We start from the raw sequence: 72,089 nt of genomic DNA, 5'->3' as shown, positions 1-72,089 counted from the left end.
GTTGGTGGCTTGGGAACCTCGACCCTGGTCTCCCTTTCCTGGCCAAGTGATGCTGTTGCTCCAACCTCCCTCTCTTCTTCGAGGGCTACTACCTTGTTCTTCAGGGTCTGGATCGTTGTGGTGGCATCCAACAACCTGAACTCCAAAGAAGTAATGGACTCCTTCAACTCCAATTCAGTCCGCTTGCGTAGATCCAACTCTTTCCGGATGGTGTTAACTTCCTCAAGGGAATTTTCTTCAAGATTTTTAACATCGCTGCCCAAACCATTCAAGCGCTGCCCCAAAATTTCAACAGCAAGTCTTGCCCTCTCAATGCTGGCAATCCATTCATGTCCAACAGTGACGTCTATAACGTCTTCGCTGACGTCGTCTTCACTTTCCTCATCTGTATTCTCCTGGAAAGATGTTTGTTCGTCGCCTGGTGGAGGATCATTTGTTGGCAGATCGCTTGATGGTAAACTGCCTGATGGCAGACCGCCTGGTGGAACACTGCCTGATGGCAGGTCGCCCGCGGGGAGACTGCCTAATGGCAGGTCGCCTGGTGGAAGACTGCCTGTTGGCAGGTCGCCTGGTGGAGGGTTGGGCAGACTGGGTTCGTTGCCCTTCTTGTTCTTTCCCTTTTTGTTCTTCTTTCCTCCCTGAACGTTGGGGGTGCCGCCACCGTTTCCTCCGTTCGTCATTTTCTTACGATGAACCTTCGCTCTGATACCAACTGTCACGGACTTTTTGATTTGGACTGTGTTTCGTACGGCACTAGACGGTTTACTCACGACTCTTGCACGTTCTTGCAAACTCTAGTAAGCCTAAAACTCGAACCGCTAAGAAAATAAGAAGTAAGACAGAACTTTGGAACAAGGAACTTCTATTACTTGAAAATAATTGGATGCTTTACAAGTAAAATAATCTACTATTTATACTACTCTAATGCTGCCTAAGAGTTAGTAAATAAACTATACAAGTTCCTAAGACTATGCCTACAAGACAAGCTTCTAAATCTTCCAAAAAGGACTCTTAGATGCTCCTAGTCTGCCCCATGATCTCCACAAGCCTCTCAAAGACTTGTAACTCCTGTAACAGCCGCCCCACTAACAAGTGTAACAGCTGTAACGGCTGTAACTGCTGCCTCTTCAGCTGCTGCAGACCCCCTTGGCTGCTGACCTACGTGGTCAGCCTACTCCCCTGCGCCTGCTGCGCCTGCTAGCTGCCTCGTTCGGTGGCGTTCGGCCTGAATTGATGGTGGGACGTCACACCTTGGACAGAAAACACGGTCGAACGACATCGGGCGTGTCTTGCCATCACCGCCATTGGACAGCAAACAGGATCGAACGACGTTGGGAGTGGCATGCCATCATGGCCCTTGAACAGCACACACGGTCGAACGACGTCGGGCGTGGCATGCCCCCTTGGACGGCAAACATGGTTGAACGACGTCGGCCGTGAGATGCAATCATCCCCTTTGGACTAGCTCACACAGTCGGACGGCGTCGGTCATGGCATGCCATTATCGCCCTTGGACGGCAAACACGGTTGAAGGACGTCGGGCGTGACATGCTATCACAGTCTTAGGACAGCACACACGATCGGGCAACGTCGGGCATGGCATGCCATCATCTCTTTTGGGTAGCAAAGACAGTCGAACAAAATCGGGTAAGGCATGCCATCATCTTCTTTGGCAGCACACACGGTCGAACGACGTCAGGCATGGCATGCCATCATAGCCCTTGGACAGTAAACACGGTCGAACGACGTCGGGCGTGGCTTGCCATCACCGCCTTTGGACAGCACACATGGTCGAACGACGTCGGGCGTGGCATGCCTTCATGGCCCTTGGACAGCACAAGCGGTCGGATGACGTCAGGCGTGGCATGACATCACCGCTCTTAGACAGCACGCACGGTCGGATGACGTTGGGCGTGGCATGACATCACCGCCCTTGGACAACACACACGGTCGGATGACGTCGGGCGTGGCATGACATCACCACCGTTTGGCATCACACATGGTTGGACTACGTCGGGAATACATCACATCACCGCCTATGGACAACACACACGGTCGAACAATGTCTGGCGTGGCATGCCATCATAGCCCTTGGACGGCAAACACGGTCGAAGGACGTCGGGCGTGGCATGTCATCACCGCCTTTCAACAACACACACAATCGAACGACGTCGGGCATGGCATGACATCATGGCCCTTGGACAGCAAACACGGTCGAACGGCGTCGGGCGTGGCATGCCATCATTGCCTTTGGACTAGCTCACACAGTTTGGACGACGTCAGGTGTGGCATGCCATCATCGCCCTTGGACGACAAACACGGTCGAACGACGTCAGGTGGGTATGCCATCATGCCCTTTGGGCAGCACGCACGGTCGAAGGACGTCGGGCGTGGCATGACATCGCCGCCTTTAGACAACACAAATGGTCTATCGAGGTCGGGCGTGGCATGCCATCATCGCCTTTGGACTAGCTAACACTATCTGATGGCGTCAGGCGTGACATTCCATTATCGCCCTTGGACGGCAAACACGGTCAAACGACGTTGGGCGTGGCATGCCATCACCGCCTTAGGACAGCACACACGCTCAGACGACGTAGGGTATGACATGCCATCATCGCCTTTGGGCATCACAGACGGTCGAACGACGTCAGGCGTGGCATTCCATCACCGCCCTTTCACAACACACACACGATAGGACGACGTCGGTCGTGGCATGTCATCACGGCCTTAAGACAGCACACACGGTCGGACGACGTCGGGCGTGGCGTTATATCACCGCCCTAGGGCTGCACGCACAGTCGGACGACATTGGTCGTGGCATGAAATCACCGCCCTTGGACAGCACACAGGGTCGAACGACGTTGGGCGTGGCATGACATAACCGCCATTGGACAGCACACACGGTCAGACGACGTCGGGCGTGGCATGCCATCATCGCCTTTGTGCAACACAAACAGTCGAACGACGTCGGGCGTGGCATGCCATCATCGCCTTTGGACTAGCTCACACAATCGAACGACGTCGGGCATGGCATGCCATCATCGCCTATGGACGGCAAACACGGTCGAACGACTTTTGGCGTGGCATGCCATCATCGCATTTGGGCAGCACGCACGGTCGAAGGACGTCGGGCGTGGCATGACATCACCGCCTTTGGAAAACATAAACGGTCGACAACGTCGGGCGTGGTATGACATCACCGCCATAGGACAGCACACATGGTCGGACAACATCGGGCGTGGCTGACATCACCGCGCTTGGACAGCACAAACGATCGGACTACATCGGGCGTGACGAGCCATCATCGTCCTTGGACGGCAAACACGGTCGACCGATGTCGGGCGTGGCATGCCATCATCGCCTTTGGGAAGCACACAAGATCGAACGACGTCGGGTGTGGCATGACATCACCACTTTTGGACAGTACACACGGTCAAACAATCTCAGGCGTGGCATGCCATCATCGTCTTTGGGCAGCACACATGGTCGAACAACATCAGGCATGGCATGCCTTCATAGCCCTTGGACAAAAAACACGGTCGAACGACATCGGGCGTGGCTTGCCATCACCGCCTTTGGACAGCAAACACGATCGAACGACGTTGGGAGTGGCATGCCATCATGGCCCTTGGACAGCACACACGGTCGAACGACGTCGGGCGTGGCACGCCATCAGCGCCTTTGGAAAGCACACACATTCGAACGACGTCGGGTGTGGCATGCCATCATATCCATTGGACAGCAAACACAATCGAAAGATGTCGGGCGTGGCATGCCATCATCCCCTTTGTACTAGCTGACACAGTCGGACGGCGTTGGGCTTGGAATGCCATTATCGCCCTTGGACAACAATAATAGTCGACCTACGTCGGGTGTGACATGTTATCACCGCTTTAGGACAGCACACACGGTCAGACGCCGTCGGGCTTGGCATGCCATCATCGCCTTTGGGCAGCACAGACGGTAGAACGATGTCGGGCGTGGCATGCCATCACAGCCCTTGGACTGCACACATGGTCGGACGACATCGGGTGTGGCATTATATCACCGCCCTTGGACTGCATGCACGGTCGGACGAAGTCGGGCGTGGCAAGACATCACCGCCCATGGACAGCACACACGGTAGAATGACGTTGGGCGTGGCATGATATCACCGCCCTTGAACTGCATGCACGGTCGGAGGACGTCGAGCGTGGCATGACATCACAGCCCTTGGACAGCACTCACGATTGGCAACTTCGGGCGTCACAAGACATCACAGCCCTTGGACAACACACACGGTCGGACGACGTCAGGCATGGCATGACATCATCGCCTTTGGGAAGCACAAACAGTCGAATGACGTCGGGCGTGGCATGCCATCATCTTCTTTGGACTAGCTCACACAATCGGACGACGTCGGGCATGGCATGCCATCATCGCCCTTGGACGCCAAACCCGGTCGAACGATGTCGGGCGTGGCATGCCATTATCGCCTTTGGACTAGCTCAAACAGTCAGACGACGTCGGGCATGGCATGCCATCATCGCCCTTGGACAACAAACTAGGTCGAAGCACGTCGGGCGTGGCATGCCATCACAGCCTTAGGACAGCACACACTGCCGGCAACATCGGTTGTGGCATGACATCACCTCCCTTGGAAAGCACACGAGGTCGGCAAAGTTGGGCGTGGCATAATATCACCGCGCTTGGACAGCACAGACGGTTGGAATACATTGGGCATGACATGCCATCTTCGCCCTTCGGCAGCACAGATGGTCGGACGTCGTCGGGCGTGGCATACCATCATCGCCCTTGGAAGGCAAACACGGTCGAATGATGTCGGGCGTGGCATGCCCTCATCGCCTTTGGGTGGCACACACGATCGAACGACGTAGAGCGTGGCATAACATCACCACCTTTGGACAGCACACATGGTCAGCAACGTCGGGCGTTGCATGACATCACCGCCCTTGGACAACACACACAGTTGGACGATGTCAGGCGTGGCATGACATGACCACCCTTGGGCAACACACATGGTCCGACTACGTCGGGCGTGGCCTGACATCACCGCCTTTGGACAGCAGACACGGTCGAACGAAGTTGGGCGTGGCATTCAATCATTGTCTTTGGGCCGCACACATGGTCGAACGACGTCAGGCGTGGCATGACATCACCGCCTTTGGTCAGCACAAATGGTCAAACGACGTCGGGCATGACATTTCATCACCGTCTTTTGAAAGCACACAGGATCGAACAAAGTCAGGCGTGGCATGCCATCATCGCCTTTGGGCAGCACATGCGGTCGAACGACGTCGGACGTTGCATGCCATCATCGCCTTTGGGAAGCAGAAACAGTCTAACAACGTCGGGGGTTGTATTCCATCATCGCCTTTGGACTAGCTCACACAGTCAGACGCTGTCCGGCGTGGAATGAAATCACCGCCTTTGGACAGCACACACGGTCGAACGACGTCGGGCCTGGCATGCAATCACAGCCCTTGGATGGCAAAAACGGTCGAACGACGTCTGGCCTGGCATGCCATTATCGCCTTTGGATGAGCAGACAAAGTCTGACGGCGTGGCATGCTATCATATGCCTTGGACGGCAAATACAGTCGAACGAGGTCAGGCGTGGCATGCCATCACCGCCTTTGGACAGCACACATGGTCAAACGATGTCGGGCGTGGCATGTCATTATATCCCTTGGACGGAAAACACGGTCGAACGACGTCGCGAGTTGTATGCCATCATCGCCTTTGGACTAGCTGACACAATCGGACGGCGTCGGGCGTGGCATGCCATTATCGCCCTTGGACGGCAAACACAGTCGAACAACGTCGAGTGTTGCATGCCATCACCGGCTTTGGACAGCACACACGATCAGACAACGTCGGGCGTGGCATGCCATCATCTCCTTTGGGCAGCACATGCGGTCGAACGACGTTGGGCGTGGCATGCCATCACGGCCCTTGGACAGCACACACGGTTGGACGACGTTGAGCATGGCATTATATCACCGCCCTTAGACTGCACGCACGGTCGGACGACGTCGGTCATCGCATGACATCACCGCCCTTGGACAACACATACGGTCGAACGACTTTGAGCGTGGCATGACATCACCACCGTTGGACCATCTCACACAATCGTACGGCATCGGGCATGGCATGCCATCATCGCCCTTGGACGACAAACACGGTCGAACGACGTCAGGTGGGTATGCCATCATCCCCTTTGGGCAGCATGTACGGTTGAAGGTTGTCAGGCGTGGCATGACATCGCCGCCTTTAGACAACACAAACGGTCGAACGAGGTCGGTCGTGGCATGCCATCATCGCCTTTGGACTAGCTGACACTGTCTGACGGCGTCGAGCGTGACATTCCATTATCGCCCTTGGACAGCAAACACGGTCGAACTACGTTGGGCGTGACATGCCATCACTACCTTAGGACAGCACACACGGTCAGACGACGTAGGGTATGACATGCCATCATCGCCTTTGGGCCGCACAGACAGTCGAACAACGTCAGGCGTGGCATACCATCACCGCCCTTACACAACACACACGGTCGGACGACATCGGGCGTGGCATGTCATCACGGCCTTAGGACAACACACACGGTCAGACGACGACGGGCGTGGCGTTATAACACCGCCTTAGGACTGAATGCACGGTCGGACGACATTGGTCGTGGCATGAAATCACCGCCCTTGGACAGCACACACGGTCGAACGATGTTGGGCGTGGCATGACATCACCTCCCTTGAACTGCACGCACGGTCGGACGACGTCGGGCGTGACATGACATCACCGCCATTGGAAAGCACACACGGTCAGACGACGTCGGGCGTGGCATGCCATCATCAACTTTGGGCAACACAAACAGTCGAACGACATCGGGCAAGGCATGCCATCATCGCCTTTGGACTAGCTCACATAATCGAAAGACGTCGGGCATGGCATGCCATCATCGCCCATGGACGGAAAACACGGTCGAACGACTTTGGGCGTGGCATGCCATCATCGCATTTGGGCAGCATGCACGGTCGAAGGACGTGAGGCGTGGCATGACATAACCGCCTTTAGAAAACACAAACGGTCGGCAACGTCGGACATGGTATGACATCACCGCCATTGGACAACACACATGGTCAAACGGCGTTGGGCGTGGTTGACATCACCGCGCTTGGACAACACAGACGGTCGGACTACATCAGGCGTGACATGCCGTCATCGGCCTTGGAGGGCAAACACGGTCGAACGATGTCGAGCGTGGCATGCCATTATCGCCTTTTGGAATCACAGAAGATCGAACGACGTAGAGCGTGGTATGACATCACCACCATTGGACAGTACACACAGTCAAACGATCTCGGGCGTGGCATGTCATCATCGTCGTTGGGCTGCACACACGGTCAAACAACATCAGGCATGGCATGCCTTCATAGCCCTTGGACAACAAACACGGTCGAACGACATTGGGCGTGGCTTGCCATCACCGCCTTTGGATAGTAAACACGATCGAACGACTTTGGGAGTGTCATGCCATCATGGCCCTTGGACAACAAACACGGTCGAATTACGTCGGGCGTGGCATGCCATCATAGCCCTTAGACGGCAAACACGGTCGAACAACATCGGGCATGGCATGCAATCATCGCTTTTGGACTAGCTCATACAGTCGGACAGCGTCGGGCATTGCATGCCATAATCGCCCTTGGACGGCAAACACGGTTGAAGGACGTCGGGCGTGACATGCTATCACAGCCTTAGGACTGCACACACGGTCGAACGACGTCGGGCGTGGCATGCCATCATAGCCCTTGGACGGCAAACACGATTGAACGACGTTGGGTGTGGCATGCCATCATCGCCTTTGGACTAGCTGACACAGTCAGACTGCGTCAAGCATGGCATGCCATTATCGCTCTTGGACGGCAAAAACGGTCCAAGGACGTAAGTCGTGGCATGCCATCACAGCCTTAGGACAGCGCACACGGTCGAACAACGTCGTGTTGCACGCCATCATCGCCTTTGGGCAGCACACACAGTCCGACGACATCAGGCGTGGCATGACATCACCGCCCTTGCACAGCACTAACGGTCGGACAACGTCTGGCGTGGCATGACATCACCGCCATTGTGCAGCACACACGGTCGAACAACATCAAGCGTTGCATGCCATCATAGCCCTTGGACGGCAAACACGGTCAAACAACGTCGGGCGTGGCATGCCATCACCGCCTTTCGAAAGCGCACACAATCGAATGTTGGGCATGGAATGCCATCATGGGTCTTGGACAACACACACGGTCGGACGGCGTCGGGCGTGACATTCCATCATCGCCTTTGGACTAGCTCACACATTCGGACGACGTCGGGTGTGGCATGCCATCATCGCCCTTGGACAGCAAACACAGTCGAACGATGTCGGGCATGACATGCCATCAATGCCCTTGGACAGCACACACGGTCGGCAACATCGGTCGTGGCATGACATCACCTCCCTTGGACTGCACACACAGTCGGCAACGTCGGGCGTGGCATGACATCACCGCCATTGGACAGCACACACAATTGGACGGAGTCGGGCGTGGCTGACATCACCGCGCTTGGATAGCACAGACGGTCGGACTACATCGGGCGTCACATGCCATCTTCGCCCTTGGGCTGCACAGAAGCTCGGACGGCGTCGGGCATGGCATGTTGTCATCGCCCTTGGACGGCATACACGGTCAAACGATGTCGGGCGTAGCATGCAATCATCGCCTTTGGGTAGCACAAACAATCGAACGACGTCGGACGTGGCATGACATCACGGCCTTTGGACAACACACACAGTAAAACGAGGTCGGGTGTGGCATGCCATCATCATTTTGGGCAGCACACACGGTCGAACGACGTCAGGCGTCACATGCCTTAATATCCCTTGGACAGCAAACATTGTCGAACGACGTCGGGCGTGGCTTGCCATTACCTCCTTTGGAATGCACATACTGTCGAACGACGTTAGTCGTGGCATGCCATCTTGGCCCTTGGATAGCAAACACAGTCGAACGACGTCGGGCTTGGCATGCCATCACCGCCCTTGGACAGCACTCACGGTCGAATAGCGTCGGGTGTGGCATGCCATCACGGCCCTTGGAAAGCACAAAAGGTCGAATGACGTGGGGCGTGGCATAACATCACCGCCCTTGGACAACACACATAGTCGAACGACGTCGGGCATGACATGACATCACCCCCCTTTGGCAGCACACACGGTTGGAGTACGTCGGGCATGCATCACATCATCGCCTTTGGACAGCACAAACGGTCGAACAATGTCGGGAGTGGCATGCCATCACCGCCTTTTGACAGCACACACAATCGAACAACGTCGGTCATGACATGCCTTAATCGCCTTTGGGAGGCACACACGGTCGAACGACATCGGGCGTAGCATGCCATCATAGCCATTGGACAACAAACACGGTCGAACGACGTCAGGCGTTGCTTGCCACCATAGCCCTTGGACGGCAAACATGGTCGAACGACGTCTAGCATGGCATGCCATCATCGCCTTTGGACTAGCTGACACAGTCGGACAGTGTTGGACGTGGCATGCCATTACCGCCTTTGGGCGGCACAAACGGTCGAACGACATATGGCGTGGCATGCCATCCCTGCCCTTGGACAACACACACGGTCAGATGGCGTCGGGCGTGGCATGCCATCACGGCCCTTGGACAGCGCACACGGTCAGACTACGTCGGGCGCGGCATGCCATCACCGCCTTTGGATAGCACACACAATCGAATAACGTCGGGCATGGCATGCCTTAATCGGCATTGGGAGGCACACACTGTCGAACGACATCGAGCGTAGCATGCCATCATAGCCCTTGGACAACAAACACGATCGAACAACGTCGGGCGTGGCTTGCCACCATAGCCCTTGGACGGAAAACACGGTCGAACAACGTCGAGCATGGCATTCCATCATCGCCTTTTGACTATCTGACACTGTCGGACGGCGTCGGATGTTGCATGCCATTATCGCCCTTGGACGGCAAACACGGTCGAATGACGTCGGGCGTGGGATACCATCACCACCTTAGGCCAGCACACACGGTTATACGACATCGGCGTGGCATGCAATCATTGCCTTTGGGCAGCACAGACAGTCGAACGACGTCGGGCGTGGCATGCCATCACCGCCCTTAGACAACATAGACGGTCGAACGACGTCGGGCGTGGCATGCCTTCACGGCCCTTGGACAGCATACACGGTCGGACGACGTCGGTCGTAGCATGACATCAACGCCCTTGGACAGCAAACACACTAGAACGACGTTGGGCGTGGCATGACATCACCGCCCTTGAACTGCACGCACAGTCAGACGACGTCGGGTGTGAAATGACATCACCGCCCTTGGACAGCACACATGGTCGGCAACGTCAGGCATGGCATGACATCACCTCCTTTTGACAGCAAACACGGTCAGCAACGTCAGGCATGGTGTGACATCACCGCCCTTGGACAGCACACACGGTTGGACGACGTCGGGCGTGGCATGCCATCATCGCCTTTGGGCAGCACAAACAGTCAAACGACGTCGGGCGTGGCATGCCATCATCGCATTTGGACTATCTCACACAATCGGACGGCTTCGGGCATGGCATGTCATCATCGCCCTTGGACGGCAAACACGATCAAATGACGTCGGGCGTGGTATGCCATTATCGCCCTTGGAAAACAGACACGGTCGGCAACATCGGTCGTGGCATGACATCACCTCCCTTGGACAGCACACACAGTCGGCAACGTTGGGCGTGGCATGACATCACCGCCATTAGACAGCACACACGGTCGGACGACGTCTAGCGTGGCTGACATTACCGCGCTTGGAAAGCACAGACAGCCAGACGACATCGGGCGTGACATGCCATCTTCTCCCTTGGGTAGCACAGATGATCAGACGGCGTCTGGCGTGGCATTCCATCATCGCCCTTGGACGGAAATCATGGTCCAACGACATCGGGCGTGGCATGCCATCATTGCCTTTAGGCAGCATTCACGATCGAACGACGTTGGGACTGGCATGACATCACAGCCTTTGGACAGCAAATATGGTCAAACGAGGTTAGGTGTGGCATGCCATTATCTTCATTGAGCAACAGACACGGTCGAACGACGTTGGGATTGGCATGACATCACCGCCTTTGGACAGCAAATACGGTCGAACGAGGTTAGGTGTGGCATGCCATTATCTTCATTGAGAAACACACACGGTCGAACGACGTCAGGAATGGCATGCTATCATAGCCCTATGATAGCAAACATAGTCGAACGATGTCGGGCGTGGCTTGCCAGCACCGCCTTTGGACAGCACACACATTCGAACAACGTCGAGCATGTCATTACATCATGGCCCTTGGACAGCACACACGGTCAAACGACGTCAGGCGTGGCATGCCATCATTGCCCTTGAATGGCAAACACGATCGAACGACGTCGGGTGTGGCATTCCATCAACGCCTTTGTAGTAGCTGACACAGTTAGACGGCGTCGGGCGTGGCATGCCATTATCGCCCTTAGACAGCACACATGGTCAGACAACGTCGGGCGTGGCATGCCATCACAGCCCTTGGATAGCACAAACGGTGGGACGACGTCGGACGTGGCATGATATCACCGCCCTTGGACTGCACGCACAGTCGGACGAAGTCAGGCGTGGCATGACATCACCGCCCTCTGACACCACGCACAGTCGAACGACGTCAGGCGTGGCATGACATCATCGCCCTTGGGCAGCACGCACAGTCGAACGACGTCGAGCGTGAAATGACATCACCGCCCTTTGACAACACACACGGTCGACAACGTCGGGAGTGACATGACATCACCTCCTTTGGACAGCACACACAATCGACTGACGTCGCGCGTGGCATGCCATCATCTCCCTTGGCCGGCAAACACGATCGAACAATGTCAAGCGTGGCATGCCATCAGCGCCTTTGGACAACACACACGGTCGGACGACATCGGGCGTGGCATGCGATCATCGCCTTTGGGCAGCACAGACGGTCGGACGATGTCGGGCGTGGCATGCCATCATAGCCCTTGGGCAGCACACTTGGTCGGACTACGTCGGGCGTGGCATGACATCACCACCTTTGGACAGCAGACACGGTCGAACGACGTTGGGCATGGCATTCCATCATCGCCGTTGGGTAGCACACACGGTCGAACGACGTCAGTCGTGGCATGACATCACCGCCTTTGGACAGCACACACTGTCGAATGACATCAGGCGTGACATTCCATCACCATCTTTGGACAGCACACACTGTCAACCAATGTTGGGCGTGGCATGCCATCATTGCCTTTAGGTAGCTCACACGGTCGAACAACGTCAGGCGTGGCATGCCATCTTTGCCTTTGGGAAGCACAAACAGTCTAACGACGTCGGGGGTTGCATCCCATCATCGTCTTTGGACTAGCTCACACTGTCAGACGAAGTCGGGCGTGGCAAGCCATCATCGCCCTTGAAAGCCAAACACGGCCGAACGACGTCAGGCATGGCATGCCATTATCGCCTTTACGCAGCACACTCGGTCGAACGACATCGGGTATGGCATGACATCACCACCTTTTGACAACACACACGATTGAACGACGCAGGGCGTGACATGTCATGATCGCCTTTGGGCAACACACACGGTTAAACGACGTCGGGCGTGGCATTCCATCATAGCCCTTGGACGGCAAACACAATCGAACGATGTCGGGAGTGGCATGACATCACCGCCTTTGGACAACACACACAGTCGAACGACGTCGGGTGTGTCATGCAATCATAGCCCTTGGATGGCAAACACGGTCAAATGACGTCAGACATGACATGCCATCACCGCCTTTGGATAGTACACACCGTCGAACGTCGTCGGGCATGGCATGCCTTAATCGCTTTTGGGTAGCACACACGGTCGAAAGATGTCTGGCGTGGCATGCCATCATCGCCCTTGGACATCACACACGGTCGGCAACGTCAGTCGTGGCATGACATCACCTCCCTTGGAAAGCACACACGGTTGGCAACGTCGGGCGTGGCATGACATCATCGTCATTGGACAACACACACGGTCGGACGGCGTCGTGCGTGGCTGACATCACCGTGCTTGGACATCACAGACGGTCGGACTACATCGGGTGTGACATGCCATCTTCGCCCTTGGGCAGCACAGACGGTCGGACGGCGACGGGCGTGGCATGCCATCATCGCCTTTGAGAAGCACACATGATCGAACGACGTCGGGCATTGCATGACATCATTGCCTTTGGACAGCACCCACGGTCAAACGACGTTGGGCATGGCATGCCATCATCGTCGAACGACGTCAAGACGGGCATGCCTTCATAGCCCTTGGACAACAAACATGGTCGAACGACGTCAGGCGTGGCTTTCCATCACCGCCATTGGAAAGCACACACAGTAAAACGACATCACGCGTGGCATGCCATCATGGCTCTTGGACAGCACACAAGGTCGAACGACGTTGGGCGTGGCATGCCATCATAGTCCTTAAACAAAAAACACGATCGAACGATGTCGGGCATGGCATGCCATCATCGCCTTTTGGTAGCAAAGTCAGTCGAACGACGTCGGGCTTGGCATGGAATCACTTCCCTTGGACAACACTCACGAACGGATGACGTCGGGCGTGGCATGCCATCACGGCCCTTGGACAGCACACACGGTCGGACGACATCGGGCGTGGCATGACATCACCACTGTTGGATAGCACGCACGGTCGGACGACGTCGGGCGTGGCATGACATCACCACCCTTGGACAGCACGCACGGTCGAACGACGTAAGGAGTGACATGCCATCACCGTCTTTGGAAAGCACACACGGTCAGCAACGTCGGGCATGGCGCGACATCACCGCCCTTGGACCGCACACACGGTTGGACGACGTCGAGCGTGGCATGCCATCATCGCCTTTGGGCAGCACAAACAGTCAAACGACGTCGGGCGTGGCATGCCATCATCGCATTTGGACTATCTCACACAATCGGACGGCTTCGGGCATGGCATGTCATCATCGCCCTTGGATGGCAAACACGATCAAACGACGTCGCGCGTGGTATGCCATTATCGCCCTTGGAAAACAGACACGGTCGGCAACATCGGTCGTGGCATGACATCACCTCCCTTGGACAGCACACACGGTCGGCAACGTTGGGCGTGGCATGACATCACCACCATTAGACAGCACACACGGTCGGACGACGTCGAGCGTGGCTGATATTACCGCGCTTGGAAAGCACAGACAGTCGGACGACATCGGGCATGACATGCCATCTTCTCCCTTGGGTAGCACAGACGGTCGGACGGCGTCTGGCGTGGCATACCATCATCGCCCTTGGACGGAAATCACGGTCCAACGACATCGGGCGTGGCATGCCATCATTGCCTTTAGGCAGCATCCACGATCGAACGACGTTTGGACTGGCATGACATCACCGCCTTTGGACAGCAAATACGGTCGAACGAGGTTAGGTGTGGCATGCCATTATCTTCATTGAGCAACACACATAGTCGAACGACGTTGGGATTTGCATGACATCACCGCCTTTGGACAGCAAATACGGCCAAACAAGGTTAGGTGTGGCATGCCATTATCTTCATTGAGAAACACACACGGTCGAACGACGTCAGGCATGGCATGCCATCATAGCCCTATGACAGCAAACACAGTCAAACGATGTCGGGCGTGGCTTGCCAGCACCGCCTTTGGACAGCACACACATTCAAACGGCGTCGAGCATGTCATTACATCATGGCCCTTGGACAGCACACACGGTCAAACGACGTCAGGCGTGGCATGCCATCATTACCCTTGAACGGCAAACACAGTCGAACGACGTCGGGTGTGGCATTCCATCAACGCCTTTGTAGTAGCTAACACAGTCAGACGGCGTCGGGCGTGGAATGCCATCATCGCCCTTGGACAGCACACATGGTCAGACAACGTCGGGCGTGGCATGCCATCACAGCCCTTGGATAGCACAAACGGTGGGACGACGTCGAACGTGGCATGATATCACCGCCCTTGGACTGCACGCATAGTCGGACGAAGTCAGGCGTGGCATGACATCACCGCCCTTGGACACAACGCACAGTCGAATGACGTTGGGCGTGGCATGACATCATCGCCCTTGGGCAGCACGCACAGTCGAACGATGTCGAGCGTGAAATGACATCACCGCCCTTGTACAGCACACACGGTCGGCAACGTCGGGCGTGGCATGACATCACCTCCTTTGGACAGCACACACGATCGACTAACGTCGCGCGTGGCATGCCATCATCTCCCTTGGCCGGCGAACAACGTCAAGCGTGGCATGCCTTCACCGCCTTTGGACAGCACACACGGTCGGACGACATCGGGCATGGCATGCGATCATCGCCTTTGGGCAGCACAGACGGTCGGACGATGTCGGGCGTGGCATGCCATCATAGCCCTTGGGCAGCACACATGGTCGGACTACGTCGGGCGTGGCATGACATCACCGCCTTTGGACAGCAGACACGGTCGAACGACGTTGGGCATGGCATTCCATCATCGCCGTTGGGTAGCACACAGGGTCGAACGACGTCAGGCGTGGCATGACATCACCGCCTTTGGACAACACACACTGTTGAATGACATCAGGCGTGACATTCCATCACCATCTTTGGACAGCACACACTGTCAACCAATGTTGGGCGTGGCATGCCATCATTGCCTTTGGGTAGCACACACGGTCGAACAACGTCAGGCGTGGCATGCCATCATCGCCTTTGGGAAGCACAAACAGTCTAACGACGTCGGGGGTTGCATCCCAGTATCTTCTTTGGACTAGCTCACACAGTCAGACGGAGTCGGGCGTGGCAAGCCATCATCGCCCTTGGAAGCCAAACACGGTCGAACGACGTCAGGCGTGGCATGCCATTATCGCCTTTACGCAGCACACTCAGTCGAACGACATCAGGTATGTCATGACATCACCACCTTTTGACAACACACACGGTTGAACGACGCAGGGCGTGACATTTCATGATCGCCTTTGGGCAACACACACGGTTAAACGACGTCGGGCGTGGCATTCCATCATAGCCCTTGGACGGCAATCACAGTCAAACGATGTCGGGAGTGGCATGACATCACCGCCTTTGGACAACACACACAATCGAACGACGTCGGGCGTGGCATGCAATCATTGCCCTTGGATGGCAAACACGGTCAAACGACGTCAGGCATGACATGCCATCACCGCCTTTGGATAGTACACACCGTCGAAAGTCGTCGGGCATGGCATGCCTTAATCGCTTTTGGGCAGCACACACGGTCGAATGATGTCTGGCGTGGCATGCCATCATCGCCCTTGGACATCACACACGGTCGGCAACGTCAGTCGTGGCATGACATCACCTCCCTTGGAAAGCACACACGGTTGGCAACGTCGGGCGTGGCATGACATCATCGTCATTGGACAACACACATGGTCGAACAGCGTCGTGCGTGGCTGACATCACCGCGCTTGGACATCACTGACGGTCGGACTACATCGGGCGTGACATGCCATCTTCGCCCTTGGGCAGCACAGACGGTCGAACGGCGTCGGGCGTGGCATGCCATCATCGCCCTTGGACGGCAAACACGGTCGAATGATGTCGGGGGTGGCATGCCATCATCTCCTTTTAGAAGCACACACGATCGAACCACGTCGGGCATGGCATGACATCATTGCCTTTGGACAGCACCCACGGTCGAACGACATTGGGCGTGGCATGCCATCATCGTCGAACGACGTCACGACGGGCATGCCTTCATAGCCCTTTGACAGGAAACATGGTCGAACGACGTCAGGCGTGGCTTGCCATCACCGCCATTGGAAAGCACACACTGTCAAACGACGTCACGTGTGGCATGCCATCATGGCTCTTGGACAGCACACAAGATCGAACGACATTGGGCGTCGCATGCCATCATAGTCCTTGGACGAAAAACACGGTCGAACGACATCGGGCATGGCATGCCATCATCGCCTTTTGGTAGCAAAGTCAATCGAACGACGTCGGGCTTGGCATGGCGTCACTTTCCTTGGACAACACTCACGAACGGATGACGTCTGGCGTGGCATGCCATCATGGCCCTTGGACAGCATACACGGTCGGACGACATCGGGCATGGCATGACATCACCGCTGTTGGATAGCACGCACGGTCGGACGTGGTATGACATCACCACCCTTGGACAGCACGCACGGTCGAATGACGTAAGGAGTGACATGCCATCACCGTCTTTGGAAAGCACACATAGTCGAACAAAGTCGGCTGTGACATGCCATCACCGTCTTTGGACAGCACACACGGTCGAACGACGTCAGGCGTGGCATGCCATCACCGCCCTTTGGAAGCACACACGTTGGACTACCTCGGGCATGCAACACATCACCGCCCTTGTGAAGCACACACGGTCGAACAACGTCAGGCGTGGCATGCCGTCATAGCCCTTTGACGGAAAACACGGTTTAAGGACGTCGGGCGTGGCATGCCATCACCGCCTTTGGAAAGCACACAAAATCGAATAACGTCGGGCATGGCATGCCTTAATCGCCTTTGGGAAGAACACACGGTCGAACGATGTCGGGTGTGGCATGCCATCATAGTCATTGTACAACAAACACGGTCGAATGCAGTCGGGCGTGGATTGCCACTATAGCCCTTGCACGGCAAACACGGTCGAACGACGTCGAGCATGGCATGCCATCATCACTTTTGGACTAGTTGACATAGTCGGACCGCGTCGGGCGTGGCATGCCATCATCTCCCTTGGATAGCAAACACGGTCGAACGACGTCCAGCGTGGCATATCATTACCGCCTTAGGACAGTACACACGGTCGGACGACGTCAGGCGTGGCATGCCATTATCGCCTTTGGGCTACACACACGGTCGAACGACATCAGGCGTGGCATGCCATCACGGCCCTTGGACAGCACACACGGTCAGACGACGTCGGGCGTGGCATGACATCACCACCCTTTGACTACACGCACGGACGGACGACGTCAGGGGTGGCATGACATCACCTCCCTTGGACACCACACACGGTCGAACTAAGTCGGGCGTGGCATGACATTACCGCCATTGGGCAGCATACACGGTCAGACTACGTCGGGCGTGACATGACATCACCGCCTTTGGACAGCACACATGATCAAACGACGTCGGGCGTTGCATGCAATCATAGCCCTTGGATGGCAAACATGGTCGGATGACGTCAGGCGTGGCATGCCATTACCGCGTTTGGACAGCACACACGGTCGAACGATGTCGGGCGTGGCATGCCATCATATCCTTTGGACGGCAAACACGGTCGAACGATGTCAGGAGTGGCATGCCATAATTGCCTTTGGACTAGCTGACATAGTTGGTTGGCATCGGGCGTGGAATGCCATTATCTCCCTTGCATGACAAACACTGTAAAACGACATCGGCCGTGGCATGCCATCACCGCCTTAGGCCAGCACACACGGTCAGACGACGTCGAGCGTGGCATGCCATCATCGCCTTTGGGCAGCAAAGACAATCGAACGATGTTGGGCGTGGCATGTCATCACCGCCCCTAGACAGCACAGACGGTCGAACGACGTTAGGCGTGGCATGCCATCACAGCCCTTGGACAGCACACACGGTCAGATGACGTCGAGTGTGGCATTATATCACCGCCCTTGGACTGCACGCACGGTCGAACAACATCGGTCGTTGCATGACATCACCGCCCTTAGACAGCACACACGGTCGAACGACGTTGGGCGTGGCATGACATCACTACCCTTGAACAACACGCACAGTCGGACGACGTCGGGCGTGGCATGACATAACCGCCCTTGGATAGCACACACGATTGGCAACGTAGGGCTAGGCATGACATAACCTCCCTTTGACAGCACACACGGTTAAAAACGTTAGGAATGGCATGACATCACCGCCCTTGGATAGCACACACGGTAGACGACGTCGGGCATGGAATGACATCACCGCCCATTGGCAACACATGCTTGGACTACGTTGGTTATGCATCACATCACCGCCTTTGGACAGCACACACGGTCGAACAACGTCCGGCGTGGCATGCCAACATAGCCCTTGGACGGCAAACACGGTCGAACAACGTCGGGCGTGGCATGCCATCACCGCCTTTGGACAACACACACAGTCGAGCGATGTCGGGCATGGCATGACATCATAGCCCTTGGACAACAAACATGGTCGAACGATGTCAGGCGTGGCTTTCCATCATAGCCCTTGGACAGCAAACACGGTTGAACGACGTCGAGCATGGCATGCCATCATCGCCCTTGGACAGCAAACACGGACGAACAACGTCAGGTGTGGTATGTCATCATCGCCTTTGGGCAGCACGCACGGTCGAAGGACGTCGGGCATGGCATGCCATCATCGCCTTGGGACTAACCTACACAGTCGGACGGCGTCGGGTGTGGCATGCCATCATCGCCCTTGGATAGCAAATACGGTTTAACGACGTCGGGCGTGGCATTCCATCATCGCCCTTCGAAAACACACACGGTCGGCAACGTCGATCGTGACATGACATCACCTCCCTTGGATAGCACACAGGGTCAGCAACATCGGCGTGCATGACATCATCGCCATTAGATAGCACACACGGTCGGACAACGTCAGGCATGGCTAACATCACTGTGCTTGGACAGCACATACGGTCGGACGACATCGGGTGTGACATGCCATCTTTGCCCTTGGGCAGCACAAACGGTCTGACGGCGTTTGGCGTGGCATGCAATCATCACCCTTGGACGGCAATCACGGTCGAACGACATCTGGTGTGGAATACCATCATCGCCTTTTGTCAGCATACATGATAGAACGATGTCGGGCGTGGCATGACATCACCGCCTTAGGACAGCACACACGGTCGAACCAGGTCGGGCTTGGCATGCCATTATCACCTTTGGGCAGCATGCACGGTCGAACAACGTCAGGCATGGCATGCCATCATAGCCCTTGGACAGCAAACACAGTCTAACGACATCGGGCGTGGCTTGCCATCACCGCCTTTGGACAGCATACACGGTCGAACGACGTAAGGCGTGGCATTCCATCATGGCCCTTGGACGGCACACACGGTTGAATGACGTCGGGCGAAGCATGCCATCATAGCCCTTGGACGGCAAACACGGTCGAACGACGTCGGGCGTGGCATGCCATCATCGCCATTAGAGTAGCTGACACAGTAGGAACGACGTCGGGTGTGGCATGCAATCATCGCCCTTAGACGGCAAACACGGTCGAAAGACGTCGGGCATGGCATGCCATAATCGCCCTTGGACGGCAAACACGGTCGCAGGACGTCGGGCGTGGCATGCCATCACAGCCTTAGGATAGCACACACGGTCGAACGACGTCGGGCGTGGCATGCCATCATCGCCTTTGGGCAGCACAGACGGTCGAAAGATGTCGGGCGTGGCATGCCATCACAGCCCTTGGACAGCATTCACGGTCGGACGACGTCGGGCGTTGAATGCCATCACGGCCCTTACACAGCACACACGGCCGGACGACGTTGGGTGTGGCATGACATTCCCGCCCTTGGACAGCACGCACAATCGGACGACGTCGGGCGTGGCATGACATCACCGCCCTTACATAGCACACACGATCGTCAACGTCGGGCTTGGCATGACATCACCGCCCTTTGACAGCACACACGGTCAGCAACGTCGGACATGGCATGACAGCACACATGGTCGGACGACGTCGGGCGTGGCATGCCATAATCGAATTTGGGCAGCACAAACAGTCGAACGACGTCAGGCGTGGCATGCCATCATCGCCTTTGGACTAGCTAACACAATCGGACGGAGTCGGGCATGGCATGCCATCATCGCCCTTGGACAGCAAACACGGTCGAACCACGTGGGGCGTGGTATGCCATCATTGCCTTAAGGTAGTCCGCACGGTCGAACGACGTCGGGGGTGGCATGACATCGCCGCCTTTAGACAAAAAAATGGTTGAACGACGTCGGTGTGGCATGCCATCATCGCCTTGGGAATAGCTCACAAACTCGGACGGCGTCGGGCATAGCATGCCATCATCGCCCTTGAATAGCAAACACGGTCGAACGACGTCAGGGGTGGCATACCATCATCGCCCTTGAACAACACACACGGTCAGCAACGTCGGGCGTGGCATGACATCACCTCCATTAGACAGCACACACGGTCGGGCGACGTCGAGAGTGGCTGAAATCACTGCGCTTGGGCAGCACAGACGGTCAGACGACATAAGGCGTGACATGCCATCTTCTCCCTTGGGCAGCACAGACGGTCGGACGGCGTCGGGCGTGTCATGCCATCATCGCCCTTGGATGGGAATCACTGTCGAACGACGTCGGGCGTGACATGCCACAATCGCCTTTAAGAAGCATACACGATCGAATGAAGTCGGGCGTGGCATGACATAACCGCTTTTGGACAGCACGCATAGTCGAACGACGTTAGGCATGGAATGCCATCATAGCCCTTGGACAGCACACACGGTCGGACGACTTTGGGTGTTGCATGACATCACCGCCCTTGGACAGCACGCACAGTGAGACGACGTCGGGCGTGGCATGACATCACTTCCCTTGGACAACACACACGGTCGGACGACGTCGGGTGTGAAATGAGATCACCGCCCTTTGGCAGCACACACGGTTGGACTACGTTGGGCATGCATCACATCATCGCCTTTGGACAGCATAGACGGTCGAACAACGTCTGGCGTGTCATGCCAACATAATCCTTGGACGGCAATTACGGTCGAACGACGTTGGGCGTGGCATGCCATCACCGCCTTTGGATAACACACGTAGTCGAACGACGTCGTCCATGGCATGCCTTAATCGACTTTGGGCAGCACACACGGTCGAACAACGTCCGGCGTGGCATGCCATCATCGCCTTTGGACGGCACACACGGTCGAACAATATATGGCGTGGCATGCCATCACTGCCCTTTGACAACACACACGGTCAGACGACGTCAGGCGTGGCATGACATCACGACCCTTGGACATCACACACGGTCGAACGACGTCAGGCGTGGCATGACATCACCGCCCTAGCACTGCACGCATGGTCGGACGACGTCAGGCATGTCATTACATTACCGCCCTTGGACATCACACATGGTCGGACGACGTTGGGCGTGGCATGACATCACCGCCCTAGGGCAGCACACACGATCAGACTACGTCGGGCGTGACATGACATCACCACCTTTGGACAGCACACACGGTCGAACGACGTCGGGCGTGGCATGCAATCATAGCCCCTTAGATGGCAAACATGGTCGAATGACGTCAGGTGTGGCATGTCATTACCGCCTATGGACAGCACACACGATCGAACGGCGTCGGGCGTGGCATGGCATCATCGCCTTTGGACGGTAAACATGGTTGAACGACGTCGAACGTGGCATGACATCATCGCTATTGGGCAGCATACACGATCGAACAAAGTCGAGCGTGGAATGACATCACCGCCTTTGGACAACACACACGCTCGAACGAGGTTTGTCGTGGCATGCCATCATCTTTTTTGGGGAGCACATACGGTCGAACGACGTAAGGCATGGCATGCCATCATAGCCCTTGGATAGCAAACACGGTCGAACGACGTCGGGCGTGGCTTCCTCTCACCGCCTTTGGATAGCAAACACGGTCGAACGACATCGGGTGTGGCATGCCATCATAGCCCTTGGACGGCAAACACGATCGAAGGACGTCCGGTGTTGCATGACATCATAGCCCTTGGACGGCAAACACGGTAAAAGAACGTCGGGCGTGGCATGCCATCCAGCCTTAGGACAGCACACACGATCGAACTACATTGGGCATGCATCACATCATCGCCTTTGGACAGCACACACGGTCGAACAACGTCTGGCGTGTCATGCCAACATAGCCCTTGGACGGCAAACACGGTCGAACGACGTTGGGCGTGGCATGCCATCACCGCCTTTGGACAGCACACATAGTCGAACGACGTCGGGCATGGCATGCCTTAATCGACTTTGGGCAGCACACACGGTCGAACGACGTCGGGCATGGCATGCCATTATCCCCTTTTGACGGCACATACGGTCGAACAACATATGGCGTGGCATGCCATCACTGCCCTTTGACAACACACACGGTCAGACGACGTCGGGCGTGGCATGCCATCACGGCCCTTGGATATCACACACGGTCGAACGACGTTGGACGTGGCATGAGATCACCGCCCTTGCACTACACGCATGGTCGGACGACGTCAGGCATGACATTACATTACCGCCCGTGGACACCACACATGGTCGGACGACGTTGGGCGTGGCATGACATCACCGCCCTAGGGCAGCACACACGGTCAGACTACGTCGGGCGTGACATGACATCACCGCCTTTGGACAGCACACACGGTCGAACGACGTCGGGCGTGGCATGCAATCATAGCCCTTAGATGGCAAACACGGTCGAACGACGTCAGGCATGACATGCCATTACCGCCTATGGACAGCACACACGATCAAACAGCGTCGGGCGTGGCATGGCATCATCGTCCTTGGACGGCAAGCATGGTCGAACGACGTTGGGCGTGGCATGACATCATTGCCATTGGGCAGCATACACGATCGAACGAAGTCGGGCGTGGAATGACATCACCACCTTTGGACAGCACACATGGTCGAACGAGGTTAGTCGTGGCATGCCATCATCTTTTTGGGGGAGCACACACGGTCGAATGACGTAAGGCATGGCATGCCATCATAGCCCTTGGACAGCAAACACGGTCTAACGACGTCGGGCGTGGCTTCCTCTAACCGCCTTTGGACAGCAAACACGATCGAACGACATCGGGCGTGGCATGCCATCATAGCCCTTGGACGGCAAACACGGTCGAAGGACGTTGGGTGTGGCATTCCATCATAGCCCTTGGACGGCAAACACGGTCAAAAAACGTCGGGTGTGGCATGACATCCAGCCTTAGGACAGCAAACATGGTCGGACGACGTCGGGCGTTGCATGCCATCATATCCCTTGGACGGCAAACACGCTCGAACGACGTCGGGAGTGGCATGCCATCATCGCCTTTGGACTAGCATACACAGTCGGACGGCGTCGAGCGTGGCATGCCATTATCGCCCTTGGACGGCAAACACAGTGGACCTACGTCGGGCGTGGCATGCCATCACCGCCTTAGGACAGCACACACGGTCAGAAGACGTCGGGCGTGGCATGTCATCATCGCCTTTAGGCAGCAGAAACGGTTGGACTACGTCAGGCATACATCACATCACCGCCTTTAGACAGCACACACGGTCGAACAATGTCGGGCGTGGCATGCCAACATAGCCCTTGGACGGCAAACACGATTGAATGACGTCGGGCATGGCATGCTTTCACCGCCTTTGGACAGCACACACAGTCGAACGACATCGGGCATGGCATGCCTTAATCGCCTTTGGGAAGCACACACGATCGAATGATTTTGGGCGTGGCATGACATCATAGCTCTTGGAAAACAAACACGGTCGAACAACGTCAGGCGTGGCTTGCCATCATAGCCCTTGGACGGCAAACACAGTTGAACGATGTCCAGCATGGCATGCCATCATCGCCTTTGGACTAGCTTACACTGTAGGACAACGTAGGGCATGGCATGCCATCATCTCCGTTGGACGGGAAACACGGTCGAACGACGTTGGGCGTGGCATGCCATCAACGCCTTATGACAGGACACACGGTCGAACGACGTCGGGCGTGGCATGCCATCATCGCCTTTGGGCAGCATAGACGGTCGGACGGTATTGGGCGTGGCATGCAATCAACGCCCTTGGACAGCACAGACTGTCGGCCATCGTCGGGCGTGGCATGCCATCATAGCCCTTGGACAACACACACGGTTGGACAACGTCGGGCATGGGACGCCATCATCGCCTTTGGACAGCACAAACGGTCGGCCGTCATCAGGCGTGGCATGCCATCATTGCCCTTGGAAAGCACAGACGGTCGGACGACGTTGGGCGTGGAATGCCATCATCACCTTTGGACTAGCATACACGGTCGGACGACATCGGGAGTCGCATGCCATCATAGCCCTTGGACAGTTCAAAAGGTCAGCCGTCGTTGAACGTGCTTGCACACAACGGTCGGCTGTGTTCTGCCCGCATCGGTTACTGCTTGCGCGACATTGTTCGAATTCTAGACGAAACATGCCGATGTTCATGCCGTGCATAAATCAAAGGATTTTGAAACAACCTTTATGCATAACAAACATATTCATCTACTTTTCATTATCTATTCTTTAATGTTTCCGCCTAACATGGCTTTTTCGCATCATTTTCATTACTTTTACGGTTCGTACGATATTGAAACATCTTTTATTTGTGTAAATATGTATCTTATCATTAATTTGACACGTTTAGAAGTGTTTTTGAGCATCTCCATATTTTTTTGACTTATAATCATTATTTTATAATTTATTTTTATGCTTTTAAATTTTTTACATCTCCTTTTAAAAATTAAAATTTATTAAATTTTTTAGTTTAAGGTTCCCTTATTTATTTGTGAATTTTCGGAGTTTATTTCATATTATTTTTTATATTTTCCCTATTTTTATTAACTTATTACTAATTTTATGGAAATTTCAAAAAAAAATTAAAAAAATGTTGAAGAATACTTTTTATATATATAAAGTCATTTGTGAAAGTTGATGTGTGTTTGTACCTTAGAACGTGCATATTTGGGTTGTACGTTTCCATTACGATTCTCTAGAAAATCCATGTCTACTCTTGTCACATGGGTAAAACTTTTTTAAGCATATATAAGGGGGATAGCGGTGTTGGAGGTAGACTAAGGCGTAGGCAGGCAGACGGCATAGGCGTCCCGTGGGCTTAGTAGGCGTGTTGCGTGGGCGCTTGATGGCATGCTTGACTTGTCCGTACTATGCTATTCGGCATTTACAAAAACACGTCGGCGATGTCGACGGGTTGAGTGAGACAAAGGCAGGCGGACGTCAAGGGCGTCTGGTGGGATAAGTAGGCGTGCTTCATGGGTGCTTGATGGCATGCATGGCTCATTCGTGCTACGCCGTTGGACGTCTACAAAAACATGCTAGCAACGTTTGCGGGGCGGTTGAGGCGGTGGCAGACGGACGTCACAGGCGTCTTGTGGGATAAGTTGGCGTGTTGCGTGGGCGCTTGACGACATGCATAGCTTGTCCGTGCTACGCCGTTGGTGTCAACAAAAACATGCCAGCGACGTCTGCGGGACAACAGAGGCGAAAGCAGGCGGACGTCAAGGGCATCCTGTAGGCTTAGTAGACGTGTTGCGTGAGCGCTTGATGTAAAAATTTGAATCAGAAGCGGGGCATTGCCCCTCTTTTTGGACCTAAGGCTCGCTTCTCGGGCCTATCCGGGCGGAAGACATTGTCAAGTGGGGAGTTTGGCTGGGGCGGTACATTTGTTTAAAGATAACGCAGGTGTCCTAAGATGAGCTCAATAAGAACAGAAATCAGTGCGAATACGAACCGTGAAAGTGTAGCCTAACGATCCTTTAGACCTTCGGAATTCGAAGCTAGAGGTGTCAGAAAAGTTACCATAGGGATAACTAGCTTGTGGCAACCAAGCGTTCATAGCGATGTTGCTTTTTGATCCTTCGATGTCGGTTCTTCCTATCATTGTGAAGCAGAATTCACAATGTGTTGGAATGTTCACCCACCAATAGGGAACGTGAGCTGGGTTTAGACCGTCGTGAGACAGGTTAATTTTACCCTAATGATGACAGTGTCGTAATAGTAATTCAACCTAGTACGAGAGGAACCGTTGATTCACATAATTGGCCATCGCGCTTGTTTGAAAAGCCAGTGGCGTGAAGATACCGTGTGCTGGATTATTACTGAACGCCTCTAAGTCAGAATGCGGGCTAAGAAGCGACGCATGCGCCCGCCGTCCGCTTGCCGAACCGCAGCAGGGGCCTATGGCCGCCAAGGGCACGTGTCGTTGGTTAAGTTGCCACGACGGAAGCGTCGCAGTGACCGCCTTGAAGTACAATTTCCATTGAGCAGTAGGTAGAATCATTTGCAGACGACTTAAATACGCGATGGGGTATTGTAAGTTGCAGAGTGTCCTTGCTACCACGATCCACTGAGATTCAGCCCTTTGTCGCTCTGATTCGTCCCCCCCCCCCACACTCCCCTTCCCCCAAAATCAAATACAATCATTTCTAACTTTTCAAATGAGAGGTTCGCGTGCTGCTTGCATGCTTGGAAGGGAAAAAAACAACTAAGTGTTGAAATATAAGTACAAGAAGTAACATGACACGTGATGTTCACTAGTCTGTCGCTAAGTGTTGAGCTATACGTTCTACGATGGTCAAACACTTGTCTCATAACTAATCCCCATTGCGAGGTTTTCATGATGTTGAGTTCATTTATCAATCCTAATGACATGTTAAGGGACTAATGGAATGTCACTATAAGAGGTTTTTGAGATGTCTGGTGCAATTTTTAAAGCCAAGTTAGATGTCAAGGGGCAAATTGAACGACATCGGGCGTGGCATGACATCATAGCCCTTGGACGGCAAACACGGTCGAATGACGCCAAGCATGACAAGCCATCACCGCCTTTGGACAGCACACACGGTCGAATGACACCGGGCGTGGCATGCCATCATCGCCTTTGGGCAGCACACACGGTCGAAGGACGTCAGGCGTGGCATGACATCACCGCCTTTGGACAGCACAAACGGTCAAACTATGTCAGGCGTGACATGCCATCACCGCCTTTGGACAGCACACACGGTGGAACGATGTCAGGCGTGGCATGCCATAATCGCTTTAAGGCAGCACACACGGTCGAACGACGTCGGGCGTGGCATGCCATCATCGCCTTTGGGCTGCACATACGGTCGAACAACGTCGGGCGTGGCATGCCATCATCGCCTTTGGACTAGCTCACACAGTCGGACGACATCGGGCGTGGCATGCCATCATCGCCCTTGGATGGCAAACACGATCGAACGACGTCGGGCGTGGCATGCCATCATCACCTTTGGGCAGCACACACGGTCGAACAACGTCGGGCGTGACATGACATCACCGCCTTAGGACAGCACACACGGTCGAACGACGTCGGGCGTGGCATGCCATCATCGCCTTTGGGCAGCACACACAGTCGAAAGATGTCGGGCGTGGCATGCCATCATAGCCCTTGGACGGCAAACACGGTAGAACGACGTTGGGCGTGGCATGTCATCATATCCCTTGGACAACAAACATGGTCGAACGACATCAGGCGTGGCGTGCCATCACCGCCTTTTGACAGCACACACGGTCGAACGACGTTAGGGGCGGTTCCCGTGTTTGAACCTTTGTCTTCCTCCTACAATCTTTGAAGTGATTAAATTCTCAACTCCCTTGGGCAGGCGCGCAACGGCGGGTGTAGCATTGGCCTTGCAAAGAAGGCATCGGCATCGTCGCACGATGTCTCATGTCGGGCATTGGGGTGGATGTCGGGCGTGCATTGAGGGAGCTATTCATGTACGACGCATGAGTGGTATTGGGAATGTGTGGTGAGGTTGGATCCTTGCTTCGAGCAGTGATGTCCTAACTCGCATGCCAATTCGGTGGCGGATGAAGCACAATCTAGGATGTTCAGACGTCGGAATCCTGTGTTGCATACCTAATGCGTGGGCATTGTGTATGTGCAAACGGTCGCCTTTAGCCCCTTGCATCCCATGTGCACGGTGAACCCAAAAGACGCTTTCGCGTCCCACGCCTTCCCTCGCTTCATCATGCGATGGTGTGGTCCGTGAGTGGCGCATCGATTTCTCACATACGGTAGACGCAGTGGGCATGGGGCCTTCACCGACTTCTATCTTCCCAAAATGAATGCTCCTTGTGAATAACTGTCGCGCTTGCCTTTGACCCAGCCATGACCAAAAGGGCGCGCCATGCTCATGAGGCACGCGGGGTCGTTGAGAAATGCTACCTGGTTGATCCTGCGAGTAGTCATATGCTTGTCTCAAAGATTAAGACATGCATGTGTAAGTATGAACAAATTCAGACTGTGAAACTGCGAATGTCTCATTAAATCAGTTATAGTTTGTTTGATGGTATCTACTACTCAGATAACCATAGTAATTCTAGAGCTAATACATGCAACAAACCCCGACTTCTGGAAGGGATGTATTTATTAGATAAAAGGTCCACGCGGGCTCGGCTCGTGTCTCCGATGATTCATAATTAACTCGACGGTTCACACGACCATCGTGCCGGCAACGCATCATTAAAATTCATTCCCTATCATCTTTTGATCGTAGGATAGTGGCCTACTGTTAGACCCGCAAACTACTGGATCTAACTACGTGCAGACATGTCAAGGACTTGGGCATTGGTCTTGACATGTATGATGGAAAAACAGTGCAACACAAGTTTAAGGTGCTTGGGTGTTGGCAACGTAGCTTGAACGTGCATGGCTTACGTGCGGGCTAAGGGAATTTGCAAGACAACATGTTTGCATGACAAGGCAAGGCTGTGAAGACTTGACAATGTCAAGAACAAAGGCAATTCACCCGAATTGGTGAAATAAAACTAAGTGTTGGAGGACAGATAAAGTATTCTAAGTGTTGGAAGCTGGCTGAAATATTCTAAGTGTTGGAATGAAGCTTGAAATATTCTAAGTGTTATAATATTAGTATTTCATGTAGATAAGAATGTAATTTGAATTAGATTCTATCTGTTGGAAATATAGCTGTTGGAAACTTAGTTTTGAACCCTGTGATGACAAGTGTCGGACAAGTGTCATTTGTAACTGCCGCATGTAACTGCCATTGTACAGAATTTTTATTAAGGCTGGAAATTCATCTAAGGCTTAGGCAGAGTGTTTTTAGCCTTAGACAAATTCATGAAGCCTTCCTTTGTATTAATTACGGATTATTAAAGGTTGGGACAAGTTCTTGTAATGTCTTCTTGCTAGTGAACTTTGATGATTAAGTATTTCTATACTTAGTCAATTTCATGGGTGTAAAGTAGGCTGAGTGTTGCAGACGTTTGTAAGACTGCCTAGAGTGGTGTTGGGTAAAAAAAAATTGGCCCTATTTCAATTGGTATAAGAGCACGGTTGAACGATGGTGAAGAACGCAGAACTGCGGGAACTGGCATGAAAAATTGAATCCTTCGTTGGGTTTACTGATGATATTTTTTGAGTTCCTACGTTTGTGGATTTATTTACACAAGTCATTGATTTGAGACTTGATGCTGAGAAAGTTCAGGGGGGGAATGGTGTATATCGACAGGATGTTGATAATCATATCACTGAAATCTTGGATTTTCGTACCACTACTACGCAAAAACTTGAGGGACTGCTGAAGGAAAATGAGAACCTTCGTGCAGAGCTCGTTGTATTGTGTCGGGCTGTGGCTACGTTGAGTTCAAATCGTGTTGAATCATCTAAGGTTAACATTCTAGAACCTAAGGCCTTTAGTGGTGCAAGAAGTTCTAAAGAACTGGAAAATTTCATTTGGGACATGGAACAGTATTTTACTGCTGCAAGGGTGCCTGACGATGACAAGTTAAATATTACCACAATGTATTTAACGGGTGATGCTAAACTTTTGTGGAGGACTCGAAATTCAGATTATGTAAGTGCTGGTCGTCTTGTAATTGATAAATGGGATAAGTTAATAAAAGAAATGAGTGATTCAATTTCTTCCTAGCAACGCATCTTGGCTTGCAAGGGATAAATTGAAAAGGCTAAGGCAGACGGGTTCGGTGAGGGAATACATTAAATAATTTACCTCTGTGATGTTAGACATACATAATATATCTGATGAGGATAAATTAGACAACTTCATTTCGGGTATGCAAGGCTGGGCTCAAAACAAACTACGGAGGCAGAATGTTAAAGATCTGCCCGGTGGAATTGCTACTGCAGATTCGTTGGTTGATTTCCGGAGGACTCGTCCTTTGAAAGATGTTCCCTCCACTTCAAAAACTAAGAAAAAGAATGAGAAGAAAGAGGAATGGAAAAAGGATAGTCGTAAGGACAATACAAATGACAAAGGAAAGTTACAAATGAAGGATGTGAAAGATAGGCCAAAGAACAAAGATGGAAATTCTAAGGGTTGTTGGACTTGTGGCGGTCCTCAGTTGGCCAAATCTTGTCCAAACTGGGAAAAACTGAATGCTTTGCTTGCTGGAAATATGAATCAACGGGAGGAGGATGAAGAAATCGTGGCTGCAATGGCAAACCCATTGGGATTGTCCTTCAATCATATTACAGGGATTAATAATGTTGGAGAAATGGCTAGTACTTCTAATCCTCATGCTTCCCTAATTCATATAGAAATGAAAGTGAAAGAACAACGTGTGATGGCAATGGTTGATACAGGGGCCACTCATATGTTTGTAGATGTGAAAATTGCTACAAAATTGGGGCTAAAGTTGTCTAAAACCCCTTCCTATGTCAAAACCGTCAATGCTAAGGCACAAGCCATTGTGGGCATGGCTTATGGTGTGTCTATGTAGATTTGAAGTTGGGTGGGAAAACATGACTTGATGGTGATGCCGCTTGGTGAATTTGAGATCATACTTGGAATGAACTCTTCGAAATTCTTGGCACAAGAATTCACTTTTCCACAAGTTTCCACCCGCAAACCGACGGCCAGACTGAACGCGTCAACGCTTTGTTAGAGTGCTATCTTAGGCACTACGTCAGTGCGCACCAGAAAGATTCGGCTAAGCTCCTAGACATAGCGCAATTTTCTTATAATTTTCAGAGGAGTGAATCCACCGGACGCACACCATTCGAGTTGGCAACGGGTCAGCAACCCCAAACTCCGCATTCACTACCAACTACGTTTGAGGGGAAGAGTTTGGGCGCTTACCATCTTGCCAAGGTATTGGAAGAACAACTTGATACTGCCGAGTCTTACTTGGACAAGGCAGCAAAGAGGACGAAAAAGTTCGCCAACCGAAGGCGTCGTCCCACAGACTACCAAGAAGGCGATATGGTTTTGGTAAAGTTTAATCCGAGGCAGTTTAAGGAACTAAGAGGCGTCCATCACAACTTAGTGCGTAAATATGAGGGTCCATTCAAGATTGTTGCCAAGGTGGGAAAAATCTCATACAAGTTGGAGTTACCTCCACACTTGAAGATCCACCCGGAACAAATCACAACGGGCCCCTATCACTGTCAATAAATCGCATGACCGAGAAATTGAAGCCATCATAGATTACAAAGCCAAACGGAAACGAGGACAATAAGACAACGATATTTTCCTCGTACATTGGAAGGGACAAACTCCTGAAGAAGCCACGTGGGAGAAGTACGAAGAATTGTGGCAGTTCAAGGACAAAGTCCAGGAATTTTTGCAGTGATGCGTCGCGGTTGCCGCATCATTAGGTAGAGAGGAGTGTGAGGACACGCCACAATTCTGGCCATTTTGCAGCATCCGAATGGGGCAGACGGCCCGAGAGCCTTGGAGAGGTTTGTAGAAGACTCTAGAGCCTTCTAGATCCTTGGGGCAGACTAGAGAATTCTAGGAGCCTTTTGGAAGAGCTAGAGACATATTCTACGGAACGTAGAACATGTAATTGCTTCGGGACTTGTAATATTTATTTCCTCTTAGACCCTTAGGGAGTAGTATAAATAGAGGGCTCTCATTTGTAACTCATCCAACAATCTAATACAAGTCCTCTCTTCCAAAGTCTTTCTTTTTCTTTCTTTATATTCTCTTAGAGTTCCAAGTTTAAAGGCTTACTTGAGCTTACGAGATCGTGAAATAATCATGAGTAAGTTGTCAAGTGCCGCACGGAGTCTTAGCGATTACTCTAAGTCCGTGATACTACGCTCTGTATACATTAACATGGGATAACATTATAGGATTTCAGTCCTATTATGTTGTCCTTCGGGGTCGGAGTAATGATTAACAGGGATAGTCGGGGGCATTCATATTTCATATTCAGAGGTGAAATTCTTCGATTTATGAAAGATGAACAACTGTGAAAGCACCAAGGATATTTTCATTAATCAAGAACGAAAGTTGGGGCTCAAAGTCGAGCAGATACCGTCCTAGTCTTAACCATAAACAATGCCGACCAGGGATCGGCGGATAATGCTTTTAGGACTCCGCCGACACCTTATGAGAAATCAAAGTTTTTGGGTTCCGGGGGGAGTATGGTCGTAAGGATGAAACTTAAAAGAATTAATGGAAGGGCACCACCAGGAGTGGAGCCTGCAGCTTAATTTGACTCAACACGGGGAAACTTACAAGGTCTAGACATAGTTAGGATTGACAGACTGAGAGCTCTTTCTTGATTCTATGGGTGGTGGTGCATGGCCGTTCTTAGTTGATGGAGCGATTTGTCTGGTTAATTCCGTTAGCGAATGAGACCTCAGCCTTCTAACTAGCTATGCGGAGGTATCCCTTCGCGGACAGCTTCTTAGAGGGACTACAACTTTTTAGGCCGCGGAAGTTTGAGGCAATAACAGGTCTGTGATGCCCTTAGATGTTCTGGGCTGCACGCGTGCTACACTGATGTATTCAACGAGCTTATAGCCTTAGCCCACAGGCCCAGGTAATCTTTGAAAATTTATTGTGATGGGGATAGATCATTGCAATTGTTGGTCTTTAACGCTCAATTCCTAGTAAGTGTGAGTCATCAGCTTGCGTTGACTACGTCCCTGCCCTTTGTACACACCGCCCGTTGCTCCCACCGATTGAATGATCCAGTGAAATGTTCAGATCGCGGCGACGTGGGCGGTTCACTGCCCGCGACATCGTGAGAAGTCCATTAAACCTTATCATTTAGAGAAAGGAGAAGTCATAACAAGGTTTCCGTAGGTGAACCTATGGAAGGATCATTGTCGAAACCTGCATAGCAGAACGACCCGCGAACTCATTTTAAACACCTGGGGACGGCACTCGCTTGTCGCGCGCCTCCCTTTTATCACCCGACGCGCGTAAGCTCTTTGGGCGACCAACGAACCCCAGCGCGGAAAGCGCCAAGGAATACTACAACCAACAGTCCTCCCCTCACGTCCCATATGCGGATCGTGGGGGAGGGGATGTGCGCTGCTCTATAAACAGAAATAACTCTCGGCAATAGATATCTCGACTCTCACATCGACTAAGAACGTAGCAAAATGTGATACTTGGTGTGAATTGCAGATTCTCGTGAACCATCGAGTCTTTGAATGCAAGTTTCACCCAAAGCTATTTGGCCGAGGGCACGTCTACCTGGGCATCACGCATCGCATCGCGTCGCCCCCCTCCCCCGCCGCACGCCCCAAGGCTAAGCGCAGGGGCGGAACATGTCCTTCGGTGCGCCCCGAGCGCGCGGCTGGCCTAAATACGAGTCCACGTCGACGGACGTCGCGGCAAGTGGTGGTTGAAACTCAACTCTCTCTTGTTGTCGCGGCTACAACCCGTCGCAAGTCAAGACTCTCCGACCCTCACTTCGCCTCACCAGGCGCTCCGACCGCGACCCCAGGTTAGGCGGGATTACCCAGTGAGATTAAGCATATCAATAAGCGGAGGAAAAGAAACTTACAAGTATTCCCCTAGTAACGGCGAGCAAACCGAGAACAAATCATCCTTAGAATCGGGCGGTTAAGTCGTCCGAATTGTAGTATGGAGAAGCGTCCTCAATGGTGGACCGGGCCCAAGTCTCCTAGAAGGGGGTACTGGAGAGGGTGAGAGCCCCGTCGTACTCGGACCCTGTCGCACCACGAGGCACTGTCTACGAGTTGGGTTGTTTGGGAATGCAGCCCAAATAGGGCGGTGAATTCCATCCAAGGCAAAATACTGGCGAGAGACCGATAACGAACAAGTACCGCGAGGGAAAGATGAAAAAGACTTTGAAAAGAGAGTCAAAGAGTGCTTGTAATTGTCGGGAGGGAAGCGGATGGGGGCCGACGATGCGCCCCGGTCGGATGTGGAACGGTGACGCGCCGGTCCGCTGATCGAATCGGGGCATGGACCAGCGTGGATTTGGGGGGGCAAAGCCCGGGCTCTCGATACGCCCGTGGAACGCCGTCTTGCACATGTTCTGGAACATGGGTTTGTTGTACTTTTCTTACTTACTATTATTTATGTTTCATTTGGGAATGTTACTTATTGTCCCAATGACCCTCACTATGTCCTTGAGCACTGCTTAATATACATGATCATTTTAAATGATCATGTGCTATGGTACTAGGCTTGACACTTGGATGCCTAGTACTTTGTGTGATTTGTAAAGACGACTTTTAATTAGCTTAGGGTATTCATTTCAGGTATATTCATTACACAAACTCATAGAGTTTAGCTAACACTCTGTAAGCCAACATTTTCTACAATGCCCATAATTTTCTAATATGCCCAATATTTCTAAATATTGGTTTAGATGCCTATTTACCCATGATACACATTCTTAAGAACCTAATGGGGTTTTCATTAAACGTATGATTTTCTGGAATGTTACATCAACTCCTTTCTGGTAAACACATGTTGGAGACTCTTATGGTCGGTATAGATATCATCATGGAAACCATACAAGTAATGCCTTCATATTTTCAACGCAAAACCACGGCTGCTAACTCAAGGTCATAAGATGGATAATTCGTATCTTGAACCTTAAGTTGTCTAGAAGCATAGGCAATAACCTTTACATGTTGCATAAGCACACACCCTAAACTCACTCGGGATGCATCACAATACACAACAAAACCCTTTGTACCCTATGGTAAGATCAATACTAGAGAATAAGTAAGTCTATCCTTCGACATGTGGAAGCTTCTCTCACATTCCTCCGACCAATCAAATTTCATACACTTTGGGTCAAAGTATTCAAGGGAGATGCAATGGACGGAAAACTATTCACAAATCTCCGATAATAACCCGCTAAACCCAAAAAACTCCTAATGTCGGTTGGAAACAATGGTATAGGCCAATTTTTTACCGCCTCCATTTTACTTGGATCAAACTCAACTCGCTCAGAGAGATGATATGACCAAGAAATGTCACCGACCTCTTCCAAAACTCACATTTGCTATACATGGCAAATAATTGATGTTCTTTATGTACTTGCAACACCATCCTCAAATGGTTCATGTGCTCACCCTCATTTTTATAATATACCAAGATGTCGGAAATCAAGACAATGAAAGAGGAATCAACGTAATTTTGAAACACCCTATTCATAAGGTCGATAAACACCGCCAAAGCATTAGTGAGAACAAATGTCAGTACTAGGAACTCATAATTACCATATCTAGTCCGATATGTCGTCTTTAGTATATCTTTACCTCTCACCCTAAGTAAGTGGTACCTCGACCTCAAGTCAATCTTGGAAAAGTAGCTTTACCCTTGGAGTTGATCAAACAAGTCGTTAATCCAAGGGACAAGATATTTGTTCTTGATTGTTACTTTATTGAGTTGGGGGTAATCAATACACATTCATAAAGACCCATCCTTCTTCTTCACAAACACAATAGGAGCACCCCATGGAGAAATACTACGTCTTATGAATCCTTTGTCTAGTAAATATTTGAGTTGTGCATTCAACTCTTTAAATTCAGCCGGAGCAATCCGATAAGGAGGAATTGACATGGGATTTGTATCCACTAGAAAATCGATACCAAAATCAATTTCTCGTTCGGGAGGAATACCAGGAAGATCATTAGGAAAGACCTCCACATATTCACTCACTATGGGGACTGGTGCAATGGAAGGAATTTCGGAGTTTAGACCTTGAACTCTTCCAACAAGCCATAAACAACCTTTAGAGATAATTTTGCATGCTTTAAAACAAGAGATGATACGATCCTTAGGAATAGTTTTTCCCCCCTTCCACTTTACAACGCGTTCATTTGGAAAGTTAAACTTCATCAACCGTGTTCTACAATCAATAGAGGAAAAACAAGCATATAACCAATCATACCCAAACTATTATCAAAATCAAGCATATCAAGTTGTACTAGTTCAACATAATAAACTCTACTGGGCAACATTGTAGGACAATTTCTATACACTCTTTTTGCAACAACCGACTCCCCCACCGGAGTAGACACGATAAAAAGTTCATGCAAAATATCGGGCAAAATGTAAATCTTATTGGCTACTAGAGGAATAACAAATGATAAAGTAGCACTGAGATCGAGCAAGTCATATACATCAATATAGAATAATATCAACATACCGGTCACCACATCGGGATAAGTCTCTTGCTTACCCCTAGAGTGGAGAGCATAGAAGTTGTTCTTATTTGGAGCCTCATTTGAACAACTTGCTTGAGCTTTACAACTACCCTCGTCTTGACCCCTCACATTAGGGAAATCCCTAACCTTGTGCCCACTTTTACCACAACTAAAAAAATTGTCCGTCCCCTTAAGGCAATCACTATAATGCTTCTTGCCACACCTTCCACAAGTTGTCTTCTCGATTGGTGAACTAGTACCTTTCCCTTCATAGGCTTAGGTTTAGACACCGTATCACCACTAGTCTTAGGGAACTTGGAAGGAACTTGATTAGAAACTTGCTTCTTAAATCTAGTCTTGTCTTGTATTTCAAGCCTATTCTTTTAAGAACCTCCATCAAAAGATCTTGAGCTCTTAGCATATCTAATTTTCCTCTTAGCCCTTGCCTCTTCCACATGCTTATCATGCACCATAAGACGAGAATTGTTCATGTTTTCATGTAGCATGGATGAATGACATTCCTCTTGCAAATCATCCAACACCCCCATTACAAAGCGTCTCATTTCATCTCTAGGGTCGAAAACCAGAGAAGGAGCATATTTCGACAATTTAGTGAATTTCAAGGAGTATTCATGAACACTCATACCTCCTTGGAGAAGGTTGATGAACACCACCACTTTAGCTTCCCTCATCTCCCTAGGAAAGAACCAATCAAGAAAATCCTTCTTGAAGATCTCCCAAGTCAACGGACCACCCCTCAATGCATATTATCTCTCCATTGGACAAACCATTCTTGATCCCCGTCCTTGAGTTGATAAGTGGCCAACTCGGCCTTCTCACTTGTGGACAACCCCATATCCAATAGTATCTTGTAGACATCATCGAAGAACTCTTGGGGGTCTTCTTTAACCTTTGACCCGTAGAAAGTAGGAGGGTTCATCCGAGTGAAGTCCCTTAGACAGGAGGCAATAGCAATCACTTGTTGATTCGGATGTGGTATAACCTCCCGGTTATTTTGGTCCGTCATATCTAGGGATTGTGTAATGACAGCTTGGGCCAATAGGATAAGGGATGCCCTTATATCAACATCCATCAAGGGTGGAGGATTAACTGAAGCTTGTTCAACATTGGCTTCTTCTTCAAGAGAAGGAACTTGATCACCACGGGGAGGAGCTCCCGCATTCAAAATCTCCTCTTGAAGCCTTTGTACCGCATTCCCTCGAGTGTTCATTTTTCCTTTAATTACAACAATAGGATTAGATGCAAAAGAATACCAGAATTATACTCTAATGACACGATATAAGATTTCCAAGAAAGTGTTTTAACTAAAATATTTTTCTCCCTGCAACAAATTTAATTCTCCATCCCAATTTTATTTGACCAAAAAAAATTCATAAACAATAAAAAAAGCTCTCCAACTTTCTAAAAGAGATTCTTGTTGCCCTAGATCTGTAATATTGGAGATATTAAATAAATTTGTTTTTCAATAGCGGTGGACTCTCCATGGGATAGCTGTGCAAGAACTTGTCATATCTCTCTCGTTCCTTCTTATACTCATCCATCGTCTCTATAGTCTAATATTTTGCAAGCGGTGCTGCAATTTCAGAACAACATCCTTACTTCACAATTGGGGATTCTTTTTAATTATTTCCAAGAAAATTTTTATTACGGAAGCTATGCATCTATGGTTTTACCAGTGACCCATTTATTTTCATTTGTTGATTTGAACTCTATCCCTACCTATTAGAAATTTGAATCTACTTCCAAAGTTTAGAGTAGATCAGGTTGCGGCTGTTGTTGTTAGGATTTCTATTTTTTGTCATGTTTTTGATAAGTAGGTTACCCATAATACTTTTCTTTGAAGGAAGAACATCTGGCTTCTTTGACTCAGGTAGGGTTTCGATTTTCCCTCAAATTTTAGCAATTTCTTAATGTTTTGCTCTTCCACAACCTTTTGTCATCATGTGTGTCAGGAAGATGAGTTATTCTTTTTGTGAAATACTTTGGAGAATTTAAATTTTGAGTTAATTTTCTTCCAAATTTTTGATATGTTTTGATAAATTTTTATATGATTTTTCAGTAATTTCTGTTTCGACTAGTTTCTATAATTGTAGGATTGAAACTTGAATTAAGAACCCATAATTTTAATTCGAGGTTTTGTCGTATATATATAGTGTAATAGAGTTTTTTTTCTTCTTATGAACCTTCCTGGAGGAGATTTGTCAATTGTTCTTTCGCTAGTTTATACATTTTCAGAATTGGAACATAAATTAAGAATCAGTAGTTTTAATCTAGGTCTGCCCGTTTCTATGTAGTTTAATAGAGTTTTTTTTTCTTGTTATGAACCTTTCTAGAGGAGCTTTGTCACAATTCATAGAGCAGCCAAAATGTGTAGCCCACATAAAAAAATGCTAAAATTGTTAGCATTTTAGGACATCCTTTAGGACAGTAAATAGTTAGTACTACAGGACATTCGTTAAACATTTTTTAATGGAGTTATTTAGGGGTTGAGATTATGGCATTCTGGTGTTTCTCGAGTTTTTGATTTCATTTGTGGCATTCAGGTTAATGAGCTGTTGAAAACTCTAAAAAGATCAGTTATATTCTCTTTTCGCAATTCTTATTTTTGTGATAGCAAGGTTTGTTTAGTTTTACTTGAGAGACTTAGAGAGATAGTGTGCACCTGTTTATATAGTTGGAGAACATGTTCTGTTGCTCTGCTCTATTCAATATTGTTATCTTGAAAGGTTTACTATATTTTTAATCAATTTTTTATTAAAACTTACTCTAAGGGCTACCAAATGAAGAGGTTGAGCTAAATTTATGTTAGTTGAATGAGTCAAATCAACAAATGAGCGCGTGCTAACCCTAGAAGCTCATATGATATTTTGATGGTATTCGATGGTGACTTGATACGCAATGTAGCATAAATTTACCTATAACGCGCATGGTTTGGTTTAGTATATTTTCATTCGCAGATGTATTTTACATAATAATTATATGCCTTCTATTTTACATTGTTTTATGGCATCTAACAGTTCTTCAAAGTTGTAGAAAAAGATAAATAGAAACACATAGAGTGAATTAGGTTTTGGACTAATCTCAGAGAAAGAAAGCTCGGTTTCCGCAGGTCACAGCCAAGGCAAGCAATGGTTCTTGGAGGGACTTCAGTCCGTTACTCACTACAGTTGGTAGAAACAACAAGTGGTTTTCTATTTGTGAGTTTACCTTGAACAATATATGATTTTTTTGTTGTGTGAAGGGATAAGTTTACTTCCTATTTATAGCAGTAGAAACAGTTGAAAGGTTGTGACAGTAGAAACTTTGGTTTCTTTTCCCTCTAATCTGATCCCATCTAGATGAGAAAGTGAATTCTCCATTTGCATTGGATATCCAAATTGGTTGATCAGAAACCATGAGCTTGTAGTGAATTTGAGTTGCAATAACGGTAGAAACTTCAAGCTTTTTAGACACAAAATTTTTCTGCCTTTCATCTTTTTTATAATAATAGAATATTTATGGTGCGTTGAAAAGTTTATTAGCATTTGAAGGTGAAATTTTTTGTTTTAGCAGTCACCCGACATTTAAATACTGTCATGGATATGTGGATTAATTTCTTACCTTATTCTTACAGATTAATATTGCTACTACTTATAATGTAGGATTCTCCTAGTGCTGCTCAAATTTAAGACAGCTTTCAACTCTTGAAACTAGAACTAGTGGGACACGACCACCTGGTGAAGTTTAAGGAAGTAGCTACAACCATCTTCAGTCTTGACAATTGCATTGCAGATTGTTTTTTAGAATAACTATCGAGAAAATGTTACTTTTATGGCTCACAAATATGTATGAAGCATTGTCGGCTCTGTTCAGAGAGTTGCTATGGCAATTGAACCCTCTCAACTCTGCTCACAGTGGAAACCAAAATCTTACCCTGGATCACCGTAAACTGTCACTTTGGGGAGATGAATTTGCAGGAACTATATGTATGGGTTCTAACTTTTATGGTCTTTTCAATAATAATTCATAGTTATCTAAGTTTGTACCACCAATTTGTTAATTTGTGAGTCATGATGTACGCAGATAAATATTTTCGTGTGTGTAGCATAGTATTAATGAATGATTCTCCATTTATATTCAAAGTTGAGGCCACTCTAATTCATTTTCACCCTTCTATTATGAATTGTTGAACAACCCATCCCTTAACTCGCAACCTGATGTACTCATGGAATACTTTTAATACTTTCCCTTGTTTCTGTACCTGGTTTTATTGATTTAATGTATTTCAGGAATCATACTGGTGGAGAAATGATACAAGTGAATTCTCAAGCTATCAGTGATGATGAACTGAAGCAATTATACCATCATACTGATTCAATAATGTGTTGCACCATCAAAATGAATGTCAGTTTTTGCATGTTGTTGTTGCAGGATAAATTGGAGGCAGAACTTGAAGAATTAGAAGAGTAGCTGATTCAACCAACAGCCACTGTTCCTGCTTCTCCAGTCAATGTTCCTATCGAAAGGGAAACCTATAGTTTGTTTGATAGGCCCGGAAATAAGCAACCTACTCGGCCCATTCTTTAGAACCGTACAGGTGAAGAAACTTGGTGCGTTGCAATTAGAAATGGATCTTTGAGCTAGTATGCCTATGATTTTTAACTAGTAACTTAATGATTGGTGAAATGTGAGATCCTTTGTTTGAAAGGTTCCACAAAAAAAAATGCAAACATGATATGATATGAATTGTTGGAGTCCTTGCTTCCATTTGCATATAGTGTATCTAGTAGTATTTACAGTTATTTGGTTAAGATTACTTGGATGAAAATGCCAGTATGCAATTGCTATATATAATCCTTTATTGGTTTGTGATCATAGTTGTTTTTCTGCAGGCATTATCACAGGTAGCTTACATAAAGAGACGCTCGAACGCATGTCAGAAAAATACTTAAAATGCTTTCACATTTCTCCTTGCTATGGAAACTCATTTTTGTTGTTGTACTCATTATAAAACATATGGATTGAGAACATTTGCAGGCTGCGTGGAACATATTATAGGTACCATAAGCAGGTAACCAATTTACTCTATATAAGTCTGCTTGGTTGCTCTCTCCGCCCTCTTCAAATTCTCTTTAACTAAAACTTGATTTACTAGCGAAAGAAAATAAGAAATTGATTGTTGTAATGTTAGTTGTTCCTACAGAAAATATATGAGAAATAATCCTCGAGCATAAGGGCTCAACTCAAAGGTGGGTGAGTGCTTAACTTAAGTCATTTTTATAATGACGATACAGAAGATGATCACAATGAACATTGTTTCATTCTAATGTTTGATTTCTTGATCATGGTTTATTTCTATGTTATAATTTTATTTTGAATGTGTAGGAAAGTGTCGGCAATTCATTCGATTGGTTGAGGTAGATGATGAAGATGTTTTGAACTATTGTAGATGTTCGAATATATTATATTTGGTTTTGTGAAATTTATTGGTAGTACATAAATTATTGCTTTATATGTATGTCTAGGACAAGACAAATTGTTTTTTATTTAATTTTTATTGCAAATCTGTACATTTTAATATTTATTAGTTAATTTAATGCATTTTCAATGTGGAACAATATTCTCATGTTTCAATTAAAAACTTTTGGCATCTAAAGATTTTTATTGAAAAAACATTGCAATCCTTCAAAGTTGTTGTCAAAGGGACGCTAATTGTGTAGCTTATTAATTTGAAATTTTCATATATATATATTGTCTAAGACTACACTTCTAAGTGTTGGTACAGATAAGCTAGAAAATGCCACACTTTTGAAGTCTTAACAATAAAGAAGCAAAGGCTACGCTTAAAAGTGTAGGTGTAGGATATAGAAATGTTGCTATAAGTGGTAATGCAATGTGTGGCCTTTTCACATTTTAGGCCACACTTTTCAAGTGTAGCTGATAAGACAACACTTGGACAGCGAGGCCCAAAGTCTAAGGTAAGACTCCTTTATGCAACCCCCAGAAAAGTGTAGCCTAAAGTCGAAAAATACGGCCTTTGATCAAAGGCTAAATTTGATAGTTTAGGCTACACTTTTCTAGTGTGGTTGAAGGCATAAAATGTTGTAGTGAAATTTAGCGAATAATTTAAAACATTTCATTACTTCTAATTGGAGGTTTACATCATCCTCTACATACACATAACGTGTATATATATATGTGTGTGTGTGTGTGTGTGTGTGTGTGTGTGTGTGTGTGTGTATATCGAGTATACATAGACCCTTTGTATAGGAAGGTTACATTGACTTCTAATTTTATTGGACATAAATATATATATATATATATATATATATATATATATATATATATATAATATAGAACATAGTCATCAAATATTATCTCATCTCATAACCATCTAACACGATTACAAATTTGAGCATAGCCCATACATTAATGTAAAGAGAGCCACATATCGGATTTATACAATCTATACTCAAATGAAAAGAGGGAGGATATAAGAGTCTTAGAACTAAAACAACAATAACATTAGCTCAATATTGGAATCGCCCTCAAACAATGAGGACCTACCCTACTTGGATGATCCAAAGGATCCAAGCCTTCTTCAAGTTGCCTTCCAAAACCTTTCAATGACTGGAACCTAAAATGTTGGGGAAAGGAAGAAATTGAGTTAGTATGCCACTTGTACTAAGTATGAGACCATATGCACACATTTTTGAAAAATATGCTAAGAAAAAGGTTATTTCATAAAGTATGCATTTTCCATTAAAAAACCTTTACACACATTTAAGAAGACTAAACGAACTATTATTGCATATTCATGAAGTCATAGGCATGTTAATCACAATACTACAACATCAAGTCTAGTCAAATCAACAATTCATACCATATATGTTGATATACACTCAAGTAACTCTATCATCAAGTCATATTAATAATAAGCATGAATAAAAGTACATTTCATTATAAAAAAAACAAGACAATTACCCATGGACCCCTATAAAGTCAACAAGTTCAATAACCAAGAAAAGCCCCATAACCTTACTCAATCAAGTAACCCAACAAGAACCATGACTAATACCCTACTTCATATAACATGAAATTTAGATATACATTTCATCTTACTTTAACAATATAAACCAACTCATATTTATAAGTGAAATAATAAACATATAGTATCAACAAAGTGAAAGCTCATCATGCACATATCATATATAATTATAAGCATAATCATACATAAGAAACATCCTCCTAATACTCCCCTCAAGGCTAACTACTGCAATTCTTAGGTAGAGTCACAAACCCCTACCCAGACTAAGATAGACCCCTTAGGTTGTCCTAATTAAAGTTCGATCCTTTGATTCATTTTACATTATGGGAACATATTTCCCTAACAGACAAAGACCACATGAGCTAGTGTGGAATCAGGTGTAGGTGGACTACTGGCCAAGGTAGTACCAAAACATAAAACATAGAAACTACGTGGATCCACTATCTAATATTCCTATGAGGGCAACATAGTTGAAGAACTAGGAGATACAGTTGGGACCCACTATATTCTACATACATTGTAGTCTCCAATCATAAGAGTAATTTGATTCTCCTACCTCCCCTATGTGGTAAGGGATACTCCTCACTCTAGTTCCCTCGGTACTAAGCTAGAGTACCTTTTTGAAATGTCATTAAGCCTTTAATTATCAATCATAGCTTAGTTTGGGTCATAGGGTCTAACCCTTGCATAGCATCATCATCATGATAGCTCAATAAGAATTTCATGAGTATAAGTCCTTTCATCACAATTCAAATCGGTGAGGTTATCACATTAGCATTTTATATCATGATAAGGCACATTGGTAGTCATCACCATACTTATAACATATAAACCTTAATCAACCTCACAACATAGTCAAGAAATTTCAATTCAACATCATAAAACCCTATCAATCCTAATACAAGGTATACTCAAATGCAACATCATGACTTAATCACAATTAACCATAATTTGAAGTAAATGATAGAAATCATAAGGCTTACCAAGTCTCCTTCATAGTTTATCGTCAAGGTTGTACCAAAAATGCTAACTCAACCAAATTTTATGTATACATCATCTTAAATCAATAATTAACATGATAACAAGACTAGAACAAACACTATCTCACAATTCATTAGTAAATCATAGCTTAAAACAAATTACTTATGTCAATTCACTCCTAACCTAGATCATCTTCTCAAGACTAGCATGAAATGCTACAATTCACTCTAATTTGTTAATGATTAATGTAACAACATCATATAAAGGTAATTCAATGAATAACCAAGTTAATTCAACCAAATACAACCTAATTTATATCAAAATCAAACCTAGGGTTAAGGGTTGAGGGTTATCTTCTATAAACTAGACCAAACCATCAAGATATGCCAGTATTAGGTCAGAATACATGTTAATAAATTCATATTATCCAATGTAAAACATAAAAAATCCAATTCACAACATAATTTTCGAGATTAAGAATGACCCACATGAAAACTCAACTTTTGAAAATACTTAGAATTAACCCTTTGAGGATAGAGGTCTCAAAGGTGAATTAGATCTCATACATCATTCGATGAATATTTGATTGGTTAATTCATCCATTTTCATCCCCCAAATCCCTCCCTTAGCTAGTCTTCAATGGTGTCCTCCAATAGAGAGTGAAAGAAGATAGAAGGAAGAGAGTTTGTTTTGAGATTTGTAATTAGATTAATGGGGTTGGGTTCATTATATGGGGAATTAAATTAGTTAATTAGGCTTCCCTAAACCCCTTAAAAACCACCTAATGACTTAATTAATTATCTAGAACTTAACTTAAAACATGCAGGAAAATGGACAGTCTCTGATGAGATCCCGATAGACCGTCCGTCTGTGAGTCGACGGTCACTGTGCCCTTCAGTGATGCACGCCCGTCGTTCTTGTCAAAGAGTGTGCAGGTGATGGCGTCCAACAAAATTGCTAAGTTTTTGTTCGTAGTTGGAATCAACTCCCTTTCGATCAACACACACCCCGTCGATTGCACTCTCATGGGGCACACTGCCCAGGCAGTGTTAGCACCAATAAGGGTCCTCCTCAAGGTCCCTTTGATGGGCCTTGGGGAGTCGTACCCAGAAGTTTCAAGTATGAATTAAATTACACACATGTTTGTATCTACCCTTTACCAATATTTATGGATTTTTGATTCCTAAAAGCTAGTTAAATACGGTTAGGCACGCTAGTACATCCTAGAACTAGTTTCCGGATGTCATGGACGTTCTTGGATGTTTTGGTTTCTAGACTTACTAAATGACTTATAAATATTACAATAGGCCTTAAAATAGTGTATATATTGCATGACCCTTATGTTAGGCTGTTAGACGCATCTTGGATTTTTGAAGTGTTACCAACATCGTATATACGCTTTGTGGTTATATCATGATTTTGAACTTTGTTTAGTTGTTTACTCAATTATGCTACTGTACATGTTGAGTTGGTTTTACTTGATGATGTTTGTCTTGTGTTGAACATGGTGTTGTCTTAAGGAATATGTTATTATTGACTCATGACTGTTCTTGATTGTGCATAAGGCTTTTTCAAAGTAACTTAGAAAGGTTTTGAACAAATGTTCCCTTTAGAATGATTTCAAATGTTTTATAAGCATATTCCCATACTTATTACAAGTGTGCACGAACCCATATTTCTATATTTCTACAATTGTGTAGGTTCCGGCTGTTGAGCTTCTGGAAGGTCCATTTGAAGATAACTTGGACTATGTGTCTCTCCATGTTCCGTAGGTCCTCACCATCCTGGACGATGCCACTATCTATCTATTGATTTCGTTCTAGTTCAAATTCATTGTGTTCATCTCTTTCGATTTGAAGATGATTCTTTTATATGCCTATATGTGGCCTTTGTTGTATTGAAATAAGGGTTATGCCCGATATTGCATTTGATTGAGATGGTTTATATATGAGACTTATCCTAGACATCCTATGAGATTATATTGCCATATTATGTATGTGAAATAAAAGTAGAATCTTATGTAGTGCTTCCTAAGAGAGGAGTCTATGTAACCTCCTATGTATATATTATGCGTATGCAAGAGGTCTGTGTAGACCTCATGAAGTAGATGTAGATGAAATGCTTTAATTATCTACCTTTTTAAACTATGAAATGTAATGATTAATTGTAAGAGGTTATTCTTAGTCTTCTTCGAGGATGATAACACCAGTTACTTCTAGGAGGTGCTCTCCAGATGTGACAAACTTGGTATCAGAAAATGAGGTTGAATATATTTAGGATCGATATCTCACTAAACCACATTTATGTAAATTCTTATTCATAATTGTGAAGAACTCCACACTTATGAATGAGAGAGTATGTGATGCTTAGGAAATACTCAAGACTTCCTTGATGAGGTCTATATGATCCTTTTTTCTATGGGTGTCACTCCAATTGAGAAGGTAGAGTTGGTAGCCTATCAACTCAAAGATGTGGCCCAAGTTTGGTATAAACTATGGAGAGATAATAGGGTGCTAAGAGGTGGTCTTGTGACTTGTAAGATATTCAAAAGGGCATTCCTTGCTAGGTTCTTTATTAGAGAGATGAGGGAAGCTAAGGTGAAGCATTCATCAACCTTTGTCAAGGAGGTGTGAGTGAACTTGACTACTCTTTGAAGTTTACTAAGTCGTCCAAGTATGGAACATCATTGGTTGCTAACCCAAGGGATGTGATGGTTCATTTTCTTACGAGAGTGTCTGATTACTTGGTGGAAGAATGTCGTTCGGCTATGCTTTATCATAATATGAATTTCCATCGTTTAATGGTTCGTGCTAAACAAGTGGAAGAATGTAGGGTAAGGAGGAAGAATATAAAGGCCAAGAGGGTCAAGTCTTTTTAAAGTGGTTCTTCAAAGGGGAGGTTAGAAATTCAAGACAAGCCTAGATTCAAGAAGAGGTTATCAAATTAAGTTCCTTCCAAATTTCCCAAGGCTCATGATGATAGGGTGTCTAACGTAAGACTCAAATGTAGGTGAACCTGCGGAAGGATCATTGTCGAAACCTGCACAGCAGAATGACCCGCGAACTCATTTTAAACACGTGAGGGCGGCGCTCGCTCGTTGCGTGCCTCCCTCCCGTCGCCCGACGCGCGCAAGCTGTTCGGGCAACCAACGAACCCTGGTGCGGAAAGCACCAAGGAATACTACTATCGACAGCCCTTCCCTCGCACCCCGAACGTGGATCGTGCGTGGGGATACGCGCTGCTCTGTAAACATAAACGACTCTCAGCAACGGATATCTGGGCTCTCGTGTCAATGAAAAACGTAGCGAAATGCGATACTTGGTGTAAATTACAGAATCCCATGAACCATCGAGTCTTTGAATGCAAGTTGCGCCTGAAGCCATTTGGCCGAGGACACATTTGTCTGGCCGTCACGCATTGCGTCGCCCCCCTCCCCCCGCACGCCGCAAGGCTGAGCAGAGGTAGAAGCTGGCCTCGCGTGCGCCCCGAGCTCGCGGCCGGCCTAAATGCGAGTCCACATCGACGGACATCGCTGCAAGTGGTTGTTGAAACTCAACTCTCTCTTGTTGTCATGGCTCCAGCCCGTCGCGGGTTTTGACTCCCTGAACCTCACTGCGCCTTACCAGTTGCTCCAACCGCGACCCCAGGTCAGTTGAGATTACCCATTGAGTTTAAGTATATCAATAAGTGGAGGAAAAGAATCTTAGAAGGATTCCCCTAGTAACGGCTAGCGAACCGGGAACAACCCAACCATAGAATCGAGCAGCTCCGTCGTCTGAATTGTAGCCTAGAGAAGCATCCTCAGCGGCGGACCAGGCCTAAGTCCCCTAGAAGGGGGCGCCGAAGAGGGTGAGAGCCTTGTCGTGCCCGGACCCTGTCGCACCACGATGCGCTGTCTACGAGCCGGATTGTTTGGGAATGCTGCCCAAATTGGGCGGTGAATTCTGTCCAAGGCTAAATACTGGCGAGAGACCGATAATGAACAAGTATCGTGAGGGAAAGATTAAAAGGACTTTGAAAAGAGAGTCAAAGAGTTCTTGAAATTGTCGGGAAGGAAGCGGATGGGAGCTGTCTATGCACCCCGATCGGATGTGGAACGGTGACGATTCGGTCCGCCGATCGACTCGGGGCATGGACCAGTGTGGATTTGGGGGGGCCAAAGCCCGGGCTCTCGATACACCCGTGGAACACCGTCTCCCTGATTGTGGAAGGCAGCGCGCATCTCCGGCGTGCTTTGGCATCTGTGCGCTCCAAAAACTGGCCTGTGGGCTCCCTATTCAACCCGTCTTGAAACACGGACCAAGAGGTCTGACATGTGTGCGAGTCAACGGGCGAGTAAAACCATAAGGCGTAAGGAAGCTGATTGGTGGGATCCCCCTGAGGGGTGCACCGCCAATCGAACTTGATCTTCTGAGAAGGGTTCGAGTGTGAGCATGCCTGTCGGGACCCAAATAATGGTGAACTATGCCTGAGCGGGGCATATCCAGAGGAAACTATGGTGGAGGCCCGCAGCGATACTGATGTGCAAATCATTTGTCTTACTTGGGTATAGGGGAGAAAGACTAATCAAACCGTCTAGTAGCTGGTTCCCTCAGAAGTTTCCCTTAGGATAGCTTGATCTTGGGGGAGCAACGACCTCAACCTATTCTCAAACATTAAATAGGTAGGATGGTGCGACTACTTTGTTGAGCCGCGCCACGGAATCAAGAGCTCCAAGTGGGCCGTTTTTGGTAAGCAGAACTGGCGATGTGGGATGATCCGGAAGCCGAGTTACAGTGCCAAACTTTGCGCTAACCTACATCCCACAAATGGTGTTGGTCGATTAACACAGCAGGACGATGGTCATGGAAGTCGAAATCCGCTAAAAATGGTGTAACAACTCACATGCCGAATCAACTAGCCCCGAAAAATGGATGGCGCTTAGGCGCGCGACCTACACCCGACCGACGGAGCAAGTGCAAGGCCCCGATGAGTAGGAGGGCGCGGTGGGTCGGCAATCGTCGGGCTTGGCATGCCATCATAGCCCTTGGACAGCACATACGGTTGGACGACGTCGGGCGTGACATGCCATCATCGCCTTTGGACTAGCTGACAGTCGGACGACATCGGGCGTCATATGCCATCATCACCTTTGGACTAGTTGATACGGTCAGACGACATCGGGCGTGGCATGCCATTTTCTCCTTTGGGGAGCACAGATGGTCAGACGGAGTTGGGCGTGGCATGCCATCATCGCCCTTGGATAGCACACAGGGTCGGCCGTCGGGCGTGGCATGCCATCATAGTCCTTGGACAACACAAATGGTCAGCCGTCGTCGGGCGCAGAATGCCATCATAGCCTTGGAAAGCAAACACGATCAAACGACGTCGGGCGTGGTATGCAATCAGCGCCTTTGGACAGCACATACGGTCGAACAACGTCGGGCGTGGCATGCCATCATGGCCCTTGGACAGCACACACGGTCGAACGACGTCGGGCGTGGCATGCAATCATAGCCCTTGGACGGCAATCATGGTCGAACGACGTCGGGCGTTGCATGCCATCATCGCCTTTGGACTAGCGGACACAGTCGGAAAGCATCGGGCGTGGCATGCCATCATCTCCCTTGGACGGAAAACACGATCGAACGACGTCGGGCATGGCATGCCATCAGCGGCTTTGGACAGCACACATGGTCAGACGACGTCGGGTGAGGCATGCTATCATCACCTTTGGGAAGGACAGACGATCAGACAGCATCGGGCGTGGCATGCCATTTTCGCCCTTAGACAGCACAGACGGTCGGCCGTCGTCGGCCGTGGCATGCAATAATATTCCTTGGTCAGCACACACGGTCGGACAACGTCGGGCGTGGCATGCCATCATCGCCTTTGGACAGCACAGATGGTCGCCCGTCGTTGGGCGTGGCATGCAATCATAGCCTTTGGACAGTACACACGGTCAGACAACGTCGGGCGTGGCATGCCATCATCGCCTTTGGACTAGCTGACACGGTCGGACGACATCGGGCGTCACATGCCATCATCGCCTTTGGACTAGCTGACACGGTAAGACGTTTTCGGGTGTGGCATGCTGTCTTCGCCGTTGGGCAGCAAAGACGGTCGAACGATGTCGGGCGTGGCTTGCCATCATCTCCCTTGGACACCACTGACGGTCGGCAATCGTCAGGTGTTGCATGCCATCATAGCCCTTGGACAACACAAACGGTCGGCCGTCGTCAGATGTGCCTGCACACAACGGTCGGCTGTGGCCTGCCCGCATAAGTCGTGGCTTGCGCGACATTGTTTGAGTTCTAGACGAAACATGCGGATGTTCATGCCGTACATAAATCAAAGGATTTTGAAACAACCTTTATGCATATCAAACATATTCATCTACTTTCCATTATTTATTCTCTAACGTTTCCGCCGAACGTGGCTCTTTCGCATCATTTTCATTACTTTTACGGTTCGTACGATGTTGAAACATCTTTTATTTGTGCAAATATATATCTTATTATTAATTAGACATGTTTAGAAATGTTTTTGAGCATTTTCATATTTTTCCGACTTTTAATCATTATTTTATAATTTATTTTTACGCTTTTCAATTTTTTACGTCTCCTTTTAAGAATTAAAATTTATTAAATTTTTTATTTTAAGGTTCCCATATTTATTTGTGAATTTTCGGAGTTGATTTCATTTTTTCGATATTTTCCCTATTTTTATTAATTTATTACTAATTTTTCGGAATTTTCGAAATTTTTTTTTAAAAAAAGTTGAAAAATATTTTTTTATATATATTAAAGTCATTTGTGAAAGGTGATGTTTGTTTGTAGCTTAGAACGTTCATATTTGGGTTGTACATTTCCATATGGCTTAAGTCATCTACAACCACTTAAAGTTGTCCACATATTTCATTCAGGCAACTTATTTTAGAGTTATTTCAATTGTACACCTTTTTTAGTTAAAAAAAATACCTATCAAACATATTTTGACAATCAACTAAAAATAAAGATGGTGTGTCATACCCTCGCGGCTGACATGGCATGGTAGCTAAAGAAAAAGGACATCTGGCATTGGGCCCAGAAAAACACAATTAAATAAATAAAACATTTTTTTTGAGAAAAAAAAAATTAAAAAAGAGCAGCCTTCCCTTTTCTTCTTCTTCTTTTTCCCAGAACCACTCCCACCCCAACCCCAACTTTATATTCCACATTTTTTTACCAAAAGACACAAAATCGAATCACGTTTTGAATAACCATTTTCACTTTGACATTTTTCCTTTTAATTTGAAATTATATGTTTCTTTTTTCGATCAACCCACCTACCCCTCTCCTTGAATCTAATTCAATATTGGAAATGATATTTCTTCCAAACACACTTTTTCTTAATCATTAATTAAGATTTGTTAAAATTGAAAAATAATAATAACAAATTTTGTACAAAAAAAATCTATTCATATCTTTTTTCATCATATTTAATAGGACTTCGTCAAGATATTTGAAACTTAGATCAACATAACAAAGAAAAAGGAAAAGCAGAAGAAGAACGATAGAGGGTGAGAGAAAGAGAGAGGTGGAGGTGGTGGTGTGTAGTGTAGTGTGCGTATGTAAAAAGATTATGAAAAATGGTGGAAGAATAGTTGCAACAATATTGGGGAAGAAGATGTATGTTTCTTCTTTTCTTTTTTGTTAATTTTTTTTAAAATTAAATTAGGTGTAAAAGTTAATTAAAAAAAGAAAATATATTATTTTTCATAACTTAATGCGCTCAAAGAAAGTGAACTACACATTTTTTGCCATGTCAACATTTTGTGTTCAATGGAAATGATTTTTGAACAAATAAGGTGTTCAATCGGCATATGGATGAGTTAAGGTGTCTAAGTGAATTTTGCGGACAACTTTAAGTGGCTGCACATGACTTAAGCCTTTCCATAATGATTCTCTAGAAAATACATGTCTACTCGTGTCACATGGGTAAAACTTTTTTAAGCATTTATAAGGGGGGTAGAGGTGTTGGAGGCAGACTGAGGCGCAGGAAAGAAGACGGCATAGGCGTCCTGTGGGCTTAGTAGGCGTGTTGCGTGGGCGCTTGATGTCATGCATGGCTTGTCCGTGCTACGCCGTTGGGCGTTTACAAAAACAAGTCGGTGACATCGACGGGTCGAGTGAGGCAAAGGCAGGTGGACAGCAAGGGCGTCATGTGGGCTTAGTAGGCGTGCTGCGTGGTCTCTTTATGGTATCCATGGCTCGTCCGTGCTACGTCGTTAGGCATCTACAAAAACATGCTAGAGACGTTTACGTGGCGGCTGAGGTGAAGGCACAGGAACGTCAAGGGCGTCCTATGGGGTTAATAGGCATGCTGCTTGGGCGCTTGAAGACATGCATGGCTCGTCCGTGTTACGCCGTTGGCCGTTCACAAAAACATGCCCGCGACGTCTACGGGGTATTTGAGGCGGTGGCAGGCGGACGTCACGGGCATCCTGTGGGCTTAGTAGGCGTGCTGCGTGGGCGCTTGACGGCATGAATGGCTTGTCCATGCTACGCCGTTGGGCGTCAACAAAAACATACCAGCGACGTCTGCGGGGCAACTGAGGGGAAAGTAGGTGGTTGTCAAGGGCGTCCTATGGGCTTAGTAGGCGTGTTGCGTGGCGCTTGACGTTGAAATTTGATTCAGAATTGGGGCATTGCCCCTCTTTTTGGACCCAAGGCTCGCTTAGTGGGCCAATCCGGGCGGAAGACATTGTCAGGTGGGGAGTTTGGTTTGGGCGACACATCTGTTAAAAGATAACACAGGTGTCCTAAGATGAGCTCAATGAGAACGAAATCTCATGTGGAACAGAAGGGTAAAAGCTCGTTTGATTCTGATTTCCAGTACGAATACAAACTGTGAATGCGAGGCCTAACGATCCTTTAGACCTTTGGAATTCGAAGATAGAGGTGTCAGAAAAGTTACCACAAGGATACTGGCTAGTGGCAGCCAAGTGTCACGGGGTCAAATTTTCACCTCGTGGGACAATATATGAAGGCTTGCACAGCTCTTCAAAACTCAGTCCAACAGCCAACAAAACACACAAGGAAACAACAAGCAAGACAGTCAAACAAACAAGGCCACAAAACAGTGAGGGAAGCAAGTAAGGAAGACAAAGGTCTTTGGGAGGCAAGAGCCAATTTTCCAATATTTTCTCCCTATATCTTTTTTACTAGAGTGAGATACAAGATATGCTGCCTAAAACAATATACAAAGGTCTTATAAGTAAGTTAAAACGTTTGGGAACAAATTCCAAAAGAAAGGCTACGAGTGGCAATCTTTAAAAGGCTGAAAAAGTGTGAAGCTTTGCTTTTCTGCTTTATTGCCACATGGAAAACTGCTGCACAGATTTTTATCCTCAGCATTGGGGGGTGTTCTCTGTTGGACATGGTGGGCATTAAATGTTCATCCTTGCCTAGAGGAAACTCCCAACAGTTGGGCTGGAGTTTGGCACAATCTCTTGACACTCCGAGCCTCGATAGGATATTGTCGCGTTAACGAAAGGGCTGGAATCGTCAAATTTTAATGTAATGCCTTGCGGTGCGGTTTACGCTCCCCCACCTGATTTGGCGATGACCCTGACGCCACACAATTGCAAGTTATGGTGAACTTTGTTGCAAAACTGCAACAATTCCTCGTATTTTTCCTACGTTGCCTCCTCTGGTGCCGTCTCTGTCTAGTGAACTAGGAACTGCAAACTAGAGTTGTTCCAGCCCTTTCCACGAACAAGCTGATGATCAATGATGGCCTCAATTTTCTTGTCTACGGTAGGCAGTGTGATGAAGATTCTAGGTCTACCGGACTGCCCCCTCTCTTTGTCTTCCATGTCTTTAAAATACGATTTAAATTAGCTCGCATGGAAGACGGGGTGAATCTTCAAATGATGGGGCATGTCTACTTGATATGAAATCTTGGCAGCCTTGGAAATAATCTCAAAAGGCGCCTCATACTTGCAAATCAAACTTTGACTCACACTCCGCAATGACTTAAATTGCCTTGGATTGAGTTTCACTATAACCAGATCCCTAATTCGGTAATCAACCAGATGCCGCTTCTGATCAGCAAACTTTTTCATTTTTCAGGCTGCCTTATCAAGATACGACTGTGCAAGGTCGACTTGTTCTTCCCGGGCTTTCTCCATATGATAGGCACCCGGACTCTTCAAACCGGCATCAACGGGCAAGGATTGAGGCGTATTAGGCTGCTGCCCCATTGCTAATTCAAAAGGACTCCTCCCGTCCGCTGCAAATTATAAGAGAATTGGGCAATATCCAGCAGCTTGGCCCAATCCTTTTGGTTGGCACTAACATAGTGCCGCAAATAGCACTCCAAGAGCACTTGATCCGTTCGGTCTGCCTATCCATTTGAGGATGGAAACTGGTCAAAAAGTGCAATTCCGACCCCAAGAGACTGAATAACTCCCTCCAAAATGTGCCAGTAAATCGAGGATCCCGATCACTAATGATGTGCTTGGCGATGCCCCAATGCTTGACGACGTCGCGCAAAAAGATCCTGGCTGCCTCCTGATCTTTGCAACTGGCTGTCGTGGCAGTGAATGTTGTATACTTTGAGAAGCGAACCACCAAGACCATAATCGTCCCAAACCCTTCCGAGTTTGGCACGCAAGTAATGAAATCCATCGTGACGCTGTCCCAAGGTTTTTCTGCAATGGGCAGCGGCTTAAGCAATCCACCCGGCGCCTCCGTCTCGACCTTGTCTTGTTGACAAATTAGACAAGTCCGCACATACACCTCGATGTCATCCCACATCCGAGGCCAATAGTAAGAAGCCTCTATCAAGGCTAGGATTCTCTTCTGCCAAGGATGACCAGCCCAAGCAGTGTCATTGCTCTCTTTGATCAATGTACGCCGAAGGTTAGCCCATTTCGGAATGTACACACGCCTGCCCGTAGTATAGAGCAGACCATCCACTTCCCAAAATTTCTTCGTCTTGCCTTGTTGGGCCAAGGCGAAGAGCTGTTTTTCTACGGGATCATGCTGCATTCCCTCTTTTATCTCCTCAACAATAGAGCTGCAACTCGAGCTCACGATTGCAGCCAAGGCAGCCTTGCGACTAAGCGCTTCAGCAACAACATTATCCTTCCCAGACTTGTACTCAAATATGAAATTGAGTTCTGCCAAGAAGTCTTGACAACGAGCTTGTTTAGTAGTCAGCTTCTTTTGAGATTGAAAATAGGTCATCGCGACGTTTTCCGTCTTGACGACAAAGTGAGCACCCAACACGTAATGACGCCAAGTTCTTAGGCAATGAACTACGGCCATCATCTCCTTTTCATGAGCAGAATATCTCCTCTCTGCCTCATTCAACTTTATGCTTTCAAATGCTATAGGGTGGCCCTCTTACATCAGGATGCCATTAATAGCAAAGTCCGACGCATCGGTGTCAACATCAAACGCCTTAGTGAAATCAGGCAAAGCCAAAATAGGTTCTTCTATCACAACAGCCTTAAGCCTCTCAAAGGCAGCTTAACAAGCATCCAACCATTCCCACTCACGGTTCTTCTTCAGCAAACATGTGAGTGGGGCTGCAATAGCTGAATAGCTGAAAAAAAGCGTCGATAATAATTTGAAAGGCCAAGGAAGGACTGCAATTCTGGTACCTTCGTTGGAGCCTCCCAATTCTTAATAGCTTCCACCTTGTCGCCGTCCATCCTTATATCGTCGTGGCTGATTGTGTGCCCGAGGAATTGGACAGTAGGATGAGAGAAGCTGCATTTCTCCCGCATCACGCAGAATTCATTTTTGCGCAAAACATTGAACACTTTGCGCAAGTGCTCTATGTGATCCTCTATGCTGTTGCTATTGACGACGATATCATCTAAATAAATCACCACAAACTGATCCAAGTATAGGTGGAATAGTTTGTTCATCAATGTACAGAACGTTGCCGGTGCATTCGTCAAGCCAAAGGGCATGAACAGCCACTCGAAGGCACCATAGCGTGTCACACATGTTGTCTTGGGTTCATCACCTTCGGCAATCTGAACTTGGTAAAAACCCTTCCTCAAATCCATCTTTGTGAACACTTTGGCGTGCCCAAATCTATCAAACAAATCAGCAATCAATGGAATTGGATATTTGTACTTCACCTTGACCTTGTTGAGGGCCCGGTAGTCGATACATAATCGCAGCGTCCCCTCCTTCTTCTTTTGAAACAAGAAAGGCGCACCAAACGGCGCCTTAGACATCCTGATGTGTCCCAAATCAAGCAACTCCTTGAGATGCTTCCTCAATTCTTCCAGTTCCGTGGGGCACCATACGATAAGGTGTCATGGTAGGCGGCTTTGCCCCGAGAACCAACTCAATTTGATGATCAACTTCCCTTCGGGGTGGCAGCCATTGGGGAAGTTCTTTCAGCATCATGTCCCTATTATCGCTAAGGAACTGCTCAATGCAATGAGGAAATGGAACTGCCTCGGAACAACTTTCGACGCCTCAAACAAGGGCAGCAAGAAAGGTTGTTTCACCTCTATTGAAACCCTTAATAATCTGCATCGCCGATAAGTGCATCCCATTTTGTGGTAGCCGAATAAGGGGTACCATGCATGAGCCTCCGGTGTCGCTGATGTGCAGCTGGTTGTGACGTAGTGAGATAAACGCTTTAACCTCGTAAAAGTCCAGCCCCAAAATTATATCAAACACGTCCATAGGTGCAATGGTGATGTTTGTCTGCCCCGTCCAACCTCCTAAGTCAATGGGGACTTTAGGAGCAAAGCCATGGACGGAAGTGGGGGTGGCATTGACTGTCTTTAACATGGTGTTGCTGGCAACATAATTCAGGCCAAGCTCCTTGGCCTTCTGTTCCGTCACAAAGTTATGCGTTGCACCGATGTCCACCATAATTAGCACGTCTTTGCCATTCAACTTGGCATCGACAAACAGTGATTCACGCGGCCTGATATCAGCCGGTTGAGCAGCCAAAGCAGCAATCGAAATATGATTGAACAAAGCCATATGATTGAACATACCAACAACAACGTTCTTTCCCTTGTCCGTCCCGCTATTCTGCCCCCGTTGCTCCCCGGATGAATCTCTGGTTTGTGTCGCAGCCTTCTGTTTCTGCTTTTTGGCAGCCACCATAGCACTCAATTTTCTCAAGGATGGACAATAACGAGCAGCATGTGTCGTCTCCCCATAAATATAACAACCTTCACGATATGGAGCGCCTTTCTTGCGGTCCTCATAACTCTTGTGGAAATTAAAACGTTAATCACGGGTGTTACGTCTCGTGTCGCTGCCTCGATTGGGAGTTGGTCTGTCTTTGTTCCTGTTATTGTCAACCTTGGGAGGAATAGCGTTGCTCCGATTATCCCTCCTTTTTGCCGCATCTGCCCGGAAATCATTGAGCGATTCTGCCACTACTATTTTCTCATCCACGTCGTGAACTTGATGTCTTTGAAGCTCTTGTTTGGCCCAGTTCTGGAGTCCATCCATGAAGTAAAATAGCATGTCTTCGCTGGTCAAGCTCGGAATTTGGAGTGTCAAGTTCGTGAACTCTTTCACATAGTCCCGAATAGAGGAAGTTTGTTTTAACTCCCTCAACCTCCGAGGGACCTCATGGACGACATTTTCTGGGTAGAATTGACGTTCGAGTTCAACCTTGAACTTCTCCCAGCCTTCAATACAACAAATCCCCTTCTCCATGTCTGCCTTCTTCCTTCACCACCACAACATTGTCGTACCAGTCAGATACATGGCTGCCGTTCTTATTTTGGCAGCCTCGTTTTGCATGTTTACGTTCTCAAAGTAAGCATCCATCTGCCACAAGAAATTTTCCACGTCTTGAGCACTCCTTTCCCCACAAAATTCCTTGGGTTTGGGAGCCTCAATGCGTGTCTCACACACAGTAAAGGGATCAGCGACCCCCATCTTGGCAGCCTCATCAACCTGCCGTTTTAGTGCCTCAACCTCTCTTTGAAGGGAAGAGATGGCCTCGTTGAGCTTGAGTTCGAGGTTGGACAAACCCTCTTTGTGAATTTCCTCAAGCTCAACAAGGGTGTTCTTCACCTCGTCCAACCCTTTAATGTCTACGGATTTGAGGGAACTAAAGTTTTTCTCAACAACAACAATCCATCTATTTAAGGCCGACAACTCCGCCTCAACTCCGATGATTTTCTCATCGAGTTGGCTATTGTCCGCCCCTTCCCCCTCTTCACCAGCAGATCTACTACCAAGAGAAGGGCTACAAGAAGGTTCTCTTACCATGCTCTTGTCACGTTTTTTTGAAGGATCCTTCCAAACTTTGGGCTCCTTGTGTTGGACAGCCTCCTCATTCCGTTGGGACTTCGACGTCATGCTTTGACCGATGCTCTGATACCACTTGTCACGGTGTCAAATTTTATACTCGTGGGAAAGTATATGAAGGCTTTCACAACTTTTCAAAACTCAGTCCAACATCCAACCAAACACACAAGGAAACAACAAGCAAGACAGTCAAACAAACAAAGGCCACAAAACAGTGAGGGAAGCAAGTAAGGAAGACAATGTTTTTTGGGAGGCAAGAGCCAATTTTCCAATTTTTCTCCAAGTATATTTATTACAAGAAGAGATACAATATATGCTGCCTAAAACAATAGATAAAGGGCTTATAAGTAAGTTAAAATGTTTGAGAAAAAATTCCAAACGAAAGGCTACAAGTGGCAGTCTTTACAAGGCTGAAAAAGTGAGGCAGATTTGCTTTTCTGCTTTATTGCCACTTGGAGAACCTGCTGCACAGATTTTGTCCTCATCATTGGGGTGTGTTCTTCGCTGGACATGTGGGCATTAAATAATCATCATTGCCTACAAGAAACTCCCAAAGGTTGGGCTGGAGTTTGGCACAATCTCTTGACCCTCCGAGCCTCGATAGGATACTCTCGCATTAACGAAGGGGCTAGAATCTTTAGATTTTAATGTAACACCTTGTGGGGCGGTACACAAGCATTCATAGCGACGTTGCTTTTTGATTCTTAGATGTCGGCTTTTCATATCATTGTGAAGCAGAATTCACCAAGTGGTGGATTGTTCACCCACCAATAGGTAAAGTGAGCTGGGTTTAGACCGTCATGAGACAAGTTAGTTTTACCCTACTGTTGACACTGTCGCAATAGTAATTCAAGCTAGTACGAGAGGAATCATTTATTCAAACAATTGGCCATCGCGCTTGGTTGAAAAGCTAGTGGCGCGAAGCTACCGTATGTTGGATTATGACTGAATGCCTCTACGTAAGAATCCAGGCTAGAAGAGACGCATGCGCCCGCCGTACCCTTGTTTGACCCGCAGTAGGGGCCTATGTCCCCTAAGGGCATGTGTCGTTGGATAAGTCGCCGCAACAGAAGCATCGCGGTGACCGCCTTGAAGTACAATTTCAATCGAGCGGCGGGTAGAATCCTTTGCAGATGACTTAAATGCGCGACGGGGTATTGTAAGTGGCAGAGAGGCCTTGCTGCCACGATCCACTGAGATTCATCCCTTTGTCGCTCTGATTCGCCCCCCACACTCCCCCTTCCCCAAAATCAAATCCAATCATTTCTAACTTTTCAAATGAGAGGTTCGCGTGTTGCTTGCATCCTTGGAAGGGGAAAAATAACTAAGTGTAGAAATATAAGTACCGGAAATAACATGGCACGTGAAGTTAACTAGTCTACCAGTAAGTGTTGAGATATACATTCTACGATGGTCAAACACTTCTCTGAAAACTAAGCCCCGTTGCGAGGGTTTTGTGACGTTGAGTTCATTTATCAAGCCTAATATCATGTTAAGGGACTAATGACATGTCACAATAAGGGGTTTCGTGATTTCGTGTGCGATTTTAAAGCCAAGTTAGATGTCAAGGGGAAAATAGGTTTGCATACGCAGCACGTCCGCAGCCAAGCGGCATGTGCCAAGGCCTACGCAGAACAGGCATGGACCGCAAAATACGCCCTTAGACTGCACTGACAGTCGAACGACATTGGGTGTGGCATGCCATCACCGCCCTTGGACAGCACCCACGGTCGGATGACGTCGGACGTGGCATGCCATCACCGCCCTTGGACAGCACACTCGGTAGGATGACGTCGGGCGTGGCATGACATCACCTCCCTTTAACAGCACACACGGTCGAACGACGTCGGGCGTGGCATGACATCACCGCCCTTGGACTGCACGAACGATCAGACGACGTCGGGAGTGGCATGAAATAACCACCCTTGGACAGCACACACGTGCGGCAACGTTGGACGTGGCATGACATCACTACCGTTGGACAGCACACACGGTGGGCAACGTCAGGCATGTCATGACATCACTGCCCTTGGACAGTACACACAGTCAGACGAAGTCGTGCGTGGCATGATATCACCGCCCTTGGGCATCACACACGGTCGGACTACATCGGGCGTGGCATGGCATCACCGCCTTTGGACAGCACACACGGTAGAACGACGTCGGGCGTGGCATACAATCATTGCCTTTGGGCATCACACACGGTCTAATGACGTTGGTGTGGCATGCCATCATAGCCCTTGGACGGCAAACACGGTCAGACGACATCGGGCATGGAATGCCATCACCGCCCTTGGACAGCACACACGGTCGAACAACGTCGAGCGTGGCATGCCATCATCGCCTTTGGGTAGCACACACGGTCGAACGACGTCGGGCGTGGCATGACATCACCGCCTTTGGAAAGCACACATGGTCGAATGACGTTGGGCGTGGCATGCCATCATTGCCTTTGGGCAGCACGCACAGTCGAATGACTTTGGGCGTGGCATGCCATCATCGCCTTTGGGTAGCACAAATGGTCGAATGACATCGGGAAAGACATGAACACTTTGCACAAGTGCTCCATGTGATCCTCCATGCTGTTGCTATAGACGATGATATCATCTAAATAAATAACCACAAACTGATCCAAGTATAGGTGGAACAGTTTGTTCATCAACGTACAGAATGTTGCCGGTGCATTCGTCAAGCCAAAGGGCATGAACAGCCACTCGAAGGCAGCATAGTGCGTCACACAAGTCGTCTTGAGTTCATCACCTTCGGCAATACGAACTTGGTAAAAACCCTTCCTCAAATCCATCTTTGTGAAGACTTTTGCCTGCCCAAATCTATCAAACATATCAGCAATCAATGGAATTGGATATTTGTTCTTCACCGTGACCTTGTTGAGGGCCCGGTAGTCGATACATAATCGCAGCATCCCCTCCTTCTTCTTTTGAAACAGGACAGGCGCACCAAACGGCGCCTTAGACCTCCTGATGTGTCCCAAATGAAGCAACTCCTTGAGCTGCTTCCTCAATTCTTCCACTTTCGGGGGCACCATACGATAAGGTGTCATGGCAGGCGGCTTTGCCCCGAGAACCAACTCAATTTGATGATCAACTTCCCTTCGGGGTGGCAGCCATTGGGGAAGTTCTTTCAGCATCATGTCCCTATTGTCGCTAAGGACCTTCTCAATGCAATGAGGCAATGGAATTGCCTCGGAACATCTTTCAACGCCTCATACAAGGGCAGCAAGAAAGGTTGGTTCACCTCTATTGAAACCCCTAATAATTTGCATCGCCGATAAGTGCATCCTATTTCGTGGGACCCGAATAAGGGGTACCACGCATGAGCCTCCGGTGTCGCTGATGTGCAGCTGGTTGTAATGCGGTGAGATAAACGCGTTAACCTCGTACCAAAAGCCCAGCCCATAAATTATATCAAACACGTCCATAGGTGCAATGGTGAAGTCTGTCTGCCCCGTCCAATCTCCTAAGTCGATGGAGACTTTAGGAGCAAAGCCATGGACGGAAGTGGGGGTGGCATTGACTGTCTTCAACATGGTGTTGCTGGCAACATAATTTAGGCCAAGCTCCATGGCCTTCTGTTCCGTCACAAAGTTATGCGTTGCACCGATGTCCACCATAATTAGCACGTCTTTGCCATGCAACTTGGCATCGACAAACAGTGATTCACGCGGCCTGATACCATCCGGTTGAGAAGCCAAAGAAGCAATACAATATGATTAAACGAAGCCATATGATTGAACATACCAACAACAACGTTCTTTCCCTTGTCCGTCCCGCTATTCTGCCCCCGTTGCTCCCCGGCAGAATCTTCGATTTGTGTCACAGCCTTCTCTTTCTGCTTTTTGGAAGCCACCATAGCACTAAATTTTCTCAAGGATAGACAATAACGAGCAGCATGCGTCATCTCCCTACAAATATAACAACCTTCACGATATGGAACACCTTTCCTGTGGTCCTCATAACTCTTGCGGAAATTAAAACGTTAATCACGGGTGTTAACTCTCGTGTCGCTGCCTCGATTGGGAGTTGGTCTGCCTTTGTTCCTGTTGTTGTAAACCTTGGGAGGAATAGCTTTGCTCCGATTATCCCTCCTCTTTGCTGCATCTGCCCGGAAATCATTGGGCGATTCTGCCACTACTATTTCCTCATCCACGTCGTGAACTTGACGTCTTTGAAGCTCTTGTTTGGCCCAGTTCTGGAGTCCATCCATGAAGTAAAATAGCAAGCTTTCGCTGGTCAAGCTCGGAATTTGGAGTGTCAAGTTCGTGAACTCTTTTACATAGTCCTGAATAGTGGATGTTTGTTTTAACTCCCTAAACGTCCGAGTGTCCTCATGGACGACATTTTCTGGGTAGAATTGACATTTGAGATAAACCTTGAACTGCTCCCAGCCTTCAATACAACAAATCCCCTTCTCCATGTCTTCCTTCTTCCTTCTCCACCACAACATTGCCGTATGAGTCAGATACATGGCTTCCATTCTTATTTTGGCAGCCTCGTTTTGCAAGTTTACGTGCTAAAAGTAAGCATCCATCTGCCACAAGAAATTTTCCACGTCTTGAGCACTCCTTTCCCAAAGAAATTCCTTGGAGTTGGGAGCCTCAATGCGTGTCTCACGCACAGTAACAGGATCAGCAACCCCCATCTCGGAAGCCTCATCAACCTGCCGTTTTAGTGCCTCAACCTCTCTTTGAAGGGAAGAGATGGCCTCGTTGAGCTTGAGTTCGAGGTTGGACAAACCCTCTTTGTGAACTTCCTCAAGCTCAACAAGTGTGTTCTTCACCTCATTCAGCCCTTTAATATCTACGGATTCGAGGGAACTAAAGTTTTTCTCCACAACAACAATCCATCTATTTAAGGCCGACAACCCCGCCTCAACTCCGATGATTTTCTCATCGAGTTGGCTATTGTCCGCACTTTCCCCCTCTTCACCAGCAGATCTACTACCAAGAGAAGGGCTACAAGAAGGTTCTCTTACCATGCTCTTGTCACGTTTTTTTGAAGGAGCCTTCCGAACTTTGGGCTCCTTGTGTTGGACAGCCTCCTCATTCCGTTGGGACTTCGACGTAATGCTTTGACCGATGCTCTGATACCACTTGTCAAGGGGTCAAATTTTATCCTCGTGGGGCTGTATATGAATGCTTTCACAACTCTTCAAAACTCAGTCCAACATCCAACCAAACACACAAGGAAACAACAAGCAAGACAGTCAAACAAACAAGGCCACAAAACAATGAGTGAAGCAAGTAAGGAAGACAAAGTTTTTGGGAGGCAAGAGCCAATTTTCCAATATTTTCTCCAAGTATCTTTATTACAAGATGAGATACAATATATGCTGCCTAAAACAATATACAAAGGGCTTATAAGTAAGTTAAAACGTTTAGGAAAAAATTCCAAACGAAAGGCTACAAATGGCAGTCTTTAAAAGGTTGAAAAAGTAGGCAAATTTGCTTTTATGCTTTATTGCCACTTGGAGAAATTGCTGCACATATTTTGTCCTCATCATTGGGGGGTGTTCTTGGCTGGAGATGGTGGGCATTAAATAATCATCATTGTCTACAAGAAACCCCCAAAAGTTGTGCTGGAGTTTGGCACAATCTTTTCACCCTCTGAGCCTCGATAGGATGCCTTCGCATTAACGAAGGGGCTGGAATCGTCGGATTTTAATGTAACACCTTGCGGGGCGGTACACAAGCATTCATAGCGACGTTGCTTTTTGATTCTTACATGTCGGCTCTTCCTATCTTTGTGAAGCAGAATTCACCAAGTGTTGGATTGTTCACCCACCAATAGGTAACGTGAGCTGGGTTTAGACCGTCATGAGACAAGTTAGTTTTACCCTACTGTTGACAGTGTCGCAATAGTAATTCAAGCTAATACGAGAGTAATCATTGATTCACACAATTGGCCATCGCGCTTGGTTGAAGAGCTAGTGGAGCGAAGCTACCATGTGCTGAATTATAACTGAACGCCTCTACGTAAGAATCCGGGCTAGAAGAGACGCATGCGCCTGCCGTCCCCTTGCCGACCCGCAGTAGGGTCCTATGGCCCCCAAGGGCACATGTCGTTGGCTAAGTCGCCGCGACAAAAGCGTTGCGGTGACTGCCTTGAAGTACAATTTCAATCGAGCGGCAGGTAGAATCCATTGCAGATGACTTAAATGCGCGACGGGGTATTGTAAGTGGCAGAGTGGCCTTGCTGCCACGATCCACTGAGATTCAGCCCTTTGTCGCTCCGATTCGTCCCCCCCACACTCCCCCTTCCCCAAAATCAAATCTAATCATTTCTAACTTTTCAAATGAGAGGTTCGCGTGCTGCTTGCATCCTTGGAAGGGGCAAAAATAACTAAGTGTAGAAATATAAGTACTAGAAATAACATGGAACGTGAAGTTCACTAGTCTACCACTAAGTGTTGAGATATACGTTCTACGACGGTCAAACACTTCTCCGATAACTAAGCCCCGTTGCGAGGGTTACGTGACGTTGAGTTCATTTATCAAGCCTAATGTCATGTTAAGGGACTAATGACATGTTACAATAAGGGGTTTTGGGATGTCGTGTGCGATTTTTAAAGCAAAGTTAGATGTCAAGGGGAAAATAGGTCTGCGTACGCAGCACGTCCGCAGACAAGCGGCATGTGCCAAGGCCTGCGCAGAACGGGCGTGGACTGCAAAATACGCCCTTGGACTGCACTGACAGCCAAACGACGTCGCGTGTGGTATTCCATCACCGCCCTTAAACAGCATTCACAGTCGGACGACGTCGGACGTGGCATGCCATCACCGCCCTTGGACAGCACACACGGTAGGACGACGTCGGGCGTGGCATGACATCACCTCCCTTGGACTCTACACACGGTCGAACGACTTCGGGCGTGGCATGACATCACCGACCTTGGACTGCAAGAATGATCGGACAACGTCGGGCGTGGCATGAAATCACCGCCCTTGGAAAGCACACACGGTCGGCAACGTTCGACGTGGCATGACATCACCGCCGTTGGACAGCACACACGGTCGGCAACGTCAGGCATAGCATGACATCACTGCTCTTGGACAGTACACACGGTCGGACGAAGTCCTGCGTGGCATGATATCACCGCCCTTGGGCATCACACACGGTGGGACTACGTTGGGCGTGGCATGACATCACCGCCTTTGGACATTACACACGGTAGAAGGACATCGTTCGTGGCATACAATCATCGCCTTTGGGCATCACACATGGTCGAATGACGTTGGGCGTGGCATGCCATCATAGCCCTTGGACCGCAAACACGGTCAGACGACGTCGGGCGTGGCATGCCATCACCGCCCTTGGACAGCACACACGGTCGAACAATGTCGAGCTTGGCATTCCATCATCGCCTTTGGGCAGCACACACGGTCGAACGACGTCGAGCGTGGCATGACATCACCGCATTTGGAAAGCACACATGGTCAAATGACGTTGGGCGTGGCATGCCATCATTGCCTTTAAGCAGCACGCAGAGTCGAATGACTTCTGGCGTGGCATGCCATCATCGGCTTTGGGCAGCACAAATGGTCGAATGACATCGGGCAAGACATGACATCACCTCCCTTGGACTGCACGCACGATCGTCATCGTCGGGCGTGGCATGCCATCACAGCCCTTAGACTGCACACAGAGTTGGACGACGTCGGCGTGGCATAACATCAGCGCCCTTGGACACTACACACGGTCGAACGACGTCGGGTGTGGCATGCCATCATCGTCTTTGGACTAGCGAACACAGTCGGACGGTGTCAGGCGTGGCATGCCATCATCGCCCTTGGCCGGCATACATGATCGACCGACGTCAGATGTGGCATGACATCACCTCCTTTGGATAGCACACACAGTCAGACGACATCGGGCATGGCATGCCATCATCGCCTTTGGGCAGCAAAGATAGTCGGGCGGCGTCGGGCGTGGCATGCCATCATCGCTCTTGGATAGTACAGACGGTCGGACGGCGTCGGGCGTGGCATGCCATCATAGACCTTCGACAGCACGCACGATCGGCAACATCGGGTGTGGCATAACAACACTACCCTTGGACAGTACACACGATCGGACGACGTCGGGCGTAGCATGACATAACTGCCCTTGGGCAACACACACGGTCGGACAACATCGGGCGTAGCCAAACATCAATACACGATCGGCAACATCGGGCGTGGCATGCCATCACCGTCCTTGGATAGCACACACGGTCAAACGACGTCGGGCGTGGCATGACATCACCACCCTTGGACTGCCGAATGGGTTTAACGATGTCGGGCGTGGCATGACATCACTGCCTTTGGACAGCACGCACGGTTGAACCACGTCGGGTGTGAAATGTCATCACCGCTGTTGGACAACACACTCGGTCGAACAACGTCGGGCGTGGCATGCCATCATCGCCTTTGGGTAGCACACACGGTCGAACGACGTCAGGCGTGGCATGCCATCATCGCCTTTTGGAAGCACACACGGTCGAACGACGTTGGGCTTGGCATGCCATCATCACCTTTGGGCAGCACAAACGGTAAGACGACGTCAGGCATGGCATGACATCACCACCCTTGGACGCACGCACGGTCGTACGACGTTGGGCGTGGCATGACATCACCGCCCTTGGACATCACATACGGTCAGCAACGTCAGGCATGGCATTACATCACCGCCCTTGAACTGCACGCACGGTCGGCAACGTTGGGCGTGGCAAGATATCACTGCCCTTGGACAGCACACACGGTCGGACAACGTCGGGCATGGCATAACATCACCGCCCTTGGGCAGCACACACGGTCAGACTACGTCAGGCATGGCATGCCATCATCGCCTTGGGGCAGCACAAACGGTCGAACGACGCCGAGCGTGGCATGCCATCACCGCCCTTGGACAGCACACACGGTCGGCAACGTCGGGCGTGGCATGCCATCATAGCCCTTGGACGGCACACACGGTCGAACGACGTCAAGCGCGGCATGACATCACCGCCTTTGGAAAGCACACACGGTCGAACGACGTCGGGTGTTACATGACATTATCGCCTTTGGGCAGCAAAAACGGTCAAACGACGTTGAGCGTGGCATGACATCACTGCCCTTGGACAGCACGCACAGTCGGCACGTCGGGCGTGGCATGACATCACCGCCCTTGGATAGCACACACGATCGTCAATGTCGGATGTGGCATAACATCACCGCCTTAGGACAGCACTGACAGTCGAACGACGTCGGGTGTGGTATTCCATCATCGCCCTTGGACAGCACCCACGGTCGGACGTGGCATGTCATCACCGCCCTTGGACAGCACACACTGTAGGACGACATCGGGCGTGGCATGACATCACCTCCCTTGGACTGCACACACGGTCAAACAACGTCGGGCATAGCATGACATCACCGCCCTTTGACTGCACGAAAGATCGGACGACGTCGGGCGTTGCATGAAATCACCGCCCTTGAAAGCACACAAGGTCGGCAACGTTGGACGTGGCATGACATCACCGCCATTGGACAGCACACACGGTCGGCAACGTCAGGCATGGCATGACATCACTGCCCTTGGACAGTACACACGGTCGGACGAAGTCGTGCATGGCATGATATCACCGCCCTTCGGCATCACACACGGTGGGACTACGTCGGGCGTGGCATACAATCATCGCCTTTGGGCATCACACATGGATGAATGACGTTGGGGGTGACATGCCATCATAGCCCTTGGACGGCAAACACGGTCAGACAATGTCGGGCGTGGCATGCCATCACCGCCCTTGGACAGCACACACGGTCGAACAACGTCGAGCGTGGCATTCCATCATCGCCTTTGGGCAGCACACACGGTCGAATGACGTCGAGCGTGGCATGACATCACCGCCTTTGGAAAGCACACATGGTCGAATGACGTTGGGCGGGCATGCCATCATTGCCTTTGGGCAGCACGCACAGTCGAATGACTTCGGGCGTGGTATGCCATCATCGCCTTTGGGCAGCACAAATGGTCGAATGAATTCAGGCAAGACATGACATCACTTCCCTTGGACTGCACGCACGGTCAGCATCGTCGGGCGTGGCATGCCATCACAGCCCTTGGACTGCACGCAGAGTTGGACGACGTCGGGCGTGGCATAACATCACCGCCCTTGGACAGTACACACGGTCGAACGACATCAAGTGTGGCATGAGATTACCACCCTTGGACAGCAAACACGGTCGGACGACGTCGGTCGTGGCAGGACATCACCACCCTTGGTCAGCACTTACGGTCGAACGACGTCGGGCATGGCATGACATCACCGCCCTTGGACTCTACGCACGGTTGGATGATGTCGGGCATGGCATGACATCACCGCCCATGGACAACACACAGAGTTGGCAATGTCGGGAGTGGATTGACATCACCTCCTTTGGACAGCACACACGGTCGTACGACATCAAGTGTGGCATGAGATCACCGCCCTTGGACAGCAAACACGGTCGGACGACGTCGGTCGTGGCAGGACACCACCACCCTTGGACAGCACTTACGGTCGAACGACGTCGGGCATGGCATGACATCACCGCCCTTGGACTCTACGCACGGTTGGATGACGTCGTGCATGGCATGACATCACCGCCCATGGACAACACACATAGTTGGCAACGTCGGGCGTGGCATGACATCACCTCCTTTGGACAGCACACACGGTCGAACGACGTCGCGTGTGGCATGCCATCATCGCCCTTGGCCGGCAAACACGGTCGAACAATGTCAAGCGTGGCATGCCATCAACGCCTTTGGACAGCACACACGGTCGGACGACATTGGGCATGGCATGCGATCATCGCCTTTGCTCAGCACACACGGTCGGACGACGTTGGGCGTGGCATGCCATCATCGCCCTTGGACAACACACATGGTCGAATGATGTCAGGTGTGGAGTGTCAATACGACCCTTAGACAACACACACAGTTAAACGACGTCGGCCGTGGCATGCCACCATAGCCCTTGGACACCAAACACGATCGAACGATGTCGGGTGTGGCATGCCATCATCGTCTTTGGACTAGCGAACACAGTCGGATGGTGTTAGGCGTGGAATGCCATCATCGCCCTTGGCCGGCATACATGATCGACCGACGTCGGATGTGGCATGACATCACCTCCTTTGGACAGCACACACGGTCAGACGACATCGGGCGTGGCATGCCATCATCGCCTTTGGGCAGCACAGATAGTCGGGCGGCGTCGGGCGTGGCATGCCATCATCGCTCTAGGATAGCACAGACGGTCGAACGGCGTCGGGCGTGGCATGCCATCATAGACCTTCGACAGCACACACGATCGGCAACGTCTGGTGTGGCATAACAACACTGCCCTTGGATAGTACACACGATCAGACGACGTCGGGCGTAGCATGACATATCCGTCCTTGGGCAGCACACATGGTCGGACAACATCGGGCATAGCCAAACATCAATACACGGTCGGCAACATCGGGCGTGGCATGCCATAACTGTCCTTGGAAAGCACACACGGTCAACCGACGTCGAGCGTGGCATGACATCACTGCCTTTGGATTGACAAACGGTTTAACGATGTCGGGCGTAGCTTGACATCACTACCCTTGGACAAGACACACGATCGGCAACGTCGGGCGTGGCATGCCATCACTGCCCTTGTACTGCACGCACGGCTGAATGACGTCGGGCGTGGCATGACATCACCGCTATTAGGCAGCACACAGGGTCTAACGACGTCGAGCGTGGCATGACATCACCGCCCTTGGAAAGCACCCACGGTCGGCAACATCGGTTGTGGCACCACATCACTGCCCTTGGACAACACACACGGTCGGCAACGTTGGGCGTAGCATGACATCACCGCCTTTGGACAGCACACACAGTTGAACCACGTCGGGTGTGAAATGCCATCACCGCCGTTGGACAACACACTGGGTCGAACGACGTCGGGCGTGGCATGCCATCATCGCCTTTGGGTAGAACACACGGTCGAACGACGTCAGGCGCGGCATGCCATCATCGCCTATTGGAAGCACACACGGTCCAATGACGTCGGGCTTGGCATGCCATCATCACCTTTGGGCAGCACAAACGGTAAGACGACGTCAGGCGTGGCATGACATCACCACCCTTGGAATGCACGCACGGTCGGACAAAGTCGGGCATGACATGGCATCAACGCCCTTGGGCAGCACACACGGTCAGACTACGTCAGGCATTGGCATGACATCACCACCCCTGGACAACACACACAGTTGGACGACCTCGGGCGTGGCATGCCATCACCGCCCTTGGACAGCACACACAGTAGGCAACGTCGGGCATGGCATGAAATCACCTCTCTTGGAAAGCACACACGGTCGGCAACATCTGGCATGGCATAACATCACCGCCCTTGGACAACGCACACGGTCGGATGAAGTCAGCCATGGCATGACATCACCTCCCTTGGGCAGCACACACGGTCGGCAACGTCGGGCGTCGCATGACATCA

At 48.9% G+C, this 72,089-nt stretch overlaps 1 protein-coding gene, 2 non-coding genes and 1 pseudogene across 3 annotated transcripts; 2 read left to right on the top strand and 2 right to left on the bottom strand.

The window, feature by feature from the left end:
• Positions 1-26,394: 26,394 nt before the first annotated feature.
• On the bottom strand, positions 26,395-28,953 carry LOC138349236 (uncharacterized; annotated as a pseudogene).
• Positions 28,954-34,192: 5,239 nt separating this feature from the next.
• On the top strand, positions 34,193-34,348 carry LOC112941763 (5.8S ribosomal RNA). The gene has a single exon (XR_003247333.1). It is a non-coding gene; the product is annotated as a 5.8S ribosomal RNA (ribosomal RNA).
• A 2,189-nt stretch (positions 34,349-36,537) lies between these two features.
• Positions 36,538-38,508, bottom strand: LOC138349235 (uncharacterized). The gene is made up of 4 exons (XM_069299554.1): positions 38,066-38,508; positions 37,669-37,973; positions 37,280-37,552; positions 36,538-36,860 (listed from the first exon to the last, which is right to left on the bottom strand). Exons 1-4 carry the CDS (start codon positions 38,506-38,508, stop codon positions 36,538-36,540), a joined length of 1,344 nt encoding a protein of 447 aa, XP_069155655.1.
• A 10,055-nt stretch (positions 38,509-48,563) lies between these two features.
• LOC112941752 (5.8S ribosomal RNA) lies at positions 48,564-48,719 on the top strand. Its single transcript, XR_003247324.1, has one exon. It is a non-coding gene; the product is annotated as a 5.8S ribosomal RNA (ribosomal RNA).
• Positions 48,720-72,089: the final 23,370 nt, after the last annotated feature.

Source organism: Solanum lycopersicum, chromosome 6, assembly GCF_036512215.1.
Source record: "Solanum lycopersicum chromosome 6, SLM_r2.1".
Classification (NCBI taxonomy): Eukaryota; Viridiplantae; Streptophyta; class Magnoliopsida; order Solanales; family Solanaceae; genus Solanum; species Solanum lycopersicum.
Note: the sequence above shows the minus strand (reverse complement) of the source record. Positions and strands in the feature narration are given on the sequence as shown.

Excerpts from the sequence above, each read along its gene's own strand:
- LOC138349235 (XM_069299554.1), bottom strand. The coding sequence starts at position 38,508 with ATGAACACTCGAGGGAATGCGGTACAAAGGCTTCAAGAGGAGATTTTG. Across the intron at positions 37,974-38,065 it reads AAGGACGGGGATCAAGAATG|GGAGATGAGGGAAGCTAAAG; the intron begins GTTTGTCCAATG and ends GTTCTTTCCTAG. Across the intron at positions 36,861-37,279 it reads TTATCCCGATGTGGTGACCG|GTTGTTTATGGCTTGTTGGA; the intron begins GTATGTTGATAT and ends TTATCTCTAAAG.